Source organism: Tachysurus vachellii, chromosome 16, assembly GCF_030014155.1.
Source record: "Tachysurus vachellii isolate PV-2020 chromosome 16, HZAU_Pvac_v1, whole genome shotgun sequence".
Lineage (NCBI taxonomy): Eukaryota > Metazoa > Chordata > Actinopteri > Siluriformes > Bagridae > Tachysurus > Tachysurus vachellii.
In genome coordinates this window covers 20293352-20354299 of record NC_083475.1, presented here as the reverse complement: position 1 = coordinate 20354299, position 60948 = coordinate 20293352, and the positions used below count along the sequence as shown (strand labels likewise).

At 41.0% G+C, this 60948-nt stretch overlaps 1 protein-coding gene across 2 annotated transcripts; it reads right to left on the bottom strand.

Moving 5' to 3' along the window:
* Positions 1-494: 494 nt before the first annotated feature.
* Positions 495-58611, bottom strand: LOC132859056 (uncharacterized). Of its 2 annotated transcripts, XM_060889630.1 has the most exons (16): positions 58373-58611; positions 51006-51074; positions 44995-45157; positions 42813-43268; positions 41029-41475; positions 39011-39166; positions 35040-35258; positions 33721-33809; positions 32897-32981; positions 26332-26400; positions 19372-19617; positions 9160-9230; positions 7841-7951; positions 7401-7498; positions 2678-2747; positions 495-903 (listed from the first exon to the last, which is right to left on the bottom strand). In XM_060889630.1, exons 1-16 carry the CDS (start codon positions 58523-58525, stop codon positions 652-654), a joined length of 2754 nt encoding a protein of 917 aa, XP_060745613.1. In that variant the 5' UTR covers positions 58526-58611; the 3' UTR covers positions 495-651. The 2 variants fall into 2 exon arrangements, with proteins under 2 accessions (XP_060745613.1, XP_060745614.1); XM_060889631.1 differs by lacking the exon at positions 51006-51074.
* Positions 58612-60948: the final 2337 nt, after the last annotated feature.

Below are 60948 nucleotides of genomic sequence, written 5' to 3'. Positions count from 1 at the left end.
GTCCTTAAATCAAGTAAAGGAATTACAGTAATCTGTAATAAAAAAAATGATTGTCAAGTCATTGCAATGAACTGATTATCCATGAAGTGCTTTAAAAACAACCTGCACCCACATCAACCCTTTTAGTCAGTCCATCAGACACTAGTGAATTAGTTATTGTCATATTTCCACCAATAAACATTAAGAAACAAAGGAGATAACAGTGTGACTTTTATTATCTTCTTCTAGTTGACTTTTACAGATCAAAGTTCTTCCAAGTTATCCTTCTTTGGTGCACCATGTCAATTCTCAAACAAATCTGCTTTATCACAAGGAAAATTGTGTACCTGCTCAGTTTAAATGTGTCTCACGAGCCTTAGAAGATAAACAAATATCCCCGGGAACTGTGACAATATGGCTACCATAGAATAAAAAACCTAACCCAGCTTGGGTGTGTGATGGCAGTTTTGATCTACATGTAAAATACACACTCAGACTCAGAGCTGCGGGTAAAAGCAAAGAATTTTATTTTTCTGCAGCATCCTTTTAGCACATGGAATGTTTATGGCAGGTACATGGGCATCCTGTTCTCCCTCCCTAGTCTAACACACAGAATTTACTATGAAAGAACATATAAACACTCATGATATTTATCCACTACAGGTGTTTCCATCACAGGTTGCTGGAGTCATCCAGTGGGTTGGCAATGACCGAGTTGTGGATGAGGATGAAGAGGGGCAAGTGAGCGAGGAAGTCAAGCAGGTCGAGAGAGCGAAGGCTACGGAGTTCACGCCTGACCTCTTCCTCGTGCTCCTCACGTATTCCCCCGGCCTTCAGCTCCACCAGCAGCTGTTCGGCACTGATGCGACCCTGTGGTGCCTCGTTGCTCTCGGACTGACCCTCCAGCAGGAACAGGAACAACTGCTACGGAGGGACAGCACAGGTAATGTCAATGGAAAAGATATTTCACTGCTTTTGGAGTCAAATTTCCTTCTGTTGTTTCAGTATCTGGCACATAACCTTTCATTTCTCAGATCTGATCAGACAGAAAGCATTGAGTCATTTCCTATAACAGCAGCACAGATGAATCACAGGCTTACTTTTTGATCTCAGGCGTCATCGGGCATCAAGACAGGATACACCCTGGACGGAGTGCCAACCCATCGCAGGGCACACACACACTCTCATTCACTCACACACTCACACACTACGGACAATTCTCCAGAGATGCCAATCAACCCACCATGCATGTCTTTGGACCGGGGGAGGAAACCGGAGTACCCGGAGGAAACCCCCGAGGCACGGGGAGAACATGCAAACTCCACACACACAAGGCGGAGGCGGGAATCGAACCCCCAACCCTGGAGGTGTGAGGCGAACGTGCTAACCACTAAGCCACCGTGCCCCCCCCGTCTACTTTCTTATGAGCTTCATATTAACACCACTGTGGAATGAGACACGATAAAGACATTCAGTCATCAACATGGACACAACAAATCAGGAGTTAACATTATTTTTGGCTCCTTGGAGAAAGAGCTAATGAGCTCTCTCTAGTACATTATTGTTTCTGTAAAGAAGACCTTTATGAATTTGTATCTAAAGGGGTTGGGCTAAGGTCCAACAATTTGTACACAAACTCCGCCCCTAATCCTAACTGAAACCTTCGTAATCCCGTAGTATGTAGGAAACCATTTTGTTGAGTCTATTAAGTATTTTTTATGAATGAAATGTTCGTGTACTGTATACATCTAAAATAAATCCAGGCTTCAGTATCAATAATAAATGTATCTGACCGCACAATTTGCAGGACTGGAGAAGGAAAAGAATTTGTTTATGTGTTTATCACTTAACGTATTGGGGAAAGCTTGTGAGAAGAGGCTAATGTGTTCTTTACCTGTTTATGTGTGTGTGTGTGTTTGTGTGTGTGTGTGAACCCCATTCAAACGTGTGTCTGAAGAGGTTCAAGTTACAGCAGCTTGTTCTGGCTCTTCTGTAAGTGCACCTGTTTGCACAGTTAAATGCATCCAAGGTAATGACTAAGACTGTGTGTGGGTGTGTGTGTGTGTATGTGTGTGTGTTTTCCTATAATCCCCTGGCAATATGCCCGCTCCCCTATCCACTCCTCCCAATAACAATTCCACCTCATGCTTGCTCTGTAATTAGCCGGCCCTTTCTCCGCTAACCCTAAGAACTGGCAGCGAGGCTCAACTTCCCTCAGCGGTCCTTTTTAACCACAGGCTTTCAAAGTCTCCTCTCCTTTCTATGTCCTCTGTGTCCAGCCCTTGCCCTTCAATGGCCACCCTATATGCCTCATCTGAGGTGAGCAGGGTGTCTTTACTTGATTACAGAGCGCATAGCACTGGCCGTATACCGCCGGCTACTTTAATGAGATTACCGCTTGTAATCTGTGAATAAAGGAGAGAAGAGGAGGAAAGGAAGTGAGGAAGGGAAAGAAGAAAACCTTCCTCTTAACTTTTCTCAATTCTTGTTCGTGCACAACTAGTTTTACACGCCGAATCGCCCTTCAAAGCCTTTAGCGCTCTTTATTTCACTATAATTAGCCCCTCAGTCATCCAACCCCGAGCTGAGAAAGAGAGAAAGAGAGAGAGAGAGAGAGAGAGAGAGAGAGATTTGAAGATATAAATGAGGAAGGAGAGAGATGCTTACAGAATGTAATTAAGAAACGTGAAAAGTTTACCTTCGCTTTGTACAGCTTCATCTCCAAAGACTTGAAGTCCAGCTTGCTAATGAGAGACCGCATGAAATCACTGTGAAAAATTTTTAAAAAAAAAAATAAAGTAATCTTTGGTTGTGTGTTGAGATTAGCAATGTTAAAATGCATAACGTTCACAATATCTGCGACCAAACTTAACACACTATTACCGATCTCGATCTCACTTCTTGTTGATGATGTCAGCAGAACAGAGGAATTTTCTATCGTTAGATCTTTGTTGTGAAATCTGTCATGAGTTCACTGAGATCTCGTACAGAATGACGAGCGATAATACTTATATAATATAATATAATATTATATTATTTATAATACTAATATTAATGAGATCTTTCTATCAGTATAAAGAAACAAATGTTCTTTCAGTGTGTTTTAAACGTGTGTTTTTTTTCCTCTGTTGATAATCCTACACTAAATTTTAGTGTTGAAGATACGTATGAGCTGCTTTTAGATGAACAAACACTCAGAGCGTCTCAGAGAGCAGGAACGGGTTTGATATCAACATTTACAACATGAATATATCACCTTTAGTATTGTAGATAAAAACAGAAATCCTGATGAAACTCGACAAATTCTTAAAGTCCTGAGTGTTTACTTTCATATGAGCCTCTTATTAACACTACTGTCGATGGAGACATGACAAAGACAAATATTGATGATGCCATCAGTTATGTTAAATATTAAGAAGATAACCTATTGTATTGCTTTTCTAATCGTAGGATCAACATCTAAAATTGTAGCATAGAGAAGGCTACAGAATATTGTATAGTGTGATAAACAATAAGACGACGTAAATCATAAAGCCTAAATCCAGGCTAGGAGCGATCGCAAAAATCATAACAAAAACATGGACGGTTAGTAGTAAGGACTTCTTCAGTCGTTTTCAGACACTTAGGTTTGCTTAGTATTATTTTTAGAAAACAAACACTCTCTCACTCTCATTTTCTACCGCTTATCCGAAGGATACACCCTGGACGGAGTGCCAACCCATCGCAGGGCACACACACACACTCTCATTTTTCCAGAGATGCCAATCAACCTACCATGCATGTCTTTGGACCGGGGGAGGAAACCGGAGTACCCGGAGGAAACCCCCGAGGCACGGGGAGAACATGCAAACTCCACACACACAAGGCGGAGGGGGGGAATTGAACCCCCAACCCTGGAGGTGTGAGGCGAACGTGCTAACCACTAAACCACTGTGCCCCCCAGAAAACAATCAATCAAATAAAAACAAAAAAAAACACAACCTTCAAAATGTTTACAAAGCCGCATTCCCATACGTATTTATTTATGTATTTGTTTGTTGTTTGTTTATCTTTCTGTCTATTTGTTTATTTTGTTTGTTTTCAAGGACATTTATATCTCCATAACGTAGCATGTAGAAAGTATTTATTTATTTATTTATTTGTTTGTTTATTTATTTATTATTTATTTATTAACTAGGTAACCCTTCAATATTTTCAGACCCTTGAGGCAAGTTAAAGAAAAAACATATCAAATAATTCTTCAGTCATGAGGTTAGATCGAAGAGGTGAGGAAGACACAATGAGAAATATTTGTGAGAATTTTTGAAAATTCCAAACTCACGAATGTATGAGTGCATAAAACATCTACGTGGATGAGTTACAACAACACGACTACAGAAAACAAAACAGGACAGAAAACTCACGATAGAGCAAAATGATCGGCATTAGCAATGGAGAACTGTAGCACGTCGACAACTTTAGCGTAACTCGGCGATCTTTGAGTTGAGATGGCACAGTGGGAATAAAAAAAAATAAATAGGGCTGATTTTGGCGGGTAGTTTCTCAGTGAAGGGGTGGGGTGGGGGTGGCGTTGGGGGGTGATTGTGTAGAGCAGTTGCTGTTGACGGTAAAGTGTTCTGAGCCCATTGTGGTTGCTCATCGCCGCCTGTCCCCTAAACAAAGATCCGGGACACAAATCCAGCCCACCATGATAACGATAAAAACTGCCCCAGTGCACGGCATAGGGTGGATGAGGAGGGGGTGATTGGGGTATTTGTGAGTTCTGTACAGACCGAAGCACGCACACACAAGATAATTACCCCGAGACATAAGCCATTCATTTCGGGACAGAGCTCTGCTGTCCAGCGTGTGGCATGGCGACGGTCAGCCCCAGTTTTTTTTTAACAAGTGCATGCTGGGAGGAGAATTGCTTCTGTCGGTGTGGAGTGTGTGTGTTTGTGTGTGTGTGTGTGTGTGTGTGTGTGTGTGGTGGGGGGCTTTTTTTGACGAAAATGAGGATGGACAGGCCAGCTAATGATCATTAATTGCTGTGCAGTGTGGATATGTGTGTGTCCGTGTGTGTCCCTCCAGCCCCTGCACACACAGAGAGGGGGATAATGGTAGCTTTAACCCACTTCTATTGTTGAGGTGCCTGCTACTGCCAACCTTAGGAGACCTCACGCTTACGTAATGGGCCAAATTTTGGCGGTCTCTTGTGTTTTTTTTTGCTTCATTAGGGGGTTACATCAGAGGCGGGAAGTGTGTGTATGTGTGTGTTTGTGGGAATGGAGAATGTGGCGGTAATAATGACCCAGTTAATGTTTTGTAGCAAAAGAATGAGAATAGCTTGAGTTGAATTCATTGAGCAAGTTTTTTGGCAGGTGTGCGTGACAATTTATTTCTGTCGAAGCAAAAAAGTGAGTGAGTGTGTCTGAAGTTTAAACTCTACATCTGCCATGAGCCAAGATATCCTTAGGATGAATTCGGAAAAACGTCATTTATTCGTTTGACTGACAGAGTTTCGTTATCCGTGGCAAATTCTTAGCACAGTATTTATTGCGGTGTACCTCAAGGCTCAGCAACAAGGCCGCTTTAATGCTCTGTCTTTGTGATGCTACTGTTTACAAAGCGCTAAAAAACCTACTTATTAGGTTTTTTATTTTATTTTTACTTATTAAAACCTATTTATTAATATTAATTAACGAGCGTAAGTCAGCAGTCTGAGTCTGGGGTCAAATCAATATCCGGGTTCAGCGGAGGTTTATAAAAAGAGGTTACACAATGTAACTGTCACTATTGTAGCTTTTCTTTAGAAACACACTTGTCTCTTTTCATTTGTTTAATGGCTGCTCCTCCAGCATGGTCAAAGAGCTTAAGCTCACAAAGCACGCAGCGCACTAAATTAGCAAGGAGGCACGACCCCAGAACACACACACACACACACACAAACACACACATATACTCATATATACAGTATACAGTGCAGAAATACATACACACACATACACACACACGCACACTGGCTTGAAGGCCACGATAGCTATGACTGTGTATATATATTTACACATGTCACAGATTCTTAGCCGCTCTCTCACACACACACACACACACACACACACACACATACACACACACACTCACATGACCTGCAAGACCCAGAAGCAGTTAAGGGCCCATAAAACACTGTGACTAAATAGAGAGTCTGTGTGTGGGAATCTCTGGCATATGGGCCGTAATCCAGACTCGCTGCACTGCCTCATCACTCTAATGCACTTCACATTACAGAACTGACCGCCCAGAACGGTCCGGGTCAACTGCTGAGGGTCACACACACAACTACACACCCACACACACACACACACACACACACATAAAAAATGTCTTCAAAAGCCACGTCTCCTCCCACACCAAAAACTTGCCCGTTTGGAAGGGACCAAAAAACATGGGACAACAAAAAGGAGATCCCACTGGAGATGTCTTCTATGTGGAGGAGGCTCCATCATGATCTGTGGTGCTTTTTCCTTCAATGGAAATATGGAACTTCAGGTTGTGCAGGGGCGTCAAATGTGTACATGTTGCAGCAGACATCCCTCTTGACTGAGGGCCCTCGTCTGTGTGTTAATGACTGGGAGTTTCAACAGAACAACACTGCAATTCACAACGCCCGCCTGACGAAGGACTTCTTCCAGGACAATAACGTTGCATCCTACATGTTCCAGTGACCCTTGAGAATGTTTGGGGATGAATGGCAAGGGAAGATTACAGAAACGGATGCCAGTTTTAAACTGTGGATGTCCTTCGTGAATCCATCTCCACCACATGGAGCAATGTTCCCACCAGCCTCCTGGAAACAGTTGCATCAAGGTGAAGAAAGGTGGGGCTACAAGAACGGTGGGGCTACAAGAACGGTGGGGCTACAAGAACGGTGGGGTTACAAGAACGGTGGGGCTACAAGAACAGTGGGGCTACAAGAACAGTGGGGCTACAAGAACAGTGGGGCTACAAGAACAGTGGGGCTACAAGAACGGTGGGGCTACAAGAACGGTGGGGCTACAAGAACAGTGGGGCTACAAGAACAGTGTGGATTCTCCCTACTGAGTCCTTTTTTGACGCATTTAGTTCTGTTGGTCTTAAACTTTTGATCAGCTGATGAACAGCCTGTTTGAGTTTAAACGCAGTTTTTATTAAATTGCCAATCTCTGTTTTTTTTTTTTTTTCCCTTTTTCTTCTTTTGACATTTTGAAACAGTTCTTATAACCTGGTTATGATCCACCAGCGAAATGCAAATACATAATAATAATAATAATAATAATAATAATAATAATAATAATAATAATAATAATAATGCACACACTCTAGCTCTTTTACACCCAGACACAAAAACCCCAGACATTTACACACTTTTGTATGTTGCTGTGTATCACTTTTCCCACGATACTCACTCTAGCGTGGCTATTTTCTGAGCCAGACTGGCAACAACGGCGAAGAGTCGCAAATCCGTCAAACCCTCGGTGACGCTGAAATCAACCAGCTCTAGAATCTGAGAGAGAGAAAAAAATCACCAGACACAATTTTAATATAGTAAAAAATAGAATTTTCAAATATACTGTAAATTTCCACTTTTTTATTTTTTTATTCAATCAAATGACAATCTCGAGGCTGTTGTCACAGGATCGGATTAGCCACGCCCACATTGTGTATATGATAAGTTAGCCACGCCCATGCTGTGACACATTCTCTTCAGATGAATTCTCTAAAGATGAATTCTCTTTCCATCAACATCCTGGTAACTTAATTGCCATCTTTTCCATGTTCAGTAGGAAGAGTAATATAAGTGATGATGTCAGTGATGATGTCAGTGATGATGTTTAGATTTCAGGACCCTGTACACGTAGATTTCCTCCTCTTCAGTCAGCAGTTCTGGAGGAATGATCTCCTTGAGCGCCAGCAGCACTTGGAAGCAGGACAGATAGCCATCACCGTCGCTGTCCACCTGCAGACACGTGACCATTTTAATCCACACACCTACAGAGTCATTTTGTAATACTTTGATCAGTTTAATCAAAAAAAATGTCAGATTGTGAAACTGTCGCTCTCTCTCTCTCTCTCTCTCTCTCTCTCTCTCTCTCTCTCTCTCTCTCTCTCTCTCTCTCTCTTTTTCTTTGTCTCTCTCTCTCTCTCTCTCTCTCTCTTTTTGTATGTCTGTCTCATCCCCCCCTCTCTCTCTTTCTCCCTCTCTATCTTTCTCCCTCCCTATCTCTCTCTCTCTCTCCTGTTCTATCTTTCTCCCTGTCTATCTTTCTTCCTCTCTCTCTCTCTCTCTCTCTCTCTCTATCGCTATCTTTCTTCCTCTCTCTCTCTCTCTCTCTCTCTCTCTCTCTCTCTCTCTCTCTCTCTCTCTCTCTCTCTCCCTCTCTATCTTTCTTCTTCTCTATCTCTCTCTCCCTCTCTATCTTTCTTCCTCTCTATCTTTCTCTCTCTCTCTCTCTCTCTCTCTCTCTCTCTCTCTCTCTCTCTCTCTCTCTCTCTCTCTCTCTCTCTCTCTATGTATCTGCCTGCCTGTCTGTCTGTTTCCCCCTTCTCCATCGCTCTCCCTATCCATCTTTCTGAGTTACAGAGAAGTAATTCTCTTATATATACAGTATTAAATACTTTAATCGGTTTATTCAGTTTAACCACAAAAATTGATCAGATAGTGAACGTTAAGATAACAGAATTATAACTAGACTATAAAGGTATCTGTATAAAGGAATTTATGCATCTCCAGGAGCACAATGGTTTGGTTTTGGAGCCAAATGGTTTGGTTTGAGTTTTTTCAGTAACAGTTTTTTCAGTAACAGTTTTTTCAGTAACAGTAACAGTTCTGATTAGAAACGGCTTGTTATATTAGTGGAAGATGGTCAGATTGGTCATAAGTTAGTCGTTATATACAGCTGTGGTGAGATGAAAAGCTTCATAGTTTGAAATGAATGAGCTCCAAAAGCAGAAGACCACACGGGTTCCTCCTTGAGGCTGAGGTTATTATGGGCACAGACAAATAAAACAAGGTGTTTTTCCAATCTTCTTCCATTTTTTAGCCTCACATTCCAGTTCTTGGAACCTAATGTGGTCTAAAGCCAAGTGGAGCCAAAACAGATGAGCTGTTGACAATCTGATCAGGAAGAATATCAGGTTTGTGTAATGTTTCGTAATCTTACGTACGGCTTCGAAAGCTCGTCTGTACGCGGCGAGCGTCTCAGGACTGATAATGCAGTACTTAGCCAGGAAATCATCTGCACAATGAGACAGAGGAGGTGAATCAGCTTTCCTACATATCAGTCATTTGTTAAACAGCTCAGAATCAGGTCAGGAGGAGACTGTGTTACTTTTATGCCCCAGCTTCTCTTTGTGAGTCTTTTGTAAGTCGTAAATACTGAACTGTAAGTGTATTAAAAACCAGCACCTTATTCCATCTTATATAGTTAAATCTGTGTGTAATAGCAGTGTTTATAGAGAAAAAGCTTTGAACTAACGTTAATTTTAAACTAAATAATAGTAAATTAATTTAAATAATAATATTGATTAAATTAATAATAATAATAATAATAATAATAATAATAATAATAATAATAATAATAATAATAATAATAATTACTAAAGTTGGACTAAGATTATTTTATTACACTATACTGTACAGAAGGTCAAAATAAGAATAAATGATTATTGTTGGTGATGGGGATAATTTATTAGTTTCAGATTTATTTATTTTTGGTTTCAAGAAAAACAACAATAAGAAGAATTATATAAATAATAATAATAATAATAATAATAGTAATAATTATTTTTATTACTACTATTATTATTATTATTATTATTATTATTATTATAACATTTATTTATTTATTTATTTTTACTATCAACAATTAAATAAATAAAAAAATAACTAAATTAACACAAATTAATGGATAAATGAAATGGAAAAAGATTCGTTTTTATTTAGTACTGACAACAAATGAATACAAAATAATAATTGTATGAATAGATATTACTAAAATAATATTTCAAATATATATATTAGATATGATAGATAAAATCATATTTAATATATCTACATTTTAATTTAAAGGGAAGTAAAGATTTAAAGAGTGAATATTAAAATAATAGAATGAACTAAATTAACCCCAAATGAACTGATAAACTAAAAAATAAAATAAAAGCAGAATTAAAATTATACATATATATATATATATATATATATATATATATATATATATATATATATATATATATATATATATATATATATATATATATACAACTAATATTACAGTATTGGTTCACAACATGCTGCATGGTATACAGTAGGTGTAAATAGATGTCAGGGGTTCAGAGTAATGCTGACTCCATGAATAAATAAATAATTAAAATTATATATATATATATATATAGTGGTTAGCACGTTCGCCTCACACCTCCAGGGTTGGGGGTTCGATTCCCACCTCCGCCCAGGGTGGCACTCCGTCCAGGGTGTATCGTGCCTTGATGCCCGATGACGCCTGATATAGGCACAGGTTCCCCGTGACCCGAGGTAGTTCGGATAAAGCGGTAGAAAATGAAGGAATATATTTATATATATATATATATATATATATATATATATTTATATAGATTTATATATATATATATATATATATATAGAGATAGAGAGAGAGAGAGAGAGAGAGAGAGAGAGAGAGAGAGAGAGAGAGAGAGAGAGATAGAAAGGGAGAAATTAAAGCCAGGACAGATTGTGGAAACAGTCGACCGTTAAAAAAACTAACAACAAAAAAATTGAGGTGTGAAGGAAGAGAAAGTAGAAGAGCGAATTGGTATTAAGCTTCTGCCACTCCGATTGAGGAAAAAAAAAAAGAGAGAGAGAGAGAGAGAGAGAGAGAGAGTGTGAAAGAGAGAGAATCCACTGAATAATGAGTCCATTCATGAGGCCAGGCTGAAGAATAGCAATGACAGAGTTGCTATCAGTGTGGATTTAAAGCTGAGGTCCGTGGGTCTGCTCCATGGTCACAGGGGGCCGCTTCAATCTTCCATTTATCTGCTTACTCTTAATCAAACCTCGCCTTCTCGCTTTTTACATGCAAAGTGCTACATTCGAATCTAGTCAACTTAACTTGTTAAGGCTTGATTGATCAAAAAGCCCTCGGCCCCGAGACGCACATCTGTTTGCAAATAACTGGGGACGAGCCCCGGACCTGGCGTTGAGCGGCCGGTCCCAGAGCAGCAGACAGATTTAGCTTGAAATCTATTCTGGCAGACGTGTTCAATGGGGATGGAGAAAAGACAGAGAAAGAGAGAGAGAAAAGAGAGAGAGAGAGAGAAAGAGATGTGTTCGGATCATTGCACTGATCCATATAGGGATTCTGTTGAGAGATTGGGGTAAAGGAGTCCTCTCTCCATTTCCATTTATACCCTCCCTCTCCATCTCTCTGTCTCTCTGTTTGCCTGTCTGTCTCTCCATCTCTTTTTCTTTGTCTGTCTCATTCTCTCTCTTTTTCTCTCTCTCTCTCTCTCTCTTCCTCTCTAACTATCTACTTGCCTGTCTGTCTCCCCCTCTCAATCTCTCTCTTTATCTGTCTGTCTGTCTGTCACCATCTCTCCCTCTCTTTCTCTGTCTGTCTGTCTCTCCCTCTCTCATTTTCACTCTCTCCCTCCAGCTCCATCTTCACCCCTCTATCAGTCTATCACTCTAACAGTCTGTTTCCCCCTTCTCCATCTTTCTCTCTTTCTATGTCTATCTGTCTGTCTGTCTGTCTCCATCTCCCTCGCTTTCTCTGTCTGTCTGTCTGTCTCTCTCTCTCTCTCCCTTTCTCCAGCTCCATCTCCACCCCCTCTCTCTTTCTGTATGTCTGTCTCCATGTCTCTCTCTCTCTCCCTCTCTCTCTCTTTCTCTCTCTCTCTCTCTCGCTCTCTCTCTCTCCTGCTTGTTCTCTATCAGACAGGAGCAGTAGATCAGATCAGCTCTTCCTCTAGCCCTGACACTCCACCCTAACTCCATTAACCTACATACAATTCTCCATCACTAGCGATTCAGTGTGACTCTTACACAAGAGCCTCGATGTTCGTGTTCACTGAAGCAGAACAGGAACTTTTTACCTATTCAGAGTTACATATATATATACATATATATTACTATATATATAGACATTCTTTCTCGTCTCGTCTAAGCGATAGAACAATTGCACAAGTAATAAAATGATTTGAATTACAGCTGTCAGAGCTGCTGACCAATCAGATTCAAGAGCTAATTTAGTACTCGTTATTAACCGTTCATTTTGTGACATTTTCCTTTTTCCGTGAGTTTTTTCTTGTTTGTGTTTGCTGCACAGGAAAAGTCAACAGTGCCTGACTAGCACACTCCTGTCTCTTGTGTAGCTCTTCCCCTTTCCATCATAAGCTTGCTTCTCATCTCACTCCTGCCCTGCCATTCGCTCTGTGTGTGTGTGTGTGTGTGTGTGTGTGTGTGTGTGTGTGTGTGTGTGTGTGTTGGAGAAAGCTTTCTGTTGGAAAATCAGGAGAACAAAAGGTGCAGTGGAGTGAGAGATTGAGGGAGGAAGCCAAGGCGGGTCAGCAGGGTTGGGGTGGAGGGGGCACAAAGGCGTGAGGCTAAATCCTCCTGCCTGATAGCCTTATCTGATTCCATTCCAGCGGCTGATGGCTTTTTTTTTTTTTCTTTCTTTCTTTTTTCATCCACACAGCCTGGGCCTGCGCAGTGCACAGGTTGATCTCTTTGGTGTGAAGCCTAGCAGAAAATGTTAATCAAGACGGCAGAAAGAGGGAGTGAAGGTGACTGTGGAGAGATGGTGGTGAAGATGATGGGATGATGAAGATGTGCTCGCGCCAGTGCAGTTATCTCAGCATCTCACACACACACACACACACACACACACACACACACACACACACACACACATACACACACACACAGTAATGAAGACCTACTGTCTACTGTTTATTTTAGTCATTTTAATAACGCCTGATCAAACATCCTCTGAATTTAATCATTAATGAATTTAAAATCCACTCACTCATGTATTCATTTATTTCTTTATTCATTTGGGTTAGTTGTTTGTTTGTTTCTTTGTTTTTTTTAAAAATGTATTTATTTACTTATTTATTAATGTATTTATTTCTAAAGCAAAATAATGTATTTCTTTCATTTTTTCTTTTCTTTTATTCTTTGATATTTATTTATTTACTTATTTAAAATGTTTATTTTTTAAATTGTTTTCAAAAACGTTCTTTCTTTCTTTCTTTCTTTCTTTCTTTCTTTCTTTCTTTCTTTCTTTCTTTCTTTCATGGATATTTATTTATTTATTTATTTATTTATTTTGTATATTTCAATTGTTTTTTAAATATTTTTCTTTCTTTTTCATTTATTTTAAAGTATTTATATATTCATTCACTTTTTTATTTAAGTATTTTAACTTTCTTTCTTTCTTTCTTCATTGATATTTATTTATTTATTTTGTTATATATTTATATATATTTCAATAGTTTTTTTTAAATATATTTCTTTCTTTTTCATTTATCTTAAAGTATTTATATATTTATTTACTTTTTTATTTAAGTATTTTAACATTCTTTCTTTCTTTCTTTCTTTCTTTCTTTCTTTCTAGTTTTATTTTCAAGCTGTAACATATTTCATTTTTGAATGTTATCTGCCCTGATTTGTCATTGACCTGCTCCACATCCCACCATCAGAGATACACAGATGCCTCATTTGTTTTCTTTTGCTTCTTTTTTATTAGATTTTTTTGGGGGGAGGAGGATTTTTATTTCATAATTTCTTTTCACTTCATCTAAATTTCTCTTTGTTTTTGATCATCATCCTCATCCTCATCCTCACCATCACCATCATCCTTATCATCCTCATCAGCTACATTGTTATCATCTACAGAAATTTCCAACTGATGTTCTCCTAATGGACACAGTGTCCTAGTTCTCAAAAAGAAAATGCAAAAATTATAAACACAAGCAGAGAAAAATGTGTAGAAAATGTTTAAGCCGATTGTGAAGGCCGTGACGTAGACGTCATACAGTCTCATGTGAACAAAACATGTGATATATTTATTAACATACATATTAAACTCAATACGTATGAGCTGAGGTGAAGGGGATAGACAGATGCAGGGTGTGTCGTTTTTTTTTCCATAATGCACTTCCTCTCTCTCTCTCTCTCTCTCTCTCTCTCTCTCTTTCATTATGGCCCACTCAAAACCTCCAGCCTTCACTGGGACTGATTTAAACAGTGTGTTAATATGTTGTTTCTGAGATGCTGGGCATCTAGGAAGAAAGAAATCTGGGCAAATTGGTGAGAAATTTGTGGGACGACATCACAGCCATAATTTAGACACATTACAGGCATCTAAGATTAAGACTAAGATTACAGATTTATTTATCCTCGTTAGCAAAAAGCTACCTTGCTAACTTAGTGATCAGTGACTGGTCAGGTGGTACGAGAATTCACAGTTGTGTAGTCGTCTTGACCTGAAATTTAGATTCTGACTTTTCTACCCACTGATTAATGAAAAAAAGCCTTAAATCCCTTCAGAGTTGAGGAAATGATGCCATGCCAAGATGTCTGCTCAGGCACTCTCACTCACCCACTCAATTTCTACTGCTTATCCGAACTACCTTGGGTCACAGGGAGCCTGTGCCTATCTCAGGCGTCATCGGGCATCAAGGCAGGATACACCCTGGATGGAGTGCCAACCCATCGCAGGACACACATAAACACACAATTTTATAGAGATGCCAATCAACCTACCATGCATGTCTTTGGATCGGGGGAGGAAACCAGAGTACCCGGAGGAAACCCCTGAGGCATGGTGAGAACATGCAAACTCCACACACACAAGGCGGAGGCGGGAATCGAACCCCCAACCCTGGAGGTGTGAGGCGAACGTGCTAACCACTAAGCCACCGTGCCCCCTCTGCACAGGCAGTAAACCAAAATATTCAAAAAAGAAGTAAGGAAATTGTACCCTAACATCATAAACCCCTTAACAGTGATGTTAGCTGGCTAGCTGGTTGCTAACAAAACACACACTTGCACGGAAGCTCCTTTCACCTCGTAGCTCGAACTTCTTCTTGCTAGCTTAAATGGAATAGTGCTGGCTCTCTTAATACTTCATCTGAAAAGATTTTAATTACATTTGTTTGATTTATGCAAATACTTACAAGTAAATTAAAACTAGCTTTCTAGTTGTAATGTAGCTTAAGACTGCTTTGTTAGGTAAGTGAGGGATGAAGCTAAGATGCTAGCATTAACTTCGGCTAATAAAGTATAAATTGTATCGCACTGTATTTTTATGTCATTTCGAAACAAAACAAGACATTTTCATGATATCGCTGTTAAGAATGTCTTTAAAGAAATCGTAATTATTGGCACCCACAAAGGCCCTATGGGTCCTAAATCTCATGCGAATATAATAACATCGCTGTTATCACATGCTGAAAGATCCTTAATCTAAAGTGTGTTTATACTGAAAAATTATTCACCCTGTTTTCTGGTTGCTAATTAACCGAATAGGGGGTTCAGGGGTACGGGGGTGGGGGGTTGTGGCAATGGTGTGAGGACTCAATATTTGGCAATCGTTCTGAGGGAAGCGTGTTGTTGGATGGTGAGCACGTGGCTCCGCCCCTTCACTTTCCCTGAAAAGGAGAGGAAAACAAACAAAGACACACGCATGCACCACACACCTCCTGCTGGCTGGGTGCCACACACACACACACACACACACACACACACTTCTAAAGAGAGGCCACAATCCCTCACAACAAACGTTGTTGCTGGACTCTGATCCCTTCTGATAAATCCACAAAAAAGGCAAATCATCTGTTCGAGGCAGCGATGCGCAGCGATAACTTCACAAAGCCCAAATCATGTGGTATTATAGCTGTGCCGCTGCTCGACATTGTGCGTTAATAAAGGCTTTAAGGAGACGCCTGCGCTGTTTAGACGCCGTATAATGGAGTCTTTGACAGAATCTCTCGGTTTTCCTCTGGCTCTGAATGCGGCCTGCAGGTTCTATACCCTACGCTTGTCAATAGCCAGGCTTGTTTGTTTACCCAGCCCAGTCATTCTGTTCTGATGGTAAACACACACACACACACACACACACACACACTGTGCCTAAAAACTCAGCAAACACAACTCACATAAAGGCACTGTACACCAAAACACACATATTCAGCTTTCCAGCATTTAATTGATGTGTCAACAGCAGAGCAAACAACTTTCTACTCACAGACTGCGTGCACATTAGTGTGTGTGTGTGTGTGTGTGTGTGTGTGTGTGTGTGTGTGTGTGTGTGTGTGTGTGTGTGTGTGTGTGTGCGCGTGTGTTTCAGTCAGGGTGGGGCAGTTCACCAGGTGTTCCTAATCATCACTGACATTCATCATAGATCTTCTCTCTCTCTCTCTCTCTCTGAGTCATGGCAGGAAGCTCAGGTACACTCTTCTCTCTCTCTCTCACTCTCTCTCTCTCTCTCTCTCTCTCTCTCTCTCTCTCTCTCTCTATCTCTCTCTCACACACACACACACACACACAGACGAAACGTGTCGGTCAGTGTCAGTTTTGCCATTCTTATGAATCGACATGAGCCGAGTTTCATGCTATATATAATAATATTATTATAATCTGTCATTCATTTAGCTTCAGAAACCATCTTGTAGCTTTTTTGTTATTTGTCGGATTTGCGTTATTCTTCTGAAAACTTAGAGGTTGTTTGTTGCTCTAATGACAACAACATTGTTATTAATATTGTTTATTGTTATATCTCAAACAATCAATGTCAATGAAATGATGGACTCAAAAGTCCCAGAATGCAATGCAGCCATAAGACACAGAGGTACGGCAAAGCGTTATGGATCTGATCTGTGTGAGCAAAGCGTACAGAGCTAAAGTGCAGCACTTTTTCTAGATAGACATGAAGCACCACTTAATCTGTCAATCAACAGCTAGAATAGCATCATGGATAAATTAAAGAGAAAAAAAAAACATTTAAATGATCTGAAGTGAAAATAGAGCAAAATTCAAATGAATGGAGTTTATTATAAGTGAAATCCTGAACATCCTGGATGTTTTTTTTAGGTAATTTCTGCAGGTAGAGGTCAAGACACGAGAGTGAATGAAGGGGAAGATGAGGACGTTCTATTCTGAGACGCTTGTTATTTCTGTGTTGCATTTTTTACTCACTATTATTGAAAGACGCTGTGCCAATTAAGTCCAATTAGGGCCTTTCAGAGTCTAATGAGGAGCCATGTTTATGAGTGTCAGAGTGCTCTGATGGACAGAGAGAGAGAAAAAGAGAGAGAGAGAGAGAGAGAGAGAGAGAGAGAGAGAGTTAGTCCCCTAAAGTGAATCCTGAAGCCTCCAGCCTGAATTTACTCCAAGTGCAGACAATTCAAATTGTTCTGCGAGAAAAAACACGTAAATGGCTATTCACATAAAATTCCACAAAGAAGTGCCGCTCCTCTACTTCATGTGAGCGACAGCTGCATGCTTCCTCCTCTCTCGCTTGATTAAGGGGCTGAAGAGATCCTACCCAATCAGGCCTTTTGTTACCGTGCCCCAGTGTTCACACAAGAACATCCAAACCCTCCCCTGACCTCTGCTGACCTTGCCCCGCCCCTTCACCTTGACCTTCACTAAACGCTCTCTGCTGTGTCCAATCACACAAAAAAAAGTGTGTATGTGTGTGTGTGTGATCCTACTAACCAGTCAGACCCTTGAAAAAAAAAAGAGTAGGACGCCACTTCAGAGCATAGCTAATTAAAAAAAAAAATCAAGTGCAAAGCTGTGGGATCGAAGATAAACAATGGAACAGAAGGTGTGTGATTACGCTGGGGAGAGTTTGGGTTGGTGTAGTAGGTGTGAAATGTTTTTGGATGTTTATATTTGACAGCTAATTAAATATCAGTCAATTCCAAAAAATTTTATCATTACAAATAATCGGAAAATTGGTTCAAACTAATTTAAAAAAAGGCAATAGTTTAAGTCCTGGTCTTAGAATACACATTATGTATATGGCTGGAAAAAAAAAAGTTTTATACACAGGCCTCTTTTTTTAAAGACACTCCCCCAACACCCAGTGACTCCGCCCACATCTCAGTCTTTTCAGTGGCAGTAAGCACTCAGTGCAGCCAGGTACTTCTACAGTGAGCAAAAAATGCTTGGGTACAAAAAATAAAAAACATTTATGAAGAAATAGTAATTAGTAACACCAGAATAAATGTTACCAGTGATTTTCCAAGCTGCAGTAATTAATTATTGAAGATGGATGCAGAATTAACAATGTTTAAATGATCTAAATTAGCAAAAGAGTAAAAGCACTCTTGGCCATTCTGATAAATCGACATGAGCCGAGTTTCACATTATATATAATAATGTTATTATAACTTAGCCTTCATTTAGCTTCAGAAACAATCTTGTAGATTATTTGTAGTGCTAATAATGCTAATATAAGCTCAAAACCTCCAAAGAAAAACAAGCCATTCTCATAAAAAATGCTTTTATGACCATCCTTCATACTAAAACAGGTTATCAAGCTATCACTAGCTGAACTACTGTAGCTTTGTCACCATAGGTGTGTGTACATGGACAAGAACGGAGTCGTCGAGTAACTATAAACGGATAAAAGAAACTACAAATTATCAGTACACTGAATAGTGTAATCACTTTTCCAGCTAATGAATATGTTTCAAATACAATTACAATATAAATTGAAATACAATTAAAAAAAAACATTTATGTTTTAAATTTCTGGTTAAAAATATCCATTTTCTACTACTTATAATAATTTTCTCTCTATAAACAGTTAAAATGAGCCAGAATGCTCTGTAGACTTTGTCAGTACTATATAATCCAGGTACTAATAGAATAGTGTCGTTATCATTATCATTACCATAACCATAACTTTTGCACTACAAGCTAGCCTAAATTTCTGTTACAGACAAGGAGATGTATAGTACTCTTAAACTTCAAAATTTAAGATGCGTTTAATTGGAGCATCCTTTCAAATTAAGTAGCTATATTTAGAATAATATTGTTGATAAGCAACTGTGGATGCTAAATATGTTCTAGTTAAGGACTAACAATTTTGTTGCTAGCACAAAGCTGGAAATTATTTGATATAGACAGTGAAAAGAAGGGGACAAAAAAACATTGAGAATATGAACATTTTCCTCAGATGTGTTGTTGTTTTAGTTAGAAAAGACTTTGGTTAATAAAGGACTATACTTAGACTTAGCATTAATTGTTCACTCTCTTTCAACTCTTCTGTCTTTTACATAATATCACAGCTTGTGATTGCTAAAGTTTCTCAGTGGTACTTGTTTTCTCCAAGCCTTAGCCATATTAGCATCTTGTTTACTCACAATCCTCAAACCTGGAGCAGCTTCTCAGCTTGCTGGGTTCGCTTGGGTTGTTTCCATCTCGCAGTTTGGAGTAAATTTGTAGTGCTTTGGACTTCCGCTCTTCTCCTTTCTCTCCCAGCATCTTCCTGTGATGCCTTCTTCTCCTGTCTTTGATTTGGTTCGGACCCCTGCATGCTCCAGTGGCAGTTCGCTCACGCCTTCCTAGATAAGTGGCTTTTTGTGAAGTTCCTTCATTCACTTTTTGCTCTAAATGAGATATAAGACACAATGCATTGTTTAAACAATCTGAATTCTGGATTCTAATTAGCAGGAAAGGTGATATGATTTATACAACAACAGCTCTGAGTGTAGTACAGCTGCAAATTACAGGATTCTATTAATTCATTTTAATTCTACTTGCTTCTATAGCAGATTTTTCACATGGACTCCTACGGTGGAAGGTCCAAACACAATCAGATTAAAAAAAATTATAATTGTCGACATAGAAGAAGTCAAAACTTTATAACACTTTCAGACGCTTCAGGACAGAGTGATACTTTACAGTTTCTTTATTACAAGCTATTAATGTAAATTATTTCACAGTAGGAGCTTTGTGTACATGGTCACATGGTCAGGTTACCTTTTAAATTTGTACATATAGTTGTTCAAAATTAGCAATTTTTTATTACTTGTTATCATTTTCTTTCTATAAACAGTTAAAATGAGCCAGAATGCTCTGTAGAATGTGTCAGTACTATATAATTAGAGTTCTAATAAAATAGCATTATTATCATTATCATTACCATAACCATAACTTTTGCACTACAACCTAGCCTAAATTTCTGTTACAGATGAGGAGGCATATAGTATTCTTAAACTTCAAAACTTAAGATGCGTTCAAACAGAGCAAACTTTCACATTAAACATGTTTCACATCAACATGTTTAACTCTTAGGATTCATTCTCTCAAGAACTGTTTCATTTCTTTATTTCATCCTTCCATCTCAATTCACCCTATTCCTGGAACTGCCCATCCTAAAAAGCGTTACATATCTGTTCATTAGCTAGCTAACAATTTGGCTCAATATTACTCATCCAAATGCCTATCGATTTTACAACACAGAGTGGCTTTTTCTGTTCCACTTTAAAAACTTCTGCCATTTTTAAATTTAGACACTACTTTCACTTTCGCTGGGAACATGTTGCAACAGATCTCACTGAGTTAACGGATAGTTGGTATTATTGTAACCAAGTATTTAATGAAGTTCAAATTCAGAGCAGTTGTTTATATGACATCTCAATGACATTTCTATTCGCTAGTCTCTGAGCTGTAACTTTTAAGTAAATATTTATCTGACAGGATAGAAAAAACAGAGAGACTGGTGAAGGAATGTCTCGCTGTTTAAGACTGTAGTGCATTTATCTATACTTACTAACATGTAACTATAAATACAAAAACAAGTACTTCATTCATCTTCTACCGCTTATCCGAACTATCTTGGGTCATGGGGAGCCTGTGCCTATCTCAGGCGTCATCGGGCATCAAGGCAGGATACACCCTGGACGGAGTGCCAACCCATCGCAGGGCACACACACACTCTCTCATTCACTCACACAATCACACACTACGGACAATTTTCCAGAGATGCCAATCAACCTACCATGCATGTCTTTGGACCGGGGGAGGAAACCGGAGTACCCGGAGGAAACCCCCGAGGCACGGGGAGAACATGCGAACTTCACACACACAAGGTGGATGCGGGAATCGAACCCCCAACCCTGGAGGTGTGAGGCGAATGTGCTAACCACTAAGCCACCGTGCCCCCCAAAACAAGTACTTAATAATAAAATTATGTTTATAGCTGAGAATAAAATACTTTGAGGACGTGTTGTTGTCAGGGATTTTGGTAAAAAGTAAACTTTGGATATCAGACAAAAACAGAGACGGTGAGTGAGTGTGAAAAAATATGACAAAAAGGAGCTCCAAAAAAACAAAACAGTTTTTTTTCCCCACACAAATATTCTTTACTGTATCTTCAGTAAATGTAAAGTAAATGTCGATATCAAACCCTTTCTGTTCTCTGAGATGCTCTGAATGTTTGTTCATATGAAAGCAGCTCAGATTTATCTTCAACACTAAAATTCAGTGTAAGATTATCAACAGAGTGAAAAACACACATCTCACATTGAAACACACCATGCTGGCACTGCTGGCCCCTGATTAAGGCCCTTAACCCTGGATTGCTCAATTGTATAAAATGAGATTAAATATAAGTTGCTCTGGATAAAGATGTCTGCTATATGTAAATAAAATAGAGTTACACATTGTTTGTTTTTTCCCCATACTAAATCCATAGAGAATAAAACCCTATGTAAACACCAGTGCAAATTTAAACCAGTTAATGAAGACATTTCTTAAGAACATAAGAACAAAATGTCAGGACGAAAAGCTCGGTTTGAAAAACTCAAAATCTTTTAAAAAATATTGCATTAACATATAAATCAAGCCAAAAATGCTTGATTTTTATTTTTGAGGAAAAGTACTTGAAATCACCAGCACGTTTTTTTTTTATATCCTACCAGTGAAGACACACATGTAATAACTTTTTATGATTGCTGTACTGATGTTCCGAATGAATGCGTGTTGTTACGACGTCACAATTTTGTGGAATTGAAATATTTATTTAATATCGTGCTTGATTTAGCATTTTGCATTTCTACGATCACAAAAAAAATTGATTGTTACCATCTTCAATATAAAACTCACGTCATTGGGCATTTTACGGTGCATCCTGTTTATAGTCATCAAAAGCCATTTCAAAGCTCAAGCTTTCTCCATCAGTCCTCCTTTGACATTCCACGCCATTAACCCGAGCGATGTCCCGTTGCTGCTTTCATTCAAAATGTCGTCCACTGTCATCATTTGTCTATGTAAATATTAGGATGTGTAATGGACAGAGGCATGTCTCATTAAGCAGCTTTCCTTTCATGACCGAGCTGGCAGTCAGGACTCAGTTACGCTCGTCTGCTCCTCTGATGTCTCTGTAATTCTACTCTGTGCAGGTTTCATACATCACCTACAACATCCTGGCAACCTTCTGATGATGGTTTAATTCAGATCGAGCAAATGAGACACGACAAGGAGCTTTTAGACCTTCTATAGTAGGTATAAAGTAGTATGTAGTAGTATGCTAATAAGTTAAAAAATGCTTATAGAAAAATGCTTATAAAAAACATTATAGTCGAGTTTTAAAAAAGAGTGTTTAGAAAACATAAAAGATTTGAAAAAAATATTTATACATTATTTCATATTGAATGCTGTCTGTTGAAAGCTAAGAAAACATTTATTTATTTATTTATCTATCTATCTATCTATCTATCTATCTATCTATCTATCTATCTATCTATCTATCTATCTATCTTTCTTTCTTTCTTTCTTTCTTTCTTTCTTTCTTTCTTTCTTTCTTTCTTTCCAGATCAGGAAATATTTTTCTGTGAATAAAATGTTTCATGTTTGGACGCCATCAAGCAAACTGTGTGTGTGTGTGTGTGTGTGTGTGCGTGCGTGCGTGCGTGCGTGCGTGTTTGTGTGTGTGAGTGTGTGTGAGTGTGTGTGTGTGTGCGTGTGTGTGCACCAATTCCATTCATTCGGCCCTATCTCCAGTTCTAACACAACCTAATCCTCCAGTGCACAACACTGATTAGTGAATGGTCAAAGCTGGAGACAAGGCATCGACCTGCTTAGAAACCATCCTAAACACACACACACACACACACACACACACACACACACACACACACATATGAGGTTACCATACCAACCGTTCTGTCTGAAAGAGGCAGATAGTTGGATTTGGCTGAGAGTGGCAGAGTCAAATCCTCCCCTCTATAACCCTCTTCTGAGATTGCAAGGCCAACAAGGGCAAAGCAGACCCCCCCCCCACACACACACACAGCTTGCTTACTTGGGTGGAAATCCCCACCACCAGTCAACCAGAGTGAAGCAAGAAGGTCAGCCGTGTATCTCTTTTCTTTGTGTGTTTGAGAAAGGGATGAGCGGCGATGACCCAATACACAGGCCGCTCCCGCCACCCAGAGCCTTAAGAATAGCCGAGAGTGCTGGAGGAAGAAAGAGAAAATCCCTCCTCAATTATTATTCATTGCTACGATTGTCCCTTTCGGAATCCCGTTTCCCAACACATCATCCTTTTCTGCTAGTGCTGTCAAGTGCCAATCAAAGCGCCGGTATCCGGATTTTAGCGCTGTCCAAACGATAGAGGATTTTCCACAGGACAATAGCTGCTGATCCTTTTGCGACTGTTTTTTTTTTCTCTCTTTAAACGCTGAGACAATGACGGCACAACCACAGTGTCAGTGTGTGGTCCAAGATCGGAGGCATGGTGCTGTGCTGTGGTGTGGTGCGGTGTGGGGGGGTGAGTGCTGAAATGAAATGATGGTGTCCCTGAACCTAACATGGCTAATCTCTCCTTCTCCGTCTCACTCATTCACGCCCCTAATCTGCTCGCACAGTGGCCCGGTGTCTTCCGGAACAATCCCGAAGGGTCAGTGCAGCTTAGCGCGCCTTTGTCGGCTCTGGACCATGGGTGACATTCATAGGCCTCTGTGACATCTTCAGTTACAGCTGAATGCTAAAGACAACGAGGGAAAAGACTCAGAGGGAGAACAGCAACAGTAGCAATGCATTGCAAGCAGGGATTAGAGCAGCAATGCATTGTGGATGAGGTCAGAGGACAGAAGGCCAGGCCAAGGGCTCGCAGATTCAAATCACTGTATATGCAATTCACTCAAAAAATTTCAAACCCAATTCTTCTCGTTTACATCATTACATCCTCAGCATCTCTTTTACTCTTTCTTTCTCTCTTCTAAACACAGACTTCATGTTATAACATGAATCAAATTTCGGGGACTTTTTGACCATAATCTGTAGAAGGGAAATGATTTACGTTGTCACTCAGATGAGGACGGGTTTCCTTTTCATTCTCTCAAGGTTTCTTCATCATGTCCTCATAATCCTCAAGGAAATTATGTCACCATACAAGGCCCTACAGTACGTAAGCCGTTCCCATAGAAATGCTCCCGTATTAGAGCAAGTGCGTTAATATAAACCTATGATTTTCACCTGAACTACAGTCAGAGCTTGAAGTGACTCTGTTTAAAATCAGAAGCTGATGAAATGCTCTTAATTAAAGCGAGTCCGGTTGTTGACGTGAATAAATAAACTTTACGACTTGATTCCATGCTCACAGTTTGCAATGTAAAGCAAGTAAACAGGGAACCAACACAGAACCCAAACTCTTTAATCCACAGAACAGAAGTGTTTTGCTAGCTAGGCAGGAATTAACCCAATTCCTGGTTGTTATAGTAACATTATATTTATATGTCACATTTTTATTCTTTATTTAAGCTGCTGTTAATGACTTAGGTGAGAAAATGCCTACAAATTCAAGTCTGGCATCATATTTATGTTGAGCTGTGACAAATTAGATAACAAGTTATTTTACCAGTTAGCTATAGTCACTAGCTAATCTAGCTAATTTTGCTGAATAAAATGCTAACATTATAATTTGACCTGTTTGGCTGTCGGAGTAAATCATGAAACAAATCAAGACTGAAATCTAAACTATCTACCTGTAACAATGTAGTTAGCTAGACAAATTGCTAGCTGTTAGCTTCCCAACTGGTTTTGCCAGCTGGTAAATTGTATTTTTTTTTATTATTATTTTTTTTTGCAGTGCTGTTTTAAGTTTTGACTGCTGTTAACAATCAGATTTGAGACTCAAACACTGAAACCAAGCTAACGCAGCTAACCTAGATATTGTTTTTGATGACCCATTTGTGAGCTGGCTAGTTTACCAGTAGCTATCATGCTACTTAAGTTAAGCTAATATTTTTGATTAAGCAAATGAAGATTGTTGTATATTTTTAGGCAAATGGTGGTTGTTATAAATAAATAAATAAATGACTGAGAAAATGACAAATAAAGACTCAGATACTAAAATCCCAATCATTTATACAACTGTGGCAAATTAGATAGTTAGCTCAGTAAATTGTAGTTAGCTAGCAAGCTAAATACATTAGCTAATATTAGTGCTACTAGGTTATTTCAAATAGCAAGAAAAAATGGTTTCAAAATTGTAAAATCCAGGTGTACTTATAAATCCTAGCGTTTTTAACGAGTTAAAAGGAAAGAGATGTTCCTGTGCCTTCTAAACAATAACGTAAATAATTACAAATTAAAAAATAAAAATAAGGCTGTAAATTATTTTCTTGTTTTTAAATTAAATCTTTGAGGTACTGTTTTATGAGAGTATGTTATTAAGTTCAGAATTACTCAGGACATCAGTCACAGATTATGTCATTGCTTTAGAGCATGTGTCATGATTTCTGTGATAATGTTTGCACCAAACACACACACAAACACACACACGAACACACACATACACACACACACACACACACACACACACACACACACACACACACACACACACACACATATCTTCCTCTTAGCAGGACCCAGTAATCTCATGTCCACTATTTTTGGGTCATCTTCAAAGCCCAGTGGCTGCTGGCGTGACCCCATAGCGACCCCACACTGACCCCGGTGAGTGACCACATCTTCTGTGGTCCAGGGGAGTTATTGTGCCAAAAAAACCACACACACACACACACACACACACACACACACACACACACACACACCATCTCCAAGGTTACGCTGGTGACATCTCTTTCACACAGAGCATCTCTGTTTGTGATAATCACCTCCCTGATTCCAGCTTTTTTTGTCTTAGATTGTTATTTGGGACAAAGAAAACCTGCTGCTTTATTTTTACTGTTGTAGATACAGCTTGGCTTGTAAATGGCAAGGTATAAAGAGGTGCAAAGAAAAGACGTTCCTTTAAAGCTTTATTGGAGGTAATTGTCTGACTGTTAGTTTGATAGAAGAACTTCACTCACCGATTGGCTGCGCGCTCAGGTGGAGACGCGTGTCTCTGATGAGGTCACTTCCTCTGGATCGCGCCATGACTACAGAAAAAAAATAATAAGTCGTATTAACACTGCGTTATAGGACTGAGGTATATTATGATGTCATAAGTGTGTAGTTGGAGATCAGAAGTCGCTAATGTGACATGACATACTTTTTGGTCATGCTGTATAACACCTTTCTGAAGCCATGATTAGGTTTTCGTCTTAGTCGCCTTGGTTACAGCACAAATCTCTGATCGGTCAGAAGGTTTATATTAATGAGCTCATTCTAATAGGCCATTGTTTCTATGGTAACATCTTACATCGGGACTTGTATGGAGCATGAAAGGTTTATGGAAGGAGTCTCAAGTGTCAGCGCTTTGTAACACTGTAAAGACGTAACTTGTGTGTTATGATAAATGCAGATTATAAGGTCTTATCACGTCTGTACGACATGCAATCAATGAATGATACGTTTAACATCGATACTCTGCATACAATATGTAGCATATACAGAAGAACAATACACCACTGTTTATGGTGATCGTCCGTGACGTATTTACGACACGTTAATGTCACCCTTATGACACAGTGTTAATAGTGTTAAATAGTGTCCTGCATGTCCTCTGTGTGTCTCTGCTTAGCTGATTGTAGCTCATGCCTTCTAGATGTGCAAAAGCGGCTGTCTAATGGAGATAAATGTGTGTGTTTGTGTTTGTGTGTGTGTGTGTGTGTGTGTGTGTGTGTACTACACAGGACATTAACCCTGCAGCACCGTGATTGATGTCTTCCTCTACTTTATTTCGTATCCAGGTTACACAGGAGTCAAGTGGAGGAAAGCCTTGGAGTGTGTGTGTAAACTTAAAAAAAAAAAAGAAATAAAAGTGTCACCAAGACAAACAAGATTCAGAGATGTTAGAAAAAGTGGTGCAAAAGTTTACACGCCCTTACTATAGAAAGTGTGGTTTACTTTTTTCCCCAAGTTCTTTCTTCTCATTTCTTTCTACAAGTAACAAAACTGTATGTTTCTGAATTTAATGAAATTTCAGATAATTTTTAGTTTTTTTTTTTTTTTTGAAGAAATTTCTTTCACTCTTTTTATGGATGTTCTATATGGAGGTTTATATTTGCATATATTGGTCCATTTTTGAGAGACAGCTTTAATATTTTATTGAAAAATTGTTGTTTTTTTTACTTTAGGTCTATTGGTCGACATTGAGATGAAAAGTGTCAGTTGTTAATTAAATAAGATTGAAATTAAATAAGAATTTAATTACAATCTTTGTATAAAGTTTACTCTTACTTTTTTCATATTTTATTTTTTACATATGTATTCATGAAATTAAGCAAACATTTGCCTACTTAATAAAACCATTTTTAAAGTCCTTATTTATTTATTTATTTATTTATTTATTTATTTATTTTTTTATTATAATTATTTTTTTTATTTAAATATTTGTTTCACTGTAAAGAATCACTGGAATTTGTTTATGGAGAATAATTACTTTAACGATGCTTTAATCAGAAAACTACAACGCCCTTATGATGCATTACACACATTCTAAGTATAAAATCAATCAGAAATCTGGCCATTATTAAAGATTTAATCTTTTTAATTAGTGAAAGGAATGAATTAGGAAAATTTCAGGTCATCTCCAAGAAGAGCTTTTTGGTTCTGAATATACAGTGTAAAGAAACGTACTGATGCTGATTTGTGGAATTTATTTGATTTTGATGTGATTTAATGTTTCCACACTATCAAGTGACGTTCATAAGGTTTATAATGGAGACGTATATCATTATGACACGCAGACTGATGTGTGTATATTAGTTTACGGTATGACGTGACGTGGCTGTAAAGTGGATAGACATTTTGAAACCGGATTAAAGCAGACGACTCAGATCATTAGGATCAGGTCAGTTAGAGAATCCAAGGGTTCACTCAAAACAAGGTGCGTCAGCATTTAGTTATTACGCCACCTATAGCTGGAATCAGCTTCCAGCAGAGATCAGATGTGCTTCAACAGTAGACACTTTTAAATCAAGATTAAAAACACATCTGTTTAACTCTGCATTTACTAAATGAGCACTGTGCTGCTTCACAATGACTGCACTTTTTATCCAAATCACTTTTACTCCTCTTTTATTCTTTTTAACATATTTTTTAAACTGTTTTTATTAAAATCATATTTATTTTCTTTAATTGTTCTTTGTTTTTATTATGATTTTATCATGTGTCTCTTATTTTTACATATTTTTTCTCTCTCTCATAAATTGTTTTCTAATTTCTATGTAAAGCACTTTGAATGACCTCTGTGTATGAAATGTGCTATACAAATAAACTTGCCTTGCCTTGCCTACCGCAATGATCCAAAATGCAGCTACATGACTTGTTTTTAACCTGTCTAAGATCCCACAGCACTGCCACGCTCCCTCCATCTGCATACATCAGATTCGTTTACATTTACGCCATTTGGCAGACGCTTTTATCCGGAGCATCTTACATTTATCTCATTTATACAGCTGAGCAATTAAGGGATAAGTTCCTTGATTAGGGGACCAGCAGTGGTAGCTTTGGTGGACAATGATGTGAACTTACAACTCTCCTTTACCACTAGGTGACCACATTCGCTTTTAATGGTCAAGTCAATAGAAAAACTGCATCAATCAAACCCTGGAATTTGTTTTAAAGATAAAACAGAGGTCTAAATATTGATTTTTTTTTTTTATTATTTTGCACATCTTTATGGAGACTTTCTGTCCTTGCTACACGTGACTCTGCCACACAGGAGCAGAAGGAGCTGATGCAGGACGATCTGCTCTCAGGGAGGATTATAGGGCTTAAGTGTACCGGAGGCGGAGATACACCAAACACTAACACTGAGAAGAGACTCACGGCTCCAGGTGACGACCCGCTCCGTCGCACAACATCCCTGACGACTGATTTTTAACGGGAAGCACCAGCAGACACACAACTGTTTAGTAAAGTACAGAGGATAAGTGAGGATTCATTCATTCATCCATTTCCATCAGCGCCGGATGATTCTTTGTTCTGATTGGTCGAAAAATGTTCATGGGTCACAAGTCAGTATTAGTCACAAGTTACTCAATGATCTTATGTATGTTATCTCTACCACAGTTGACAAAAATTCTTAATCAGAAGACGTCGATTCCTTTTCTTTAAGTTTAGCTTATTGTTTTTATAGTAACCGTATAGCCACATTGACTTGTATAGTATACTGGTTGCATGAATAAATAAAAATAGTCAATGTAAACATAAAGATATATTTTTGACATGGTGAAATTTATACATTTTTTATACGCACTTCAGACGCTGATATGGATATGGAAAGATGGTTATTTAACGTTTGTGGAACGTTTGTCTCCAGTGTCGGCGGTGTGGAACAGACTGATATAAAGCTGTAACATTATTATGTCGCTTTGTAGAAGCCAACATTCTGTTTTCCTATTTAAGCTTAGACAAAAATTTATAAAATTTAATGCGGCCTAGAGCTTTCGAGCCACATGCACCAAATTCGGATATGTTGCAGACCCTGGTCTGACCTTTGTTGACGTCGGATCGCTTACTTTTATAAGCGATCCGAGTACCGGTACGTCCGGTACCGGGTCTCAAATTGGCCTTTTTTCCCATAGACTCCCATTATAAAATTTGGAGGTTTATAACTCGGCAAGCTTTCGAACTATCTACACCAAACGACCAGCTCCTTTAGGGTGATACTCTGAACAAACTTTTAAATTGGTGTACTGACTGGCATTCCGGTTGTCCCGCAGCCCCGCCCACAATATATGCAAAATCAAAAAACGTTTTACAACATGGACATGTGACATATCAAAACACTCCAGAACAATGAGGGGAACTTCCTCATGTGTATTCTGATGATGCCACGTAATGTCACGTGATGTCACGTGAAAATCAAAAATTAGCACAACATGAACATGTGACATATCAAAACAGCCCAATGAAGGGAACTTCCTCAGGAGTATTCAGATGACATCACATGCTCGTCTCCACTTGCCTCCAAATGTTTTGGCACCCTATGTTTCTGTCCACTTGCCTCCAAAAGAAACACTAACCCTTATGTCCACTTGTCTCCAAAAAGCACCGGCCTTTGCAAATACTTGCCTCGTCAAAGCCAACATCAAAGTTTGTCACGACAAACTTTACAAATCTAGTTTTATTTGTTCCAGCACTTTCAGGACAGAGGATTTTACACTTTATTTTAACAAAATTACGTTTTTATCTTACGAAACAAAAATAAATAGTCTGATGTTGGGATGTGTTTAAATCTGGAAAGAAGTGGTTTAGTAGACGTTTCTTATCGGGAAATGTAACTGTAATGGGATAAAAAGTTGATGACATTCTTTGATTAACAGTTCAACGTTATATATCGAATGAGGGTTACGTCATTCTGACTATTTCTCTGTGTAAAAACTTTACTCCAAAATGTCGTTGCTGAATGAGAATGTAACTACTGAGAAAGTTCCGGAGGATTTCCTTATTAGGGTTTGTGTTTGTGGTTTCTTAATGGGATATAGAATTGTAACAAAGCTTTTGTTTCCTCGCTCTGCCATTGTTACCGCTAATAGAGTAGGTAGCTGAGTGTCTTCTGAAGGATGTTTAAATTTAAATTTGTTTCTCTATGTGGTCTCCTGACGTGAAAACAGAGCACTGCTCACATTCTGGGTCCTGGTTTAGACCGAGAAACAGTCAATACATGAACTAGTCCCCTAGTCCTAGTAAACATGGTTTATGTAGTTAGAGGTTTCACACTGCTCCTACTTCCTACTCCTACTCCTACTCCTTTCACACTGCTCCTACTTCAGTTAACACTGAATCCTGAGTATCAAAAAAAGGCGGGAAAGGTCATGTGATCAAATAGAAGCACATGATCAGTGTCCTTCAATTCCTGATGTTTACAAAGTAAATGTTTTATTGGTATGTGTATATGTGTGTATGTGTGTGTGTGTCTGTGGGAATGTGTGTGTGTGTTTGTGTATGTGTGTGTGTGTGTGTTTGATTATTTGTGTGTATATGCGTGTGTCTGTGGGAATGTGTGTGTGTGTGTGTGTGTGTACTGTATGTCTGTGAGTATGTGTTTGATTATTTGTGTGTGTATGTGTGTGTATGTCTGTGGGAATGTGTGTTTGTGTATGTGTGTGTGTATGTGTGTGAGTATGTGTTTGATTATGTGTGTGTGTATGTGTGTGAGTATGTGTTTTATTATTTGTGTGTGTGTATGTGTGTGTGCGAGTATGTGTTTGATTGTGTGTGTGTCTGTGTCTGTGGGAATTTGTGTGTGTATGTGTGTGCGAGTATGTGTTTGATTGTGTGTGTGTGTCTGTGTCTGTGGGAATTATATGTGTGTGTATGTTTGTGTGAGTATGTGTTTGATTATGTGTGTGTGTATATGTGTGTGTGTGTGTGTGGGAATGTGTGTGTGTTTGTGTATGTGTGTGTGTGTGTGTGTGTATGTGTTTGATTATTTGTGTGTGTATATGCGTGTGTCTGTGGGAATGTGTGTGTGTGTGTGTGTACTGTATGTCTGTGAGTATGTGTTTGAATATTTGTGTGTGTATGTGTGTGTATGTCTGTGGGAATGTGTGTGTGTTTGTATATGTGTGTATGTGTGTGTGTGTCTGTGGGAATGTGTGTGTGTTTGTGTATGTGTGTGTGTGTGTATGTGTTTGATTATTTGTGTGTGTATATGCGTGTGTCTGTGGGAATGTGTGTGTGTGTGTGTGTGTACTGTATGTCTGTGAGTATGTGTTTGATTATTTGTGTGTGTATGTGTGTGTATGTCTGTGGGAATGTGTGTTTGTGTATGTGTGTGTGTATGTGTGTGAGTATGTGTTTGATTGTGTGTGTGTGTATGTGTGTGAGTATGTGTTTTATTATTTGTGTGTGTGTATGTGTGTGCGAGTATGTGTTTGATTGTGTGTGTGTCTGTGTCTGTGGGAATTTGTGTGTGTATGTGTGTGCGAGTATGTGTTTGATTGTGTGTGTGTGTCTGTGACTGTGGGAATTATATGTGTGTGTATGTTTGTGTGAGTATGTGTTTGATTATGTGTGTGTGTGTGTGTGTGTGTGTATATGTGTGTGCGAGTATGTGTTTGATTGTGTGTGTGTCTGTGGGAATGTGTGTGTTTGTGTATGTGTGTGTATATTTGTGTGTGTATGTGTATGTGAGTATGTGCTTGATTATGTGTGTGTATGTGTATGTGAGTATGTGCTTGATTATGTGTGTGTATGTGTATGTGAGTATGTGCTTGATTATGTGTGCATGTATGTGTGTGTGTGTAGTTGTGTGTGTGTATGTGTGTATGTGTGTATGTGTGTATGTGTATGTGAAACGGTCTTAGGAAAATAGTCAACAGCACGGTAACACAGTGATACAGTCCCTGTGCAAGTTACAGTACCTACAGTAACAACAACATAGCTGCTCTATCAGAATCTAGAAGTTTTTTATTCTTAATCCAACAAACATATGTGAATTATAGTGATGTGGTGATTGTTTTCTACAAAGCTTTTGTGCACCTTGTTCTTCACAGGGCGTGTGTTCACTCGAACCACAGCTGAGAGACCATGAGGAAGATCTGGAGATATCTTCAGCATCGCTAAGCTTGTGGTGCAAACACACACACACACACACACACACACACACACACACACACACACACAAAAAAAAACACTTATGACAGATCACCTTTAATGATCATGAGGTGTGTGTGTGTGTGTGTGTGTGTGTGTGTGTGTGTGTGATCTGTTTAGCACAATAGCATCTCTGCAGGAAGCAGCTCCCAGTATAATCGGCCCCCAGGAACCTCCATTGTGCCGAAGCCGAAATGACGGCAGCTCACCGGCCGCTAAATTCTCAAAGACTTAATAGAGAAAGATCAATAACGCTTTTAACACACTTGTGCACCTGCAGGTGCGTCTATTGCTCAGGATTTTACCGCTTGCTGCTACCGTTTAGCCTCAGAGCCGTGCCCTTTCTCCCCTGCCTTAATCTCTACAATGAAAAAAAAACTGAATTAAAACCTCTCACTCCGGAGTTCTGGAGTGTGTTAGAAACTACAACTCTGATATTTAACCTCTTGTCTATGGTGGCCTCACCCTTGTTCCCTCCCCTTCCCCCAATGAATGATTAACCACACACAAACACAACACACACACACACACACACACCTGCCGTCCAACAGCATCCAGAATTCCCCATTTACTTGCAATCAGTTAGCTTTGCAGGGATGACGGTCATAAAGTTGTATTTACAAAAGGATTCCTCACCTCTCTTATGTGTGTGTGTGTGTGTGTGTGTGTGTGTGTATTTGTGTGTATTTGTGTTTGTTTGTGAGGCTTACCCCTGGAGTTCCACTCCCGATGTCCACTTGTCTGCATGGAAAATGCCTCACGCTTAGAGACACACTGCTGCTCCCCTGTACGTAAGGATCTGCACACACACACACACACAAAAGCACACACACACACACACTTCAAACAGGAAAGCAGGACCTTACTGTAAAATCACAATAAGGGCACAGCTTAATGCACTGAAAAGAGAAGGATAACAAGCGAGGCACGTGCCAGAGCCAGTAATGCCATGTATTCTTCATGGCTGAAGTTCCATAATCCTTCTGCAAATACTGATAGAATTGCAGCTACGCAAACCTGCAGCAGCACCTGTCTACCTGTAGCATGCCAGGTGCATACACACACACACACACACACACACATACGCCCCAACGCAAACACGGCATGAAAGAAGCAGGCCCTCCACGCGTTCTCTCGGTGTGCGTGTGTACGTTTGTGTTTGTGCCAGATTTCAGCGACACATTAACACCGTGTCACACGTCCAACTGAAGATCAGAACCAGCTCCAATCTGCCGCAGATCCTTTCCTCCTTTGTACTGAGTCTTTATCTGAAGATGCATGAACAATGTACAATAGGAACATCTCAGGATCCGTGCACACGACTTGGCGTTCGGATGAACCGAGGATGTTTTTTAAGGTTAATCATAAACCCGAGCTCTTTCATGTCGATTAATACGACTACTTCATAACTCCATAAAAGTGTGTTTTTTTTTCAGACAAGTGATGTCTCATTGTAACGTTTATGGCTGCATGGCTTCGGTTAAGGGCCCCTGGTGCACGCGCTCAGGAGCAGATGAGAAGCACGCCGGTGCGAGTTCAAAGCCAGCGCCGAAGGGGTCAGGACCACTCCCTCACACCCAGACACACACCGTAAAGACATTACGGCTCAAGGACAGCCAACGTCTGACCCACCTGTCAATTAGTGTTCAGATTTCCCCTTCCCTTTTTTTTTTTCCAACATGCTCACACTGGTCACGCCAACGGTTCTCTCCTGGGTTTTTTTCCCCCTTTCTTTTGTTCTGCTAGCTTTTTTTTTTTTTTAGTTTTATTAAAAGGCAATCAAGATGTTGTTGGTCCTGAATGCAAACATGGCAATCTGTGATCAGATAAAGAGCAGAGATAGCGTGGGCTGAACATGTCCGTGTGTAATTACGCACAAAAAAAACGCATGGAAAAAAGCGCTCTTTGTGCGCACAGGCACACGCCAACACGCACACACACGCACACTAGTCTTCAGTCTATCAGTGTCCCATATCCACCCCTGCACCAGGCAGGTGTTGAACAGCAGGCTATATGATACACTCTTTACCTGTGCACTGATAATGCTGGGGAATGCCCAAGCTCCACACTTGAAGCCCAGTTTCACATTCTCCTCTCTCCTCTGTCAGACTGTTCCATTCCAGATCTGGTGAGGGGTCCAGACCCTCAGGGGCTCCTCTTTCCATCAACAGGAGTTGCACGCGGGACAGAGAACCCAGGTCACTGGAGTCGCAGCCGACTGTTAGAGCGGCCAGACCTGGACTCAGCTCTGTAATGGAGAACACAGAGCTGATGTGTTGCTTCATGTTACAGACAGATTAACAAATCTAAGCTGCACCCTTAGAAAAAAAAAAGCTTTTCAAGAGTTTCTCATGTGGTCTTTGGATGTCTGATTTTGCTATTTACCCTTTTTAATATATATAAATTCTATGTGGAACCCAGACAGTTTATATGTAGATCTGAAATTGAAATCTGGGAGTCACACTAACAGAAGCACATCGAGGCTGGAGTCACACTATCAAAGGCCTATTGGTGCAGGAATCATGCTAATGGAGGCATATTGGGGCAGCAATCATGCTAACAGAGGCACATTTGGGCAGGAATCATGCTAATGGAGGCACATTGGGGCAGGAATCATGCTAATGCAGGCATATTGGGGCAGGAATCATGCTAACAGAGGCACATTGGGGCAGGAATCATGCTAACAGAGGCACATTGGGGCAGGAATCATGCTAATGCAGGCATATTGGGGCAGGAATCATGCTAACAGAGGCACATTGGGGCAGGAATCATGCTAACAGAGGCACATTGGGGCAGGAATCATGCTAACAGAGGCACAGTGGGGCAGGAATCATGCTAACAGAGGCACATTGGGGCAGGAATCATGCTAATGGAGGCACATTGGGGCAGGAATCATGCTAACGGAGGCACATTGGGGCAGGAATCATGCTAACAGAGGCACATTGGGGCAGGAATCGTGCTAACAGAGACACATTGGGGAAGGAATCATGCTAACAGAGGCACATTGGGGCAGGAATCATGCTAACAGAGGCACATTGGGGCAGGAATCATGCTAACAAATTCACATTGGGGCAGGAATCGTGCTAACAGAGACACATTGGGGCAGGAATCATGCTAACAGAGGCACAGTGGGGCAGGAATCGTGCTAACAGAGGCACATTGTGGCAGGAATCATGCTAACAGAGGCACAGTGGAGCAGGAATCATGCTAACAGAGGCACAGTGGGGCAGGAATCATGCTAACAGAAGCGCATTTGGGCAAAAATCATGCTAATAGTGGCACATTGGTGCTAGAATCACGCAAACAGAGGACCACTGCGACTGGAATCACGCTCACAGAGGCCTTTAGGGCAGAAATCATGCTAACCGAGACACATTGGGATGGAATCACACTAGCTGAGGTCCTTTAGGGCAGAAATAACACTAACAGACGCATATTGGCCTGGAATCATGCTAACAGAGACACATTAGGGATGGATTTATGCTAACAACATATGCTGCGCTGCGCAATGCTCTAAGGAGGAAAATAATCTGGAATTAAATCTAAATATTTCTGAATTTGTTTTATTTAATAAAACCGTAACAGTTATACGTAAATATAGAATACTTCTTGTGCTCCTGTATGAACAATTCTTGCCTCAGTGACATGTTCATTATAATACAGCTTCATGGAAACCATTTGTTTTGCATAAATGCAGACAATAAATTTATTACAAGCTGTAAAAACATTAGAAGTCTCTAATCACCCAAGCTAACAGTCACACCCTGAGGTGCGATGGTGATTTTCTTGCCCATGCAAATCACCTGCTTTCTCCTTTACAGGGAGTGGCCTGTCAATCAAACCGAGCCCCAGCGCACAAGAGTGAAGGTCTGAGTGAGAAGGGATTAGTGTGAGTGACTTTTTCACCTCAGGCTACTGTTTTCACCTCGTTAAGGCTGAAAGTGTGTTAGTGTGTGTTTGTGTTTTGGCACGTGTGCTGGTGTGTGCAAACAGTATCAAGGTGTGAGGAAAAGAATGGGCTTGATGACGCTCACTTTCATTTCAATCTGCCAAGACAGTAATCACTTTAATACAACAGTTCGTTATATATTGGTCGAAAACCGACGATCCTCCAAAGATTTAGATTAGAGCATAACCACAGAAAGATCTTGTTAGCTGCTGAGAATGTGTAGAGTTTATTAAAAAATATAGTATAAAAAATTCTGAGGTAATAAAATGACATTAAGTGCAAAATAAATGTAAATTAAAACTATCCATGCTTACATGAAATCATGATACACCAGAAACCAAATTTAAAATTGTTATATCTCATACGGGGGGCACGGTGGCTTAGTGGTTAGCACGTTCGCCTCACACCTCCAGGGTTGGGGGTTCGATTCCCACCTCCGCCTTGTTTGTGTGGAGTTTGGATGTTCTCCCTTTGCCTCGGGGGTTTCCTCTGGGTACTCCGGTTTCCTCCCCCGGTCCAAAGACATGCATGGTAGGTTGATTGGCATCTCTGGAAAATTGTCCATAGTGTGTGATTGCGTGAGTGAATGAGAGTGTGTGTGCCCTGTGATGGGTTGGCACTCTGTCCAGGGTGTATCCTACCCGAGGTAGTTCGGATAAGCGGTAGAAAATGAATGAATGAATGAATGAATGAATGAATATCTCATACAGCAAGTAGAATTAGAGGCTTCAATTTAACTATACGGTCAAAAAGTAGTTCTTAATGGGTTCTTTAAGGGTTCATTGAATTACTAAATGGTGTAAGCTTGTAAAATGGGTCTATTTGGAGACATAGTCTGAGCCTGAGAAGATTGTAGCCAAATTTGACTTTGAGAGAGAGAGAGAGAGAGAGAGAGAGAGAGAGAGAGAGAGAGAGATAGAGAGAGAGACAGAGATGAGTATGATTAAACAAGCAGGGTGGTCAGAAGGTCATGTCATGGGGTCAGGTTGTTAAGTCGGTTAAACACCTTCTAACACCTTGTTAGGGATCAGGAGAGGAGGAAATCCTGAGGGAGAACTCGGTCCAGGTAAAGCCTTCTTTCATGAATCACTAACCAGAGTCACACACTCTTGAACAAACACAATCCAGGGGATTTTTGGTGAGGATTAGAAAAGGAAAAACAAATAGATTTAAAACAATGTTAGCATTTGGCTGTCTCACTGGTAGAATGACTAGAGCGGATGCGGGGACCAAGGTTTAAACAAAAAACAGGGATTCTTAGGACTGTAGGCTTAGGTGTAGATGATTCTTATCAAAAGCAACAGTCAAATAACTTTATCTTAACTTAAATGGGTTAAAAAAAGAATCAAACCTATGTTTAAGATTCGACATAGTGTAGACAGATAAGTAACATTTCAGGAGGATTTAGCTGCTTAAATGCTAATATGTAGGAAGTAGCTATACATCAGAAATAGTTCTTTAATTTTTAAAAGAAAAGACTTCTTGAATATTTTGTTAAACTACAACATTTGGTGATTTTTTTAGAACAGGTAATATGTAGAATCCCTCTGAGAAGGTAAGAAAGCTTAACTAGCCAAAGAACCTGTGAGGAACTTGCAGCATTTCTTTGAGGAACCTGTGAGGAACTTTAAGTGTGTTTTTCCAGTGCTCATTATGGTTCATATGCTCTTACTACACCAGGCTGAACATTCAATCTTGCTAATAATCTGTTTAAATAAATCTACTAGTTTAGGCGAGTCTATGATTTAGATTACTTGTGGGATGTGGATGGAGATCTATGGTTTGAATGGTGTCTGTAATTTGTATAAATCTCCCTGTGGTGTATCTATACTGTAGGTCTAAAGATAAAACAAGCCTATCTGTGGGAGGTGATTTGAAGATGTCTCCGTGGTTTATGATATTGTTTGTTGATATGACATATCTTGGCTACAGTAGGCAAGTTGCAGGTAGCTCAAATGAAGGTGTATCTTTGGTTCAGATAAATCTACCTGTGGTAGGTAAGTTGAAGGAGCCAACCTCTGGTAGGTGTATTTATGGTCAGGCAGGTTTACCTGTAGTATGTGAGGTGATTTCCATGTCACTACAGTCAGCATGATCCAAGGACTCATTAGAAACACTCCGAGGTGCTGCAGCCTCCAGCTCAGCAAACATGTCCGACTGGGAACAGCTGATTGGGGAACTCAGAGATGCTCTTGAACCTTGGCTACCTGAAAGAACCCAAATCAGAACATCTAATGACCTTGGTTCTGTAAATGTATAAGAGTGTATGTGGTGATGGGTCTAGTGTTTCAGGCAGTCTTGTAGACTGGTAGACTTACTGGCACTTTATTAAACACTTATACTGTTGGCCTTTTCAGTGCACAATGTGCTATAAACTTCTATAATTTCTGTAAATGGACATGGTGGTGGATGACAGTCGTGATCTGGAAGATCTACAGTACGTACACTTCTCGCAAATGTTCTAGCAACCTCTAGCTTCTTTGGCGAATAGCAAAGGGTCAATTTCCGCATACAGATGCATATGCATCTTTCTTTCATTTTTCAAAAGCCAGGCTCACCACTCAAACACAAAAGAGAGAACTCTCTTAATGCTTCAAAGCATATTGTTAAGTTGGCAATCATCTTTAGCTAACTGCTCCTCAAGAACATTTCACTCTGAGTTAGTGAGGGCATCTGGCTTGTGCGTGTGTTCTTGATCCACTTCATATGTGTAGTATGTTTGTGTATGAGCTACACGGGTCAGTGGGTCATTTTGGATGGACCTATACACAACCATACAATGTTTCCTCTTTCTCTCTGTCACTTCTTCTGTCTTACTTGTTGGCCACACAGTGTGGCTGTTAGGGTCAGTGTGTGTGGCAGGGGGATTCAGAGCAATGGGGGTCCCTCTCATTGTCAAGGACAGTTACTCGCTGGAGGGGACACTGAAAGAGGTCACTTCAGGGTCAGTCTCTGACTGTCGGGCCATGGCATTCGGAAAGAGAGTCCAGGGGTAACACAAAGACCCTAGAATCTGTATTAGAGAGGATACACGATAACACACAAACTGAGCACAGAGCCACACACAGGGGTGGCAAGAAAGATAAAGGTCGGCCACTTCCACCCTCCAGGCATGGACACTCATGCCTTTTGCCAAACTTTGCCTTTTTGGAAATGTTTAGAAATTTCTTACATGACAATTTTATTTATATTCCAACTCAAATCTGTATAGTATCATTAAAATTATAATTCCACACTTCATCAATTTTTATGATTTTGATATAAGAGGAACATGACACCGGGCTACAAGTGACCATTCTTCCAACTCAAAAAAAAAAAAACTACACAAAGAACAGTGGACAGCCTGCTCTGAAAGGGGCAAATTCCCATCACAAGTTCTCAATTGTCCCGCTCTTTTAGAAAGTCCCAGACTCGAGTCAGACATCAACGGGCCTGGCTCTTTATCCCGATCGGGAACGGTAAATTAGTGCGAGGAGGGCGCCCGAGAGGTACGCCAATAGCTGACACTCGCACACTGTTCTCCCGTCAGCGGGGTGGCGGTCAGTGTGGATTTATGACTGCTTTCTCCACACGATCCTTCTTTCAACAGGAGAAGAAAAAGAGAATGAGAGAGGGGAAAAAAGGCAGAAAGGAGGGAATGCCGGAGCCTGGGGCTAGAAGAGATGCATAAGGGGCCGTGGCTACCTCTTATAGACCCCCCTCCTCAAGCTTTCCTATTGTAGAGAACTAGCTGCTTTGATTCAAACTGCAGATTCAAATAGTACCAGCTCAAGTCTTCTTTAAGAAAATCCCTCAAACCCACAATTTTCATAAAGGACAAAAAAGAAAAGCCCTCCCCATGATATTTGTGACATGGTGGTAAAGGACAAAACCGTGATGTAGCACTGCATTGAGTGAACTTTCTCCCTTTTGTGTCTGAATGTTTAGTTACGCTTGGCACAATCCAACCCCGGAGTGTGTCTATGAATACACACAAGTCCAGCATAGGATCAAGACATACAGGTTCACAATGGCACAGTATGAAAGTCATATATGTAGGGACAGTATTGGTTAAGCTAGAGATGCTAACCTCGCTGAGGTGTGATCGGTGGAAGTATAGGCCAGCGGCAGGTCTTCCAGTCAGAGTGAACATCCAGCGGAGAAGCAGATGCCTGTCTGGATTGAGAATCCAGATATGCAGGATAAAGGCTTGACCCTCCTCTATCACCCATATCTGTGAGCTGGATAGGGTGCGGGCTTTCCTTTATTAGGGGGTCTTCAACCTGAATAATTGGAGATTCCTTTAAGGATTCTAGATGGCTGCTACTCTGGGGTTCTTGGCTATGGAATGTCAGGGTATTTAATATTGATGATTGAGTATTGTTTGGGGGGGAGCAGGAAGCCAAGGTTACTCCATCAAGAGAGCTGAAGCAAAGATCAGACAAGGATGAAGAGCAGGCCTCTAGAAAATCACTGTTGATATCATCACCATCCTCAGTATCCTCTTCATCCCCTTCAGAGTCATCACTCTGTTTTACTAGAAGTAGAGAAGCAAACATTCAAGTGATTATCAACGTTCATGATTTACACTGACTCTGTTGCTCTTTAGGGATATGTTGGGATATGATGTGATCATTTGATCCATAGAGGCACTTGTGTACCATTCTGTCTGTTAAAAATACATAGAAATAATGGTCTCTTTTATAGCCATGAACCTCCCAATACACTCCAGAAACATAGGAAATTCCATTTTTAAAAGATTAAGTGCTACAAAAAGTCTTTTTTGACATAATCATTAATGATCCACCAATTGTTTAGGATAAAGTATGAGTGCCTATTACATTTTTGCTTATAACTTTTGTGACATTAAAGGTTGGGTCTCCGTTGTTCGAAAGCCAATGTTGACATATAAAATCACCAAAACAAACACGCCCCTAACCCAAATGGGTCCCACCCCTGTATCGATAGCTCCGCCCACACATACATACGTAACCCAGGCAACTAATGGAAAGAAATGTGTCTTTATCATAGCTGAAGGGAAGAACAATACGATTGCAGATAAACAATCAAGCAAAAATGACACACAAGTATAATCATGTAAAGGACAAAGACATATATTAGTTCTGTGTAACAAAACAAAACCAACGTTACTCACCTATCGAGAAGGAAAAAAGCGCCTCGGCATCTTAAGTAAAGTTGGTCACATATTCACAGATTGGAGTTTCCCGAGTCAATAACTCCTGAGCTAAACACTGTTACTACACAAAACACGGTTGTAGCTGCGTCTCTACATTACTACGATAGAAAAGAGGTGTTATTTGTGTAGTAACAGCGTTTAGCTCAGGAGTTATTGACTCAGGAAACTCCAATCTGTGAATATGTGACCAACTTCCTGCTCCTTCAGTTCTCTCCAGCGCTGGAAAGCTGATCCTATATTAACACGTCCTACTTCTTACCTTATCGTAAGTCTTTCTTCTCTTTCTTTCTTTGTTTTTATCCTCCATGTCAATGTTAAAACCGCTTTCTGCTAATGTCACACATGCGCACTGAACACTCTCTCCGCCCATATTGACAAGACACGCCCCTTTCTGCTCACTGGCTACACGTTTGTTTTGTTTTTGTTTTGTTTGTCGTCCCGTCTCAGTTTTCTGAAGCATTTCTCAAAAATCGGAGACCCCACCTTTAACTGCTATCTACAACTCTTTGTCATAACCTCATTCCAGGAAGGAAATGCTAAAAAGGAAACATACAGTAAATTGACTGAATGAAACAGAAATTCTTCTACAGGCAAAATCAGTGAAATCTCACTGGGACGTTCTTTGAAATACAGACGTACTTTAAAGAGTTGACATAAAGTAGTTGAAGAGTATATACCTGTAGGTGCACTGGAAAGGCTGCTGTTCAGGTTGGTGGAAAAGCTAAACTGACTGGACGCTGGACGACTCAGGTCTGAAAGAGAATCCGGGGTCATCGGTGTCATCGGTGTCAGAGGGGTCATAGGGGTTGATGTGGTGCCTGGAGTCATTGTCATTGGTGCCACTGCTTCACCTTTAGGATCTTCATAGTCCTCATCGTCGATTTGTGGGGAGGAGGGCCCAGTCAAAATAACATCTCTATGACTTACAACATCTTCCTGTTTTATTGTGGTGTGTTCTGAGTTCCGAGAGTGCACATGAAAAGACGGGAAATCATCTGGGTTTGACTCGGAGTGGACAGACGGTGTTGGAGAGAGCACAGGGTCTGGAGAAGTCACGCTTGGATATGGAGATGCTGGCACACTGGGAAGGATCACAGAGAAGTGTCTCAGGGAGTTCTGCTTTTTCTGAATTTCTGAAAAGACAGAAAGTCACAGAAAGTCACCAATAAGTCATTTGATAATGAATGGATAAGCTTATGAAGGAATTCTGGCTTTGGACCAAAAACAGTTATAACTGCAGAACAGGACACAAAAGGTGCTAGAGTTTCTCCAAAGAAATGCTGCAAGTAGAATGGAGGGGGAATAAATAGCGTATCAGACTCCGGCTCCAGCTGTCTCATGCAGAAATGGACCGCTCGGCCGTCCCACGGGCTGTCCGGCACAAGACATCACACACACACACACACATACACACACCGCCTTAATGAAAGGCATTGTTGAGGGTGCACAAAGAGAGGTCCTGAATAATTATCATGGGGGTCCTTGGCGAGGGTCAGGCAGAAAGCGTATTCATCATCATTTCCAGCTAAAAGGGAGAGGGATGAGGCCGGGGCAATGACATTTCTTTTCGCCACTCCGCTGAGACACAGAGCAAACAGCCTTTTGCCTGCTGGGAGCCCCCTACTCTCCAAATTCATCCTGGACACCCCTCTCAAAATGCTACTGCCTTTCCACGAGCAGCTGTCTAGTTCCCAACTTAGTATGCAGAGGCTCTAAGATATGGTAATGACCACTTGTGATCACTATATGAAGGAACTCATTCTCATAATTGGGCACCCCCAACAAACTAATTATGGTCAGAGTGACAGCGAAAGCAAACAAATGAGCTTTCATTTGTGACTCTCAGCCACCTCGACAGGATTTCAAATGTCCGGATATGATAAATACGTGCTCTCATACAGCACAGAGACGGTTTTGTGTTGCTTCCTTTGATTTTTTTTATTGTTATTCTCATTTGTCCCACTCGTTAATTTGACCACTGGTCCCTGTAATACTCTAACTTCATCCACGATGGTCTTGTCTTTGTAGCCATACAAAGCACACTTGTTCCAGTCACCCAAAAGAGTCAGCAAGAGTGATAGATGGATAGAGATATATAGATGGATGGATGGATGGATGGATATTTGGCTGCATGGAGGAATAGTTGGATGGATGGAGCCCAAATTTCTACACTGCTCTATGCATAATACCCTTGGCTTGCCCATCTGTCTCGGTCACACACCACAAGTGTGCGTGCTTCTATGTGTGTGAACGACATGTGTCATAGCACCCTGTTACAGCCCTCCCTCTTGCACATACACACACACACACACACACACACACACACACACTCCTTGGGGAGCTGAAGGCAGGTCGGGGTCGATTGTGAGAGCCTCCAAGCACCATATGGCTGTATAATTAGTTTTGGCCCGTGATGTAGAGCAATGCCACGATCTCTGCTCTCTCACCAGATTGCACTCAAACACACAGTTCTGCAGGATTCTAGTGATCAGGGATGCAAAAATACCTTTACATCATTATTATAATCCTCATTTTAAGTTCCACCATTTAATGTTAATGGTACTGCCAATTAGATATAAACAGATGTACAAATTAGCTATAAACAACTGTTCCCTCACCAGCAGCTCTTTTTTTCTCTCTCTTTTGACGTTTATAAGATAAAAGACTGAAGACACTGTCTTCTTACAGATCTTCATTATATCAACAATTACATGTTGTTAAGAGTCAAGTACAGTATATACGTGCATGTGTAAGATTTTACTGTAGAAACAATGACTTTGAACCTGCTATTTATTTAAGGTCTATGAAAACACATTGAGAAGTTTGGCACAGTAATGATCTTTGTTTCACTTATCTCACCTCTCTGTCTCGGAGGATTTGGAGCATGGAGGCTCTTCACAGGAGATCTGGGTAGACGGTGTGTGCGTGGAAAGTACGGCGGTCTGATCGGTCCGGGACACGCCCTCATGTGAGCCTCGAAGCGTGAACATGGAGGTCGAGGCTCCTCGTTATGGACGACATCCTGTAGGAACAATAGAGAAGTAATTATGGGAATGGATTATGTGCATATTAAGTAATTACTTTGGATGAATTTTTTTCCACATCCTTTTATTTGTTGATGGTTGATGAACATCGTTGGTGTATGGTTACTGCTCCAAAGGGGGTATGGAAGATATTATTCATATGCAGTAAACTCGCAAGCCAACATTTACATTTATGGCATTTGGTAGATGCTCTTATCCAGAGTGACTTACATTTTTTTAATGTAACTGAGAAATTGAGGGTTAAGGGCCTTGCTCAGGGGCCCAGAAGTGGCAGCTTGGTAGACCTGGGATTTGTACTTGATTGGTAGTCCAACACTACCAGGCTACCTAATCTCCAACACTCTGAGCTCATGGATATCGAGGTGATGTGAGGTGTACTGACAAGAGAAAATGACCATAACTTGTTTTATAAGATAAAATATCACTTTCTTTATTTATTTACAGCATTTGGCAGACGTTCTTATCCAGAGCAACTTACATTTTATACAACTGAGCAATTGAGGGTTAAGGGCCTTGCTCAGGGGCCCAGAAGTGGCAGCTTGGTAGACCTGGGATTTGAACTCACAACTTTCTGATTGTTAGTCTAACACTACTAGGCTACCTAATCTCCAACACTCTGAGCTCACAGGGTGAGATATCGAGGTGATGTGAGGTGTACTGACAAGAGAAGACGAGTATTACTAGTTTTCTAAGATAAAATGTCACTTTATTTATCTACAGCATTTGGCAGACGTTCTTATCCAGAGCAACTTACATTTTATACAACTGAGCAATTGAGGGATAAGGGCCTTGCTCAGGGGCCCAGAAGTGGCCCAGATTCGAACTCCCAATCAGTATTCAAATACCTTATCCACTAAGCTATCACATCCCCATTCCTTATTAATAGAATTTTACTTTAAATTAATTTTAGTGGTATAATTTGGCAAAATTTTGTAAGATTGGTGAAACCCTTTATTTAACTCTTGAATTGAATATCTTTGTCATGTCTCACTCCACGGGGGGGTTAATATGAAGCTCATATGAAAGGAGACACTCAGGACCGTAAGAATTTGTTGTGTTTCAGAAGCATAAAACACTTCGGTCAGCTGTGTGGAAAGTAACTTTAGCTAATTATTTTTTCTATTGCTAGCATGACAGAGGTTGATGTTTTGTTCATTACATAGCTATTAAAAGCGCTTGTAGATTTAGAACTTTGTGTGTGTGTGTGTGTGTGTGTGTGTGTGTGTGTGTTTTATATCTCCTATTAGCTATTAGTTAATATCATAGTAGTATTTTAGTATCATTACTACTCTAGAAATAAACACAGGTTAGGTTTCATAACTGTGTAAAGTGTTACTGTAGTGTTACTGTAGAACTGCTTTCTTTAGCGCCCCCTTGTGCCTATTGCATGTAAGGAGTCCGGTCCACGTGTGATAGAGGTGCTGCGGTCGTTTTTGCCTTCTTTTTTATACAAAAGTTTCATAAAACTGTTCATCTTCAGCAAGAACCTTCGTATGAAACGGTGGCTGCTGTGTGGAGATGAAAGCACCGAGGAGCAGGTCGGTTTGGTCAATATTGGCTCTGAGGAGCGATGATGATCTGGTCTGAGCCCCACACACACAAACACACACACACACACACACACATACACACACACACAACCTGATTAATTTCCTTCTCCTCTGCCATTTACTCATCAAACACACTAAAGACCGAAGCACACAAACGCCGCTCTGAACCCTTGCCTATTAAAAGCTATTCAGTTTGCTTGTGCGATTCATATTGTGTTCACATTGTTTAAAAAAGCACAGCACGCTCTCTTTCTCTCTCTCTCTCTCTCTCTCTCTCTCTCTCTCTCTCTCTCTCTCTCTCTCTCTCTCTCTCTCTCTTTGCTTTCTTTGCTCCACCCAGATGTTTCAGGTACTTGAAGAGGCTCTTAAGCTCGCATCTGTGCTTGATTGTGTGTGTCTTTTGTTTGGTGAAAGCAGACAGGTGCCCTACTGCCTGTTACCTGTCACAAAACAGGCCCCGGCCTGTCCGACCAGACACACACACACACACACACACACACACACACACACACACACACACACACACACACACACTCACACACACACACAACCAACACACAAGCACGTGTCTCATCATTCCCTTTATTTCTCCTGAATCGGCTGACAGTAATTTGTTCAGCAAACACAGTCAGGTCAGTCTTAGATAACTGCTTTTTGTATGTTCTCATTGTCTATTGCTCGCTCTCTCTCTCTCTCTCTCTCTCTCTCTCTCTCTCTCTCTTTTTTGTGTTTCTCAATCTTGGTTGACGATCTAACATGTTGCCCTTCTGTAACCGAGGACAGATTGTATAAAATCTGCTCTCTATTTGGTCAGTAGTGCTGTTTCATTTCTAGAAGTTTCTAAAGCTCTCTCTGTAATACATTATCGTTGGCGTTTCTATAGCAACTGCTGACACACAGTCCTCATAAACACACATAATTTGTGGATACAGTCAATTATTATGTAGGGAAATTTGTATATATATACACGTATATATATATATGTATATATATATATAATCTTTCTGAATTTTACTATATTTAGCATTAAATGTAACTATAAACGGATAAAAACTACAGTTGACTACTGTGATAAAAAGGGAATCAAACACTTCATGGTGTTCTGTTATAGCAAAAAACCCTCCCGGTTTTCCAAAAATGCTTTTTTCAAAATTTCGGAAAAATTGCTATCACCCTTGTTTCTTGGCTACCATGTTAGCGTAAGTATTCGCACCCAGCGTATGACTTCTGGTGCAAATTTTCACCCTAATCCAACTTTACACTTCACAACCATTATCCTAAGCTCACTTTATGGCATTCATTCATCTTCTACCACTTATCCGAACTATCTCGGGTCACGGGGAGCCTGTGCCTATCTCAGGCGTCATCGGGCATCAAGGCAGGATACACCCTGGACGGAGTGCCAACCCATCACAGGGCACACACACACTCTCATTCACTCACACAATCACACACTATGGACAATTTTCCAGAGATGCCAATCAACCTATCATGCATGTCTTTGGACCGGGGGAGGAAACCGGATTACCCGGAGGAAACCTCCGAGGAACGGGGAGAACATGCAAACTCCACACACACAAGGTGGAGGAGGGAATTGAACCCCGACCCTGGAGGTGTGAGGCGAACGTGCTAACCACTAAGCCACCGTGATCCCCCCACCCACTTTATGGCATGTTTACATTTATTTGAACCTTTTTTCTGCGCAAGATCGATCGATGATGTGAAAGTAATAAAAAAAAAATAATTCATTTCATTTAGCACATGTTTAAGCGCTACTCCATCACTAGAGAAGCTTCGGAGTGCACAGGATGTTATCGGGAAGTCAGCCGAAGACCTACAGTCTAGCTTGCGCTGTTATGTGTTTTGATAACTTTGTGGGCTTTTGTAATGAATCCAAGGTTTTTTAGCAGGAAACATCACGACCTCCTGGGGTCAGGCGGCCCATACACACACAGACACGCAATACACACATGCTCTGGGGTTTATTGTAATTACTTGAGCGTCGATCATGTCGTGCAGCTTTCTGACATAGACGTGGAACAGCACACATGCATGAATGTAACGCGTCCATTAGCCTGAGTCCGTTAAGCCAGATGGCCCTAAGTAAGGAGAGGCCTGCATGCATGCGTGTCTTCAACCCGTGTCTCAACACACACACATACACACATACACACACACAGTTTTAATGATACTGCCTCTGTATGAACCCTTTGGCGAGTGCAGGAGGATGAGCCAAACAGAAGCGTGTCTCTGTCTCAGCGTCTGCAGCCAAACAGAGGATTCCTCTCACAGAGGTCTGATGTCCACAAAAGCCAGGCTTAGCGCTAACAAGGTTAAACCCCGCTGCAAAAGAGTGACTTTTTCAATCAGCCAGATTTGTGTTTCTGCCCTACGATGTAATTAGCTTTGCTACGGGACGCGGGGGGAGGGAGAAAGAGAGAGAGGGATGAGGAGAGGAGAGAAGAAGAAGGAAAGGAAGAGAGGCGAGAGCTGGAGGTGGAGATGACGGGCTGAGAAACAGAGAGAAAGAGAGAGAGAGAGAGAGAGAGAGAGAGAGAGAGATGACAGTGGGAAGCATTGTAGCGCTGCTCAGATCGGGAGGAGTAAATCTGATTAGCCGCTCGTGTCAGATGCAGCTTAGCATTCATGGCAACTTTCTACTTTCTGTCTCGCCAGACACCCCCCACCCCACCCCCATCTCTCTCTCTCTCTCTCTCTCTCTCTCTCTCTATTTTATTCTTTAAGCATTTGTTCCAAATCTTTCCCGAATTTTCCTCTGCACATGAAATGCTCCTGTGGGTTACGTGGTTAGCGTAAAAAAAAAGTTACTGTCCCCCGATCTTCTCGACAAACGTTTGTCCCCCGATCTCGCTGTCATGTTTGTCCACCTGTGTGTGCAATGATTAGTTCCAGTGCACTGTATTCACTGCTCTTTTGACTTGCTGGAACCTTAGCGATGTCCTCCAAGTGCCACACTGAGTCCAGGGACACCGTAACCACGGAGACAGCGAGCTATGATGGGAGTAGGTGGGTCAACAAGCCTCTTGTGATAGACTGTTTGGAGTGAGTTGGGGTGGTGAGGGTCAGTGGGGTGATTTAGAGAACTTGAGCTATAGAGAAGTGTGTGTGTGTGTGTGTGTGTGTGTGTGTGTGTGTGTGTGTGTGTGTGTGTGAATGCATATTCATTTACAGTGACCTTTGCATTTGTGTGATTTTCTGTACTCTATAGGGCTGGGTGCAAAAGTTTGTGCACCCTTCTATCAAAGTGGTAAGCACATTGTTGTTTCATTCTCAACACTGAGCCTGTTTTGGTTGCCTGCATTTAAAGATTAAAAGGTTGTGTCTGTGACTTTTCCTTCCTTGTTTTAAGTCATTTGGCACCTTAATGATGAAAATCCACCATACATATGTATATATATGTATTTATATATACATATATATATATATATATATATATATATATATATATATATATATATATATATATATATATATATATAATGTGCATGTATATGTCTGTGTGATTAGTGTGTCTATGTTTGTGTCTATGTTTTTGGATGAGAGGGATTTTGAGTGTGTGTCTGTGTGTGTGTGTGTGTGTGTGTGTGGCATTTGAGGATGTAAAAGAGTCTGTAAGGAGCTGGGAGGATCTTTGTCCCTCTCCTCGCTGTTTGTTTAACCAGGGGCCAAGACAGGAAGCCAGCCCACACAACTCCGCTGTCGCCATGACAACGTCTCTGTTGACTGTGGCACATTTAGCTCTGAGCTTCTTCTGAAGGAGGAGACTACCAAGGACAGGGACAGTTTGTCTGTGTATGTGTGTGTGTGTGTGTGTGTGTGTGTGAACCCCACTATTTCTATATTCACTTTTGTGAGTACTGATACTGCTATAAAAAGTTTCATTCATAGCTCAGTTTAATAAGGGAGAGATTTTGCTTTTTTGCTGCGTCAGCGATAAAAAAAATGCGATATTGGAGCAAAAAAAAGTTTTTAAAACGTTCTTTGTTTTGTTTTTTTGATGAATCAATGTTAAGTCTTAAAATGCCATAAAGTCTTTAAAGCACTTTATTATTTAGGCTTCATATTTTTTTTTTATAAATATTCAAAATATTATGGAATTGATTTTATATATATTTTTTATTAGAATTTTTTTTTTAAAGATTTCTAGTTTTTTGTTCTGGTTTTATCTTCGAAAAAAAAAAATCATGATCAGTGCGCAGATAAACTATTAACTATAAATCTAATCATTTTGCTGTTCTAGGAATTTTTTGCTCACTGTGTGATGATGACTTCCTCTGTCCCACAACACCGCCCTGCTGACGAAGGAGAAATAACAAGACGACCCCTGTGAAGGAAAAAAAAAACAATTGCTGTTTAAATTAAATAAATAGAAAAATAAAATTTTGTTTTTTGGATGTGAATCTAGTACTTATTGAAAACTGAAAAAGAAATGAAGACCCCCTCCTAAACACACACACACACACACATCATAGACCTTCTTCTCAGTGCATCAATTACCCCTCTGTCCGGCTTGTGTGCCCTGAGTTGAATCTCAAAAGTGACGCTGTCCACCTTAATCATCGAGCGGTCAGCTCTCTGTGACCCTCGCCTCACAAGCCATACTCTTCTGGACAAACTCTTTCTTTCTGCCTTTCTTTCTTCTCACTCTGCTCTGTCCTCATCTGTCAGACAAGACAACCGTCCATCCCGTTCTATCAATCTCCCTGTCCCTGTCCTTTTCTCTTCATCCGGATCCCATCCATCTTTCATTGGCAGATGCCATAGACTCCGAGTCAGCACAGGCCCCATGAGGCAGCGTGGCTTCTTTCAGTGGCCATACAGCCACCAGGAGGACTCCCACAGAGGTTAGATGATAAAGGAGTCGGGTGTTTGATGAACATCGTTCCTTGTTTGGTCACTCCATGAGTATACAATTCATTCCATATGCTTTCTTTCTTTGCTTATTGATGTTGCACAATGTACCAAACTATTGTTGTCCTATACAGAGCCTCAAGTATAGAATGGAGACTATATGTGGGCTCACGTTGTGTGTTTGCGTAACATCTGCATTATTTGAACACGCGATTTATATGTGCATCTCTTTCTGTCCATAAAATCATGGATTCTCGGGGTAATGTGGGATGGATCCATCATTCCATCATATACCCTAAACCTGGGGTTATACTTTGGGTGTCACTACATGTTCATAAACATGCATATCTTTTTGCACATCTGGAGAATTAAGGCTGAGATCCACCAAAGGGCATTTTAAAGGTGAAGCATCCCGTTCCTGTTGGTTTCCACATCCCTGTAAAATTGTAAGCAATTTCATTTCAACTAATCTGGGAAATGGTTTTGTTCCTGTGCCGCAGAATGGAAGCTGCACACAGTGAAATGGTCTTTACAGTTCTATTTACAGCTTGACCTCCCTGTTCTACTGCCCTGTAATACTAAACCATTATACTGCCCCTCTATTCTGCCTTGTTATACTGCCTCTTTATACTACTCCACTTTACTAAATCACTGTACTGCCCCTCTATACTGCCTCACTATACTAAAACACTATACTGTCTCTCTACACTGTTTTGTTGTACTGCCCCTTTATAATACCCCATCATTGATACTGGCTCATAATACTGTACTAAACCACTATACTGCTCCACTATACTTAACCTCTATACAGCCCCTTTTTACTGCCCCACTAGACTAAACCACCATACTGCCTCTCTACACTGTTTTGTTGTTCTGCCCCTTTATAATACCCCATCATTGATACTGGCTCATAATACTAAACCACTATACTGCTCTCCAATACTTAACCTCTATACAGCCCCTTTTTACTGCCCCACTAGACTAAACCACCATACTGCCTCTCTACACTTTTTTGTTGTTCTGCCCCCTTATAATGCCCCATAATTCTAAACCATTATTACTGCTCCACTATACTAACCACTATATTGCCTTTTTACAATGATTTGCTGTACTGCCCCTTAATACTGCCCAGCTACACTAAACTGTTATACTGCTTCTATATACTACCCCACAATACTTAACCTTTATACAGCCCCTCTATACTGCCCCACTATACTAAACTGTTATACTGCCTATCTATACTCTTCTGCTACATTGGACAGCTGCACTGAACCATTATTCTGCCCTTGAACTGCCCTACACTTGAAACCTTAACAACAGTGTAACCGAATCTTGATAATAAGCTGCATCAACGAAGGTGAGTAATAAAACTGTTAAGTACATTTAAGGCATTTAGCAGACACCCTTATCCAGAGTGACTTACAACTGAGGGTTAAGGGCCTTGCTCAGGGGCCCAGCAGTGGCAGCTTGGTGGATCTGGGGCTCGAACCCATGACCTTCTGATCAGTAGCCCAACACCTTAACCACTGAGCTACCACATCCCCAGTATAAGTATTTTCACTTATTATAAGTGTGTGTGTGTGTGTGTGTGAGTGAAGGGGGGGGGGGGGGGGGGGGGGGGGGTCTATGAGAATGGTAGTGTGGCCTTTTGAAATGGGAAGATCTGTGATGAAATGTAGAGCTATGTATGACCAGAGGTGTTGAGTGAAGGGGAATTGTTCTAACAGCCTGGCTGATGGTTGGCATAAGGGTTAATGATTATGCACATACTTCGCCTCCCTAAACATACAGCTCATTTCCACTTCTTAGATTTGTGTAACGGAGTCTGTTTCACCATGCTTACAAACACATCTATAGATTATTGAATAGTTAAAACGTCTCACCACCAGGACCTATCTGGCTTGACAAATGTTTGGCTGACTTGATGCACTCTAGGTTTTGGTTGTCTGTCATTATAACAAAGGGTTACTTTGAGCCTTCCAGCAAGTGCCTCCAGTCCTCTAAAGCAGCCATGATAGTGAGGAAGTTGGGCCTCAGTGTTCCATTCTAGTTTGCTTTAATAAAATGCAGATCCTTGGCTGTTTTGGGTTTAGGCCAGAAGGAAGCAGCTTCCACCTTATTCTGGTTCATCTCTATCTCATTCTTATCAAAGATATAACCTCAGAACCTGACAGAAGTTTTATGAATCTCTCATTTCTCCAACTTGACATGCATGTTATTCACTAAGTTTTCATGGTGCAGCCTGTACCTTATGAATGCCTGGAAAACAAATGGTGCTGCATAGGCAAGACCGTAAGGCATGACCAGATAGTACTGACCCCTGTTATTAATGAATGCCATCTTCTCTAACTGACCCCTGTTATTAATGAATGCCATCTTCATACGGTACACTGATATATCAGATTATATGCAGTCTGAATTTTGCGTACACTTTATCACCTCTTACGCAATAGTCAATAGAAGATAGCACTAAGGAAAGATACCTTCATTGTAAGGTCTGATACATCTGTAAATTTGTTCCAACAAAAAATTAAGCCTGCAAGAGTTAGGTATGGGGGGGCACGGTGGCTTAGTGGTTAGCACGTTCATCTCACACCTCCAGGGTTGGGGGTTCGATTCCCGCCTATGCCTTGTGTGTGTGGAGTTTGCATGTTCTTCCCGTGCCTCGGGGGTTTCCTCTGGGTACTCCGGTTTCCTCCCCCAGTCCAAAGACATGCATGGTAGGTTGATTGGCATCTCTGGGAAATTGTCCATAGTGTGTGATTGCGTGAGTGAATGAGAGTGTGTGTGTGTGTGTGCCCTGCGATGGGTTGGCACTCGGTCCAGGGTGTATCCTGCCTTGATGCCCGATGACGCCTGAGATAGGCACAGGCTCCCCGTGACCCGAGGTAGCTCGGATAAGCGGTAGAAAGTGAGTGAGTGAGTGAGTGAGAGTTAGGTATACATATAGCCTTGTCTCTCTCAATCTTGGGAGTAACATGAAGGCTCATCCGTTTGGGGTTTTTGGTTTTAGGGTGAAAGTCGGTGGGACAATTTTTCAGAGATGCCAATCAACCTACCATGCATGTCTTTGGACCGGGGGAGGAAACCGGAGTACCCGGAGGAAACCCCCGAGGCACGGGGAGAACATGCAAACTCCACACACACAAGGCGGAGGCGGGAATCGAACGTGCGGACCACTAAGCCACTGTGCCCCCCCAGCATTTACTTTTTTGTACTTAATTCTATAGGGTGTACTGCACATCTAACAACAGACACATTTGCAACAGTTATTACAATTTTTAGCACATAATCTCCATCAAAATAAATAGTGTGATGAGGTTTGGATATTATACTTCTAACACATGTGTGAATGAATGTGACAAATCGTCAGTCACTAGCACTTGGAGTTGTATGTCAGGCTTTTTTTTCTCCCTACCCCTGATTAGCCCACCGCCTCCCAAAATGACCAGGGGACAATGTTCTTAACTAATGCTCCTCATTGAAAGAAAAAAATGTCCTGTAATTTCTGCACCCCTAATTATGCTCTTTACCTGAATGGCCACTGGTTGGTGGACAATGATCCATTTCCAGAGCTGAATCGCAGCCACTTGGGCCACAATACCCTGCCTACTTCCTAATTACACCCTGAATGTGAAATCAAGTGCATTCGGACACCCAGCACGGGTGAGCCGGGGTCTGGAAAGGTCTGAATAGAGAGATTAAGGAAGAGGAGAAAGGAAAAGCGACTGGATGTCACTGAAAATTGAGCCGGTTTTATTCCTTATTTGAATTATTTGTTTTCAAAAAAAAAAAAAAAGGGAAATTTTGGTAAAACTATTAAACCATTGTTGTAAATTTTAAACCACAGGAACATTGTAAAGAAAGTAGAAGTGTGTGATTAAAATATTAAGGTGTGAACACATTATGCATAACATTCACTAGTGTCATAGGGCAACAAATGGTTAAAGTTTTCTTAGATCCAGTATCATATGAAATAAATGAATGAGCTAAATTTCTTATGGTCAGAAATGTAGGTTTTGTACCCGTAGAGGTTCATCTGTATATCATATCAATCATATATGAAGCTGATCTGTCAGCTGGATTTATCTTTAGATTATATTATCAACAGATTTCATCCAAAATTATAGTTCCCGTTCTAAGGTCCGCTTGTTACTCGGGTGCCAGAATCTCTGTTCACTTTTCATCTCCTGCTCATACAGACACAAATCTCAACTCCTCACAGATAAGACCAAGCAAAATCACAGATTAAATCCTGACAAAACCACCTTCTCAAATTAAAAGTCACAGCTCCTGTTCCTTTTTTTAAGCTCGCAGGCTGTTTTTAATCACCGTGAAGCCATGTCAGGTGAAGCCCTTGCTCTGATTAGATGTCATATTCATGCTGTAATCCTACACCTCACCAACCTCACGAGGACAAAGCCTGGTGGCCATCTGAGCACTGGAGTGAACACGAGGAGTTCCAAAACCCTGGCTTTTTGTGCCTCCCTGCCATGTTCTTGATGTTCTGATCATTGACTTTCTTAACGAGATTGGACAGGCGTGATTGGTGTATCCCGTGGTCCGATACACCAAATGAGATTAGAAAGGCTCCAGGCAGATGGGCTTTTCCATTGCAAGGCTATATTCTCAGGGTCCCTGTTCCTCGGGGTCTTCCTGTCTAGCGGCAACATTGTTTACAGCATCGCTGTACGCCCACGTGGGTCCGACAGGAAACAAGCACAGGACACGGACGCAGGAAATGCACCAGTGGCTTATCAATGTGGAGTAGGTGGAGGGGCTCAGATCAAATTACCTAATAGGAATTAAACAAGAAAGAGAGACTGCTGCTTCTTCTTTCCTTTATCTATCCCTCTCTCTGTCTCTCTCACGGCCATCTGGCTGATTCCTGGAGCAGTTCTTGATCCCGGTATGTTTTATTAATTCACTTTCGCTTAATTGCACTCTCCTGCGTGAGCCTGCTTGTATGAATAGACATTTAATCAGCGTTTAATCAGCTGGTTAATCAGTGCTGCAGAACACGAACTCAGGATCAGTGTGACAGCATGACAGGGACACACACCGTAAACAGAAGGAAAGACGCAGGCTTATTGAGAAAACCCTCTTATGAATGTGTTTCCTGGTTCATTCAAGGCAAATCTTAATAGGGTTGTAAAACAACAGGCTTCCACACGATACGATGTTATTCAACTCACTCACTCACACATTTTCTACCACTTATCTGAACTACCTCGGGTCACGGGGAGTCTGTGCCTATCTCAGGCGTCATCGGGCATCAAGGCAGGATACACCCTGGACGGAGTGCCAACCCATCACAGGGCACACACACACTCTCATTCACTCACGCAATCACACACTACGGACAATTTTCCAGAGATGCCAATCAACCTACCATGCATGTCTTTGGACCGGGGGAGGAAACCAGAGTACCCGGAGGAAACCCCCGAGGCACGGGGAGAACATGCAAACTCCACACACAAGGAGGAATTGGGAATCGAACCCCCAACCCTTTAGGTGTGAGGCGAACGTGCTAACCACTAAGCCACCGTGCCCCCCCGTTATTCAACTCTTACAACAATAATGGTTCGCTTGCAATGGCTTCCAACAAATGTACGCGGTTTCCAAAATACAAACAGAATAACCACCTACAGTAATTTAAGCCACCACATCCAGCCTGACCAGGCAGTTGCTAAGGATGATTAAATGCTTTGCAGCTTGTCCTCATGTCCACATGAAGGTACAAACCTACGATGAGGTCTTACGTGAACCTTCTTGGCAAACAAAAACAAAACTAAACTAATAGTGCATTTCTATTTCGAGTCAGTATTTCTATTCGTTTAAATATATCTGTCCACCCTGATGCCATGCCATCTCCACTCTGTCGGATTTCGACTTCCTCTGACCCGGCATCGTGTCAAACATTATTATCCCATAGAACGCCCCAAACGAACTTATGGCGAAACCATTTCTGACAAACCACATTACACAGACATGCATGGTTGATGTTGCAACAAGAGAATGACCAAGTCAGGCCACACCCTGACAACGTTTGCGCACAAACCTGACAACATGGCACATCAATCAAAACACAATAGGACATAGAGCAGATGAGGAAATCTTTTTGCCCCCCCTTCTGCAAAACAAAGAGGTCTCTAAACTGCAACCCCATTAAGAGGTGACAATGAGCACAAGCCGTGCTCCTTAGCATGGAAGGGGATGAGGATAAAACATACACACAAAACAACACAGTAGCCCACCGTCCAGCTCCCGGTAAAGGGTGAATGCAGGCTCCTGGGGAAACGGCTTTAATGGGGTTCGTCCTCGCTGGACGATTGTGTGTGAGTGTTGATTCAGAAGGTCAGAGGCTTCATAGACTCCGTGACCCTAAAAGGAGTGTGTGGAATCACCGGGGGACCAACAGAGCTTTCTGTCTGTCTTTTTTTTGTGGCACTAATCTGCATCAGAGATCAATATGGCAAAGACCAACAGGACAAAGCAGAGAACAGAGAACAGGATTTAGCAGGCTGTCCGATTCTGGAGACTCACTAGGGGGGCATAAAGCTGAAACTTTCTCTGCCAGGAACTGACCTTTAGCAACACGGGCATACCAGCGGTCAACCTGCTTATCATTCATTAGCATCAGACACCTGGGTAGATTCTAAAGTCTGATCTGATACAAAGTCTATTGTCTCACTGGGTCGACTTTTTTCTTTCTTTCTCTACCACAGATCAGAGTCACTTTGGTTATCCAGATCCGTTTAAAAGACTCACCACGGACTCCCGAGGCCAGAGGTTGTTGTAGACATGTCTCCCAGAGCGCTGGACATGGAGGAAAGGACGGCTCGTGCTATGTAGTCCGTTTAGAAACTGACGTCTGACGCCTTCTTCACGTATCCACATGGACGGCCTTTCGGTCAAACTCATCCAAGTACCAGCTTGAATTTTTGAGATGATTCTCTGTCCTTGCTTCCAACTTTCTAACAGTAGTTTAGGAACTGTGTGTGTGTGTGTGTGTGCCTGTGTGTGTGGGTTAATATTGTTAATTATTACCACTCTACCCAAGTGGGTGAATCCTGTTAGTCAGGAAAGGTTTCACACATACATGAACACAAAGAGAGCTAGTAAAAGACAAATCATGAGCGTATTAACATATCGGATGTGCAACTTTGCGTAGCGTCTTTATTTAACATACATTACAAACCAAATTAAAACTTTTTTTTTAAATAGTCATTAAGGACTTGGGTTTATTTGGTCTTTTTTATTTTGTACTTATCAATAAATAAAAGTCTTTAACTAACACAAACAGAGAATGTGTTCGTCACTGAGCTGGGGCTACTGATTTACCCCAAAGTCCAACCTTTATAGAGGCAAGACAGAGCCAGAGCTCGAGGAAAATACTGTTCATTCTACTCACACACACACACACACACACACACACACACACACAGGCGTCTAAACAGAGGACAGGAGCAGCAGGACAAAGAGCTTTTGAGTAACTGTGGACATGGATCAGGTTGTGTCCTGCTCCATACAGAAATCTGCCCTGCTTAATTATATTAGTAAGGATTTACAGAGACGCTGTGAGGAAACAATGCACCCTATCAATTCCACAAATCAGAACTAATTAGCGGGAATGTGTGTGTGTGTGTGTGTGTTTGTGTGTGGAAGGGAGGGAAGGAGAGAGGGAGTAACTGAGTGATACAGAAAGATAGAGAATGTTTGTGTGTGTGTGTGTGTGTGTGTGTGTGTGTGTGTGGTTGAGGGACTGCACACTATCAGCAATTTCAATCAGATCTTATTAACTCGAGAGTCTCTTGAGGTTTGTCGGCCTGTTTTGCTCGCTTTGCTTAGCCGAATTTAAAATTGGACGTGAAACATTAACAGCAGTAACTAGCTTTAACCTGAAGTGACACCAAGGAGGACACAAACACACACACACACACACACACACACACACAAACACACACACACACACAGACTGGTTTAGCTTGTATTTATATATATGAGTAGTTACTCCGAGCTCAGGATGCTAAACCGTTACTAAATCCAGCCACTTTCACACTACAGGGAGCTACCGCAATGCATCTTGGGTAATCCAGGTGTACCAAAGCCAGTTGCTAAGACACATGTCCGGAAATGCTTTGTAGGGAAAAACGCTTTGTTCAGGAATAATCAGGACAGTGTGCTTGGATCTCTTTGGGAATAACTTTGTTAGCACAACAACACTCTTAGATAATTTTTACGTTTCTGTTGTCAGATGGGGGTCACGGTGGCTTAGTGGTTAGCACGTTCTCCTCACACCTCCAGGGTTGGGGGTTCGATTCCCGCCTCCACCTTGTGTGTGGAGTTTGCATGTTCTCCCCGTGCCTCGGAGGTTTCCTCTGGGTACTCCGGTTTCCTCCCCCGGTCCAAAGACATGCATGGTAGGTTGATTGGCATCTCTGGAAAAATTGTCCGTAGTGTGTGATTGTGTGAGTGAATGAGAGAGTGTGTGTGTGTGTGTGAATGAGAGTGTGTGTGTGTGTGTGCCCTGCGATGGGTTGGCACTCCGTCCAGGGTGTATCCTGCCTTGATGCCCGATGACGCTTGAGATAGGCACAGGCTCCCCGTGACCCGAGGTAGTTCGGATAAGCGGTAGAAGATGAATGAATGTTGTCAGATTCAACGCGTGAACTCGGTGAGCCAGCTGGACAGCTGGACTATAAGGTCATGAGGGTCATGTTATCATGCATTATAATACAAATTTCAAATGTTCTAAAGGAGTTTCTTGTGCTCCACATGTTCCGCCTGGGTCCTAGTAAACTCTGAGTAAACAATAATCCTGGGTTTGTGTAGTTAGAGGTTTCACACTGCTCCTACTTCATCACCCGGGTTAACACCGAATCCTGAGTATCTTCATAATCTGATGTTTCACACTCATACAGTTTATACACCTGTGCAATTGAGGGTTAGGGGCCTTTCTCAGGGGCCCTGCAGTGGCAACTTGGTGGACCTGGGATTCAAACCAATGATCTTCCGATCAGTAGTCGAACACCTTAACCACTGAGCTACCACATCCCACATTCTGCTTATTTACATATTCGCCCTTCAACGATCCTGATTGGATAAATCCAGCCAGCTACCGATTTAATGAATGGCTCGTCTCTCACGCTTTCAAGGTTCGTCGTTTTGCACTCGAGCAGGTTCTGTGTGCCGTATTTCTCCCTTGCAACCTCACATCCACAATGTTCAGTGTTTTGATGTCTGACTCCATCAACTGAGCCATTTTAACTTTTTTAAGTGTTTTCATTGGGTCATTGGGTCGTTTTCCAGCTTCTGATTGGCCGTCTGTTGCCAAGCGACTAGCC

Bases quoted from the DNA above. Each gene is read 5' to 3' on its own strand.
- LOC132859056 (XM_060889630.1), bottom strand. From the start codon at position 58,525: ATGAGTTTGACCGAAAGGCCGTCCATGTGGATACGTGAAGAAGGCGTC. The intron at 26,401-32,896 runs GTGCACAAAAGC...TTTTTTCTGTAG, and splicing joins CACGCCCTGTGAAGAACAAG to TCATGGCGCGATCCAGAGGA. The intron at 7,499-7,840 runs GTCCTGAAATCT...TCTCTCTCTCAG, and splicing joins AGGAAATCTACGTGTACAGG to ATTCTAGAGCTGGTTGATTT.